The following is a 60,948-nucleotide window of genomic DNA, read 5'->3' on the forward strand; positions in this document are numbered from 1 at the left end:
CATATAGGGAAAACACTCATATACATACAATAAAATTGAAAATAAGACTACAGCAAGAGCTAGAGAAGAGTGAAATTTATGCCCCACCTGCCCAGGACTTTCTCCTTGAAAACAGTCAGGGGAGAAAAGAAAGAGAGGAAAACAGGTGTGGGAGTGATGGCCTGTAATCTCTTGCTAACAGGTAGATTGAGGCAGGGGGATTATGAATCTGAGGCTACCCTAAACTACATAAAGAACTGAAGACCGGCTTGTGGAACTTAGTCCAGACCATGTCTTTTTTTTTAAACTCACTATATAGGCCAAACTGGTTTCAAATTCACAGAGATCTGCTGCCTCTGTCTCCCGAAGGCTGGGATTAAAGGTGTGCACCACCAGGCCTGGCCAGAACGCGTATTACTCCCCATCCTACCCCACACCCCGTTTTATTTTAAAGGACTGGGGCTTACAGGATAGTGAGAGTACTTGTCAAGCAAAAGGTCCTGAATTCAAACCCCAGCACTGCAAGGGATAAAGCAAGAGATGAACGAATATCTTGCCTGTACTCTGACCTGGTGCTGGGTGGGTCATTCAGCATCCCGAGACGGATGCTGAGGCTCCCATAGTACTGCGAGTTCACCATGGAAAGATGGCCTCGGCTTCCCGGGACTCCCAGCTTCCATCCAGAATAGGCAGCACAAGTACCATTTCACACAGAGAATAGAAGAGTCTACCCAAAGGGAAATGGCTCAGTCAGTGCTTACTGTCCAAGCATGATGACTTGTGTGGAATCCCAGGACCTTTGTAAGAAAGGTCAAGCTGTGTGGTGACACAGGCATGTAATCCTGGTGCTGGGGAGGCAAAGACAGGCAGCTCCCTGGGGTTCAGTGACCAGCCGGACAGCTTATGGAGCTGAGGCACATGAGGCACATGAGGCATCCTGACCCAACAAACAAGGTGGGTAGTGTTCTTGAGGAAAGGTACCTGAGTTTGAAGTCAGGCCTATGCATGTGCTCGAACACATTTATACCCACACACATGAACACGCACACACACACACCACACCTAAGATAACACAGTTGCTCAGAATGTGAACTGGTGACCATGGAGACTGTTTCTTGGGGTTTTAACATAATCGAGAAGTATAGGGGTCCTTGACCATGTGACTCCCACACATGGGGCCTCCTACAAGGTCCTTACTCCCTCCCAACAGCCCAGCTCCACTCTTGGGCAAAGAGCAGGCTTGACCGAGCCACACCCAAGAGATGAAACCAGGAGCCTCCGGGAATCTCCAGCTCCCAGTCGCCCAGCACAGCTACAGGCCTGACGGATTCTTTTAAGTGAAGCTGGTGATGTGGTGGGCGGCCAGTGTCTTTGAGATCCCACTGAAATTCCTGCCCTTGGCCAGTTAAGATGAAGCCCCTTGTGTTTCCCAATCCCAGCTGACAGTGATAGAAGCCAGTCTCCCCAGGAAACTTTACATCAAAGGAGAAGGACCAGGAGGGGTGGAGAGGAAAGAGGTGGACACCCCTAGCCGCTTCTGTTTCCTTCCCCTAGGGATGCTGGTGAGGGGCCACTTCCTATTTCTGACGGGCCAGGAGAGCAGTCCTCAGGAAGGAGACTCAAGACAACAGCCCAGCCCTCCTCCAGCCCACAGCTCTCACAGCCAGCGCCCCAGGTCACCGCCTCGAGCATGTGTGAGCAGAACGGCAGGTCAGACAAGCTGTTTTGGGGGCAAGCACACCCATCAGCAGTGAAGAGAGGCGCCTTGTCCTCCTGGGATCACTGATACAGTGAGCACCTGAGCACCTGATGTAGGCCAGGCGTTGTGCTGGGTACTAGTGGTCCACAAGCCCAGTGAATGTTCTTTCAGAGACTACAGTCCAGTGCAAGACACAAGCCTTGATCTAAGGCCCCCCAGCTGCAGGGAGGACTCTAAGAAGGGTGGAAGAGAACAAGGGACTATGGTGCGGATAGTGAGAGAGGGAGGCCAGACTTGTGGCTAGTGACCCGGGTGAAAAGGGGGAGTGTTCCGGCCCTATGCAAGCATGGGAGGAAGCCAGAGAGAAGCACGGAGTTAGGTGAGACCGGCCGCGCTGGATCTCAAAGGGCAGTTCAGGGATCAGTCTCCATGGGAAAAGTAATAGACCACTAACCGAGGTGATCCATGGAGAAGAGGAAAAGACTGTTAGCATCTTGAAAACATCCTTACGGCTGCTAGTGGAGCACACATAGAGGGGCCTGCGTGTAACTGCAGAGGAAGTCAGGGAGTGAAGGCCAGCCTTAGCAAGAGAGGCACAGCAGGAAGACCAGCGTCCCTGACCTTGGAGGTCGGCTTCTGGAAGCCAGAGATTTAAAAAGAGGTCGGAAAAGCAATGACCTCAAGACTCCATTGCAAAGTTGACCCCCACCCCCACCCCAGAGAGCCCTGCTGTGTGCTTTTGCAAGTCTGACTTGCCCCTCTGGGCTTCCCCCTCCTTTAAGAGGTAGCTTTGTGATTGTCCCAGGGTCCCCAGAGGACACCAACACCCACTTCTCCCCCCCCCCCCCCCCCCGTGTGGTCTTTTTACGTTTGTAAACAACACTACAGTGAGTAATTGTGCGACTGCATATTTGCACCCACGCTTATAGACCTCATGTGCTCACGCACGTCCTGGGGGGATATGCCCAAAAGTGAAAGGCCTTTGTTCTTGATGCATTTTGCCAGACTGCCTTATTGTCATCTAAGAATCTAAGAGACCACTGGTGAAGGAAACCTTCCCAAGCCTCAGGTCAAAGCCCTTGTGCCTTTAATAGACATTCCTGAATTATAAAAAGCCCAAACATAAGTTCACCAAAGGCCACTGTGATGTCCCTGAGTCATTTAAATTTATGTGACTCCCTCTGCCCTGCCATTCCACACAAACCTTGGCCGATGGTTGGGCGGATGAAGGGACAAAGATGTTGTGAGCCTGATGACCACAGGGATTCGGGAGCACCCAGGGGTGCCTGCAAGGTCTGTCCCCACCAGTTAGCAGTTAGGTGGGGACTCAGAGGGCGGTGGTGCAGTGAGTATGTGAGATCCTGATGGGAGGACATGGTGGGACCTGGAGACAAATGAGAAGACGGTAGGGCGTGGGCCAGCCTTCTTTAGGGACAGTCTGTGGTCAGAAAGTGAGGAACTTCCTCTGGGACCCAGTCTGCCTGTCTCCCTGCCTCCCTCCCCTTCCCTCTTTCCCTCCCTCCCTCCCTCCCTCCCCTTCCCTCTCTCCCTCCCTCCTTCCCTCTCTGTCTGTTTTTCGAGACAGGGTTTCTCTGTGGCTTTGGAGGCTGTCTTGGAACTTGCTCTTGTAGACCAGGCTTGCCTCGAACTCACGGAGATCCGCCTGCCTCTGCCTCCCAAGTGCTGGGATTAAGGTGTGTGCCACCACCTCCCGGCACAGCACTGTCTCTTGACAACAAATGAGTCTATGTAACGTGTTGGACCCTATGTAAAATCAACTTATGAGACTACCCCATTACAAATCATTGATGATTCTGGGGTAGCAGGGACAGAGCATTAAGGGGGCCTCCAGAAGTGCAAGACAGTCCCTGCAAGGTTGTTGTATGCCTTCCTTGGAATGTGCCTTCTCTCCCAGTGGCCATGGGCTATTCAGTGAAGAACGAGTCAGGGTCCAGCCTGGCCTGCTGCTGCCAGGCTGTGGGTAAGGATGATGGTGGTGGTGGTGGGGAACAGTGGATGGAACCAGAGTGGGGCTAGAGCCTGGAAGACAAGGGTGTGCAGAACAAGGCTGGGAAGTACATTGTGTGTGTGTCTGAGAGAAAGGGAGGGAGGGAGGGAGGGAGGGAGGGGGGAAGGAAGGAGGGGGAAGGAGGGAGGGGGGAGGGAGAGAGGGGGGAGGGAAGGAGGGAGGGGAAAGAGAGAAAGACAGACAGACAGACAGTAGAGTCTTTCTGCAGAGCTAGCAGAAGGGTGCTGGGATCAACCCGAAGCTGCTTTGCACACTGTTGTTTACCAGGCTGAGTCCACTCCATCGCAGTGTTACCCATTGGGCCTATGAGAAAGAGGGGTTCCGAGAGGGGAAAGGGGCAGAAGTGGGTACTCTGCCTCCCACTCCCTCTCCTCCCTCACTCGAGGGTCCACCAGCCAGGGATGGCAGGGGGAGGGAGCGGGTGCCTGGAGTGGGTGTGGCCCTGGCCATCAATGTGGCCGGGAGGGCCCAGGGTCCCCAGTCAACCCATTCCAAGGCCCCTTTGCTCCTCCTGCTTTCACGAGGCCTGGCTAGGTCTGGGAGAGTGTGTGAGTGCAGTGGCCTGGCTCACAGGGACTTCCCACCTTCTTTGAGGGAGTCAGCCCCAGCCAGCTAGTGCCCAGAGCCAAGGCTGGCACCGTGGCCGTGGCCCCCAGCTGTGCATCCTTGGCGCCTTAGCCGCTGTTTCTGAATTATTGTGTGGCAGACTTTCCACTCTACCGGGGTGTGCTCGTCCATAAAAAAATTAATGGCCCCTGCAAATAAAGAGGTACAACAGCAGAGGAAGGCTTTTTAGACAATCAATTAAAAGCCTAGGAGAGAGATTATCTCATTGAAATATCAATTTTTAATAGCCCTGCATCTTTGAGTTTCCTCTAAAAAACTTGGCCCAGGCCATTAGGCTGCTTGCTTCTGACTTTGACTCCTGCTGCCTTGACAGAGTGGGCACTCTCCGTAGCCGGGCCTGAGCAGGATACAGTGCGGCTCCTCACTTGTTCAATAGCTCCCTTCCCCTCCCTCCCCCACCTCCACCCTGCGCCGTGAGTACAGCTGTGCCAGGGTAACCCAGTGAGCCAAGATGAGGAATCACAGGTGAGCAAGGGACCCGGGGGTCAGCATCAGCCGGGTGACCACGTGAGCAGTCACAGAAGGTAAAACCATCTGGAAAAATGAGCGTCGAGGAACAGAAGGGAGGAGCCACGAAAGAATGTCGGGCAGAGCCAGGGAAAGGCTTGTCACCTCCTTCTCCTCGGGAAGTGGCGTTCTGTTTTAAATGAGATCAGAAGCTTGTGAGGGAGGGAAGAAAGTCCCAGTTGGAAAGAAAAACGCGTCCGATGGCCCCAAGGGTGGACGGGGTCCTACAGGAGTGGAAAAGAGGCCCCAGCCTGGAACAAAGAACACGAGGTTGGGGGCGGGGTAGGAAATGGAAAGGGATACCACGAACATCGTGGCTCTGTCTCGGCAGTCCCAAGAAGGGGTGCGTGGTCCATTCAAATGTCCCGTGAGCCTCTGGGACAGCAGTGCGCACACATCTGCTCTGGAGAGCAGCCCGGGTTCAGGTTGTGGCTAAGACATTTAGGAGGCTGCTGAAGGCCTTGGCCTGAGTTCCTCACCCATAAGGTGGGAGAACTTTCCTGATTGTCCCCCGGGGCTGTCAGAGGTGTGGCAGCTGACCTAGGCAGACTGCCCCACCCTGCGCCTCCTCCTCTCTTCTGCCCATCTTCTCTTGGCAGCCTCTTCAGTTTACCCCCCCGGGGACTTTGGGATCAGATAAGCTCTGTCTGATGAAGGGTTCCCACCAGCGCAGTTCCCAAGCAGATAGCTACCCCCCCCAGCTTCAATGCCCCAGCTGGGCAAAGGGGGCCAGGAACAGTCAAGCTGCTTTCCCTCTCTCTGTGGTTATGAAACTAACCACCAGATACCCGAGTAACCATCAGGTTGGGAGTCTGAGATTGCGCTGTGTGGGAGAGAGCGGGAGGGCCTGGGTGGGGTGGTCTGTCTGCCCCTGGACAGGACTCCAACCCCAGTAAGGACACATCCAACCCCTTCTGGACAACTGGCTTCCCATCCACACAGGACAAAGGTGGGGAAATGATTCGCTGCTGGAGGCCTGACACCTGTCTCTTCTCATTTCCCATAGGCTATCCCCAAGGAGCACGTGTGGAAACTGAGGTTCAGAGAGTTGGTGCTCCCTGCTTAGCAGCGTAGGCAATCCTCGCTCGCCTGCTGGTCTCTTCCCAGTTACTTTAGTCCCTCCCTCTGCTTGTGTGTGCCTGCACACGTGTGTGTATATGCGTATTAGTATTTGTGTGCATGTATTTGTGTGTGTGTGGAGACCAAGGGTCAATAACATCAGGTATCATCCAATCACTCTCCATCTTAATTTTTGAGACAGTGTCTCTCACTGAATTAAGAGCTCACTTCGAGCAAGCCATGAGGAGCACCCTTTCGGGTTATTGCATCAGCTCCTGCCTCTGGGTTCCTGCCCTGCTTGAGTTCCTGTCCTGACTTCCTTTGGTTATGACCGGCAACATGGAAGTGTGAGCGGAATAAACCCTTGCCTCCCCAGTGGCTTTGGTCAGTGTTTCACCACAGCAGCAGCCCTAAGTTCCCTTCTTTGCGGTGCTGAGGGTGGAACCCAGGGCCCCTGCACAAGCCAAGCAAGTGTCTTACCATTGAGCCCCACCCTCTTGAGGTACTTGAATGTAGGACCAGGAACTACTGGAAGGATCTGTGATTCCCAGGATGGAACCGAAGGGTCAGGGATAACCTCCACAGACGAGCTTCTCGGTAATGAAGTTCCTAATGTACCTAAATGAGAGGAGGAGTGAGTCTTGGGGTGAGAAGGGTCTCTGCAGAGGACCCAAATCCCAGTGGTGGCTGTGGTGGCATCCTTGCCTCCCTCCACCAACAAGTTAACCAGCCACTACTCAGAATCAGGGTTCAGAATCACCAGCCAATCACTGGCTGGCCCCTCCCCTCCATGGTCCCAGTTTTCCTGTTTTACCCACTTCCCAGGCAGCTGAGAAGATTAACATTCAACAGCACAGATGGGAAGGAGGAACGTGACCCCAAAGCCTCCTGCTCCTCTGCTGGGGTGACCAGGACCCCCTTCCTCAGAGGTTGAAGTCCAGTCCAGCTAGAGACAGACAAGTAGCTCCCAAGCCTTTGTGGAACAGTCTGGCATCCAGTCTCCAGACTGACCTGGTCAAGGGTGCTCTGGCCCACAGGCAAGCTCAGAGATGGCGATTGGGAAGTCAGCAGGGGAGGGGTAAAGAGGGACCCACGGCAGGAGGCTCGTCTTGAGTGTGGCTGAGCACCAGGGTGCTCAAGACAAGAGCAGATCCTCGGGTGTGTGGGTGGGAGCTGGTGCAGTGGCGGTCAGCCATGGCTAGTTCTTGGATGGGGAGGGAAACCTCTATGTGGGAACCAGAGGCTTCGGTTTACAGTCGGTCCTCCAGGCCCCTCCACAGAAATTACCCAGTGCAGGGGAGGGGGCTGGAAGGCCTTTCCAGGGAGCCCCTGCTCCCCTGAGAGGCACCTGCCTGGGGCCAGGGAGGCAGCTGGCATCTCACAACCCTGCAATTAGCAGATAAAGTCAGCAGTCTTCTGCTGACAGTGGCAGTGGGGGCATCGGGCTGAGCTGCAGCTGGCTCCTGAGTGCTACCTCTGTCTCTAGTCCCCACCAGATGCCCCGGAAGGGTTGGCGGGAATGGCTGTCAGCCTCCTAGGTGGGCAAGGCAGTAGGGCTTTGGGTGGCTTTGCAGAGCACAGGAAGGCATAAAGAACATGGGTGGTGGTCTCATAGGAGGGCATGGCCAGTCTATGGTTGTGGTCCCCTTTGTACAGAGAAACTAAAGCTTAGCATGGGGCATGTATGCCTACAGGGCTCCAGTGAGAATGGCTGTCCTGGAGAGACGAGGCCTGATAAAGTCTCCTTGGGTTAGCGATCTTGACTAGAGAACATGGGCAGACTCCGGGGTCCCCAGCCCTCAGTTACAATGCAGAGGGAGGAGCCAGACCTGGGATGCAAGCCCAGCCTGTCTGGGAACTCCAAGGCCTGGAATGAGAGACACGGAGGGTCTGGGCCGCTGCTGTGCTGAATCTCTGGGCTGCCTGCTTTCTCCAGACTTGGATGCCCCCACATACAAGCAGCTGGGGTGGGCTGGGATTTGGCATCACCTGGCCCTCCGTTTTTCCTCCACTCCTCTATAATAGCCCCTCCACCCATGGAGTGCCCTTCAGGACAGGGTCTCACTATGTAGCTCTGGCTATCTTGGAACTCACTGTGTAGACCTTGAAGGCACAGAGATCCGCCTGCCTCTGCTTCCGAGTGCTGGGATTAAAGGTGAGCGCCACTACACCCCGTTTAGCCCAGCTTTCTCTATTCCTCAGTCATTCCTCTCCCATTATCCCAGGACACTGTGCTGCTGGCTGCTGGGGCAGGGCTAGCAGACAAACAGCCATTCACACTAAGGGAGAAGCGGGTAGGCTGAGGCTGTGGAGGGCTGTGGGGGGAGGATAGTTCTGGGTGGTGGCAAGGGTTCAGCCAGGCTTGGAAAGGCCAGATAGGCAAAGAAGTGGGTGAAACCATAAGCTCCTTGTCCTGGATGGGTAGCATGGGCAGGCTCAACATTCAGATTGCCTGGATTGGGCTAGGACTATGATCACTCAGCTGTGTGGTTGTGGGATAGTCACTTGCTCCCCCTGAGTCCCTGGATACCAGCACAGATGGGACGGTGATGGTGGTACCTGTCTCACTGGCTGGTGGGGAAGACTGGTGTCAGCACTCACACTCCAGTGGTCACCAAGGTCCAGGCCTGTAAGTGACATGTGTACTCGACAAGGCCGTACCTCACACTGGTTGCCCCCCCCATACTGTCCTTAACCTTAAAATGCCTCCCAAAGTAGGCACAAGAAAAGGCTGCAGGGGCTGGTGGGAACGGGGGTGCAGATTGCCTCTCACCTTCTGAGAGCAGCTGTGGCCACGTGGGAGCAGGGGCTGTGTGGTCAGAGGTACTGATGGCCAGGAGAGGGAAACCCACATTTGGACGGGCGAGCTTCCCACGGCTAATATTAGCAGTGCATTAAAGGCTTTCCTTAAGGCACCATGTGAGCCAAAGCCAATGCTTCTGTGGGCCCTGACCCCTAGGTGACTTTCCATGAACTAGCAGTGACCCACGGAAGGGCTGTGAGCAGGGCCCAGCCCCCATAGTCCACATCCCCCCCCCCAGATGCTTTAAGCCTTGTTCCTGGGGCTTCCCTTTCCCAGGCCTGATCCTCTGTCCACTCTTCAAGCAGTCTGGTGGGGAGATCGGCATGGGGAGGAGGCCCCTGCTCTATGCTATCTCTCTGGAGGTGCCAGGGAGTCTGGGGGAGCCAGGGCTCTGCTCTGTGTCTGGGAAGAGCAGCTGCCACTGAGGGCCTGGCTGCTAGCTCCTGGGGGTCAAAGGGCAGCACGCTCAGTCTTTCCTTGGGCCCATTTCCTGTTTGAGAGAGGAAGAAGAAAGATCCCCGGCAGGAGAGGGTCTTTTCCTGCTGGGTTGACTCCTGAGGATGGCTTTCCGGAGTGTTCGGGGTGGGTGGGGGTGGAGGGGTATAGGCGCCTCTTTCTCCCTGCTTCCTTCACCTGGGAGCCCAGGAGAGGACTGGGAGCCTCTGCCACCCCACCAGCACCATCAGTTAGGCCTGGTGAGGACAATGACTCCGAGCTCTGGCCCCCAGCTGGGGTCCCTCAGCAGCCTCACCTCTTCCTCGGTCTCCAGGGCTCCCAGCACTTCTGGATCCCAGCAGTATGGCCTCCAGGGACCTTCCTGACCAAATCACAAAGTGTTTACTGCAGCTCTCCACTCCCAACAGGGAGCCTTTTTATGAGCTCAATTTAACTTCTCTGTGTGCTAGCCTGAGCCCTAGCCGCTTGCCACCTGTGGGAGCCAGCCTCCCATCCACAGAGCCTGAGCCCATCAGGAGGGCAGGAGCCCTGGACTCCCTCTGCCTTTAGGAAACTTAAGTGTCTGCCACTGTGACTCCAATACCCATTTCCTTCAACTTCTATATAAATCTGCTAATGAAGTTTGGAAATTAGATATCAAAAATAAAAATACCATCTGGGTGTGGTGGTACTTGGAAACTGAGGATGTTCAAGGCAGTTTCATGCTCGCCAGATCCTACCTCAAATAAACAACCAAAAAATGAGGGCTTCCTATTTCCTGCGAGTAATTCTCCATCAGTCACCCAATCCTGCAGCAACCAGCTCTTCGCCCTGCTGGCAAATCCTCCTGCCCAAGGTAGACCTCCAAGAATTTTAACAGCTTTTAGTTACAAAATTTATTATTGCCATTATTATTAGTGTGTGTGCATCTGTAGCGATCAAAGGACTTTTTTTTTTCTTGCTTTTGGTTTTTGCCTGTCCTGGAATGAGCTCTGTAGACCAGGCTAGCCTCAAACTCAGAGGTCCACCTGTTTCTGCCGCCGGAGTGCACCAGCCCCACCTGAGGCCAGAGGCCTTTATGGACTTCATTCTCTCCTTCCATCTTTATGCGGGTTCTAGGAATGGAGCCCAGGCTGTCAGGCTTGCACGGCAACTGCTTTACCCAGTGAACCATGGGGCACTAATTTACAGTTGGAAACCTGAGGCACACAGGTGAGGAAAATCCCTGAGGTTGCAGTCAGTAAGGGAGAGCAGAGATTTGAGCCCATGAGGTTCTGGGACTGAGGCCTCTTCCTGTCCACATCAGACGGACACCATACTTCCTTCTTTCCCAACAGGCTGGGCACCAGATGCCTCAGCCACTCGGTGCTCATTCATTTACTCAACAACCCCCCTGGGCTCTAGTCCAACGTTAGGGGCAGGCGATGCTGACCCACCATGCCGCCTTCTCAAGTCTCCTGCAATTCCAAGACTCTGCCCTGAGAGCTTGAACTCCATTTATTACGAAAGTCTGAGTTCATGGTATCTTATTATGAACAGCCCCTGCCAGACCGCCAGGCCTCCCTCAACATGTTCCATCCCTGCATGAAGTCCTGTGCAGATGGGGCCTTAAGAACTGGGTCCTGTGTTTATAAAATCCAGTGGGTCCAAGCAACCCTGGGCACATACACAGACACACATCCAACAGGCTTCCCATCAGTGGGGTGTGAGTAGGTAAGAGCGCAGCCTTCCTGGGAGAGGAGGAAGTGGTGCTCAACCGTGGGACCCAAGGGAGCGCAGAGAGCACGGAGAGCGGCACAATTTGGTTTGAGTGGATGCTCAGCTGGGCATCCGTAGCTTCAGGCCAGTCCTCTTCTGCCCCAGACGTTCTAGGCCACCTGGATTTGCAGGTCCTCATCCTCATCTAGGTCGCTGGCTCCATCTCCGGCTTCCTCGGTGCCAAATCGAGTACTACGGATCTTCCCAAAAAGGGGGGCATTTTGCTGTTGCCTGCGGAGCCTGAGGGGTGGGGGTGACAGGTCAGAGCAGGAACCATAGTGCATCTGTGCTGGTAGCTACACCAGCAGCAACGCACCGAGACAATGTGCTCATACGGGGGGGGGGGGGGGGATGCTATTGCCACTCCAACTTATACAAGGGAACTGAAAGTCACTGGGACAGGACACAGTGGGGTTTCACTCTGAGCTTCAGTGCCAGCTCTGGTGGGGATGGCAGACTTGAGAGGTGACTGAGATGAGGTTGGTTCCTCACAGGGACGCAAGAGACCAAGGAATAGGGTGTGGAGCACACTACGCTCCTAGTGTCTGCTGGGTCCTCGTTCCTCACATTACAATTTCCAAAGGCAAAAATGCGCAGGACAGACTTCGCCCATGCGACTAGGAGGAGGTGGTGGTGGAAACGCACTGCCCCCAACAAGGCAGTTGCTCCACGCATCTTACTGGAAGGCATGAATTATTAACGAGGCGGGGAGGGGAGAGTGCGGCTTCCATTACTGCAGTGATTTAGTGCTCTGTCCCGGACATTAAAGCAAGAAAAGTTACAAACTAGAATGAGGCAGCAATCCTGGGTGGCCCTGCCCGCCCCGACAGAGGTGCTGGGGAGGCTGCACAGAGCCAGCCTGCCCATTTTGGGAGTTTATGGCTCCCCAGGAATGTGGCTGAGACTTCTGGAAAGCCCCAGGCTGAGCAAGTGGTCTGTTGAGGGGGGCAGTGTACAGGGCACGCAGCAAGCCTTACTCAGATCAGTGCCTGGGCCCTGTATAAATTTCGGGTGTCACTCCAGGCTACAGGGAAACTGAGACTCTGTTGATTATGCCACATAATCGTGAGGCCTGGCTTCAAAGCCTCTCCCAACCACAAGCTCTCAGCACACGGTAGCATGGAGAAGATGATCAACAGCCCAGGAGATCCCACCAGGCCAGCCACTACTGGGCAGGGTTTTCCTCTGCCTTCCAGCTCTGAGGGGAGAGCTTGTCCCTTCTTTGCCTCACAGCAGGCTCTGGACATAGTATCTATCTAGCTCACGCCTCGGTCCCCTTCCAGGAGAGACAATGAGAGTGGCCAATCAGTGAAATCGTGACTCAGCATCTCCCACAATTCCCAGGTGGCCCAGGCTAGTCTCCAATTCACTATGTAGCTGAGGATGACCTTGAACTTCTGATTTGCCTCTACCTCCTGAGTGCCAGCATCACACCCATGTAACCCCATGTTCCAGTTTATGTGGTGCTGGGAATCAAATGTAGGTGTAGAATATTTGCAGCAAGCTACGGAGCTACATCTCCAGTCAGGTGCGAATGACGTCACAGCATCTGTTGGTTCGGGTCCTTTTTGAGATTCAAAAAGCTCTCTTCACTGTCGCAGCGACAGATGTCCATTTACAGAGGGGAGAGCTGACCCGCCAAGGTTCAGTGTCCTCAGGTTACCTGGTCCTGCCCCTACCCAACTATGCTGGCTGCAGGCCCGGGTCCCTCCACCCACAGGTGGGGAGGACGGTATGGGCGTGGCCACAATGGCCACACACTCTTGTGGTTTCCCAGCTATGACTCTGGAGTGCTCTGTCTGAAGCACTTTGACACGTCTAGGTGGTCTCAGAAGTGGGAAATGTATGGAGGAGGCAGGATTTAGAGTTGGCACAGTGGGGTGGGGACAGGAGAGGTGGCGGTGTGCCAGGCGGGTGGATCTAAGTACCTGTCCGCTCCCTCCGGGGTCTGAGGGTTCCTGCTATAGCCGAGGGACTGACCTGTCACTCTCTGCCATTCCCTGCTCTTCAACATTTCATATTCCTACTGACCCTGGGGTCACCCATCCCCAAGGCCCCAGGGGATGGTGCTGCTTCTTGCTAAGGACTCCCAGCATCCCTGGGCCGGCCCAGAGCCCGGCCTCCTTGGCAGCCCTCCACATACTCACACCACCAGCCAGCCCACCCGAAGGAGACAATTCCAGACAGCTGGGCTGTCTTCCTGCAGCCGCTCCCCACCAGCTTCCTGGCCCTGGCCCTTCCTGTTCGGAGGAGACAGGATTCGGGCCCCAGGAGCTCTTCCTTCTTGGTCTTCCCTCTGGCTCTCTTGAGAGTTCTTGCCCTCGCTCTGTGTACTTAGGGTCCTCCCCGAGCAGGGCACCCTGCCCACCTGGACTGCAGGTGCTCCAGCTGCACCTGGAGGTTCTCGCTCTGCTCTGTCTGCTCGTCCAGTGACCGCTGCAGCTTCCGCGCCTGGTTGTGGGCCTCATCCAGCTGGGATGAGCAGGGCAGAGAACAGGAGGGTCAGCTTGGGCAGAGGCTGCCTGGCTCAGCCACGTCCCCTGCTCTGCTCTGGAAGTGTGCCCAGTCTCCCGCTCCTGTCCCTGAGGCTCCTGGGGGCCACCACTTCCATTCCATTCTCCAGCCCTGTAGGCCACCCCCACTCCCCCGCCTCCAAATCGACCCCACATGCATCCATCTATCTACCCAGCACCTGCCCAACTGCCCGGTCCCATTTCCTCTCCTCCATGCTCGCCTGCTTCTCATCCAATGCCCTTCCTTCCCTGTCCCCTCACCTGCCCGGTCACCAATCTGTTTGCACACCCATCACCTACCAGCCCCTGCTGCTCCAGCTCATTCAGCCACTTTGCTCTCCGTCCTCTGTGCACGTGGAATCCTCCGCCTTCTATCTCGCCATCTCGCTAGCTCGTTTACCTCAGCCCCTCTCCTTCCCCTCCATCTGTTGTCACCTGCTCACTGCCTCGGGTGCCATGCCCCGGCAGCACAGGCGGGCTTATGGCCCGCTCCTCTCGGGCCTGTTGGTACTTGCCTCATCCTCGGCCTGGGCCAGCTCTTTCTTGAGCTCCTCCACCCGCAGCCGTAGCTTCTTGACCTCCGTCTCGTGCTGTTCCACACGCCGATTGGCGTGTGCCAGCTCCGCCACCTTCTCCTGAAACTGCTTCTTGAGCTTGCCATGCAAGTGCTTTAGGTCTGCCAGCTCCTGCAGGGGCGGGAAGGCGTGGGTCACAGGCTCGCTCAGGGAGGCCCCCCCGCACAGTCAGCTAGGAGACCCTGGCGAGTCCTCTCCAGGGATGTCAGCCTTGCTGTTGAAGGTTCAAGCGTAGTAGTGATCAGCGGGGGGGGACCTGGCAGGGCCACCTTTGAGGTGAGAAGACGGGGCGTGTGGCTCCACGTGGCCGTATAATTGTCCTGGGCCAGGAAGGCGTCCAGTGGGCTGTGGATCCGAGGGAGCAATGAGGTCTACAGTCTTTGGCGACAAGCACGCGGTATGAAACTTCTAAGTCTGGGGATGAGTTAGTCGGTGGGTTGAGTGTGTGGTGCAGGAAGAGAGCCGATATCAAAGTGGGACAGCCAGGAAAAGAGATGGCCACCCTGCTCATTTCCCATCGACAGAGGGGGCAGCCCTGGCTTTACTTTTTCCGCCAGCAGTTAGTTCCAGCAGGGTCTGGCTGTCTGTCATCCCTTGCAGCCATGGGAACCGCAGTGGCTCCCCACCTTCCGTTCGGCAGCTGCCCACCCTACCTCTACTTACTGCTCTCAACACAGCCCACGGTTCCTGCTGCTTCTACCTGGGCCCCCTGTCACACCCATCCAGAGTCCTCATTTTGTCTATGACTCCCCAGTTCTCACCCTACCCTCTGGAAAGGGTAAACTTTCCTGGAGACTCAGCCCAAAGCCACTGCCCCCAGGAAGCCTTTTCAGGACTAGGCCTAACCGTATGCGATGGAGAGGGCAATCCGTCCCTCCAAGTCATCAGATTCATGGACTAGGGAGACAGACCTGTCTGCTCATTGCTGTCACTATCACACAGTAGGTGCTCAGAGCATGCAGCTACTATCATTACCAACTGCTTCATCTTATAGTAATTGCTTAATAAATGCAATTAGAGGTTGAGTATCTTTTACTTGAAAGTGCCTAGGCTCAAAAGTGGTTTGGTTTTCTTTTTTTTTTTTTTTAAATGGAGTCTCATGTAGTCCAGGCTGGCACTGAATTTGCCTTGTGGGCAAGGATGACTTTGAACTTCTGATCCTCCTGCCTCTATCTCCTGGGTGCTGGGACTATAGATGTGTGACATCACGCCGTGTCACATGGTGCTGGGGAAGGGAACCAGGGCTCTGTGCATACTTGGCAAGAACTCTACCAAATTTTGTCTTCAGCCTAGATTCCAGAAGCTTTGGGCTTTCGAGGTACTCACATATATATCATGAGATCTCTTGGGGACAGGACCTGGGTCTAAACATAGAATCCATTAGTTTCACGTATGTCATTAGGGTCTGACTGCAATTTCCTTTAACTTTTTATTTGCCCTCGCATTTTGACTGGGACTTACCACACCTAAGTGTGGTATTTCTCTGCTCTTTTAAGGCATCATGTTGATGCTCAAAGCTGGGGAATCGGTAGCCTTTTGGATGTCTGATTTGGGGATCAAGGAGGCTCAGCCTATACTGCCGTTACCCACATGCAGGATACACAACAGCGTGTTGGTTAGCTGGATGGGGACCGTGGGGATGACTCCCTGTCCCACCTTGTTCTTCTCGAAGAGAGCGGCCTGGCTGGCCCTCAGGTCACAGTCCAGGGCACTGGCATTCTGCCGCCGCCTGCGAGCCAGGGCCTCCTCCAGGTCTCCAACCTGAGCACGCAGCTTCTTGTTCTCCCTCTCCAGACCCAACTTCTCCGTCTCCAGCCTCTCTCTGCGGCCCCACTCAGCTGCATTCTCTGCCTGAAGCCTTTCCATCTGCAACAGTGAGGGATGCAGTCAGACTCCTGGGGGACAGGGGTGGAGAGACGAGCTACACGTACCCCCGCCCCATCCTGAAGCCAAAAATGGCACCAGGAAGCAGATCCAGCTGCAGCGGCTATAATTATGCTGTTTTTTTAAAATGGTGTTCAGGATGTGGGGGTGCTTCTGGGTTTTGTGTGGGAAAGGGGGTGCCTCCTGTAGGCTAAGTCCCTGGAGTGGGGCTGCCCCCCCCAGCACAGCCCAGGCTTCTGTTTTTTTCCCACTGGCTGCTCAATGGATCCCCCGAATCCCTGAGCCCCCGGCATGGCCCCTCTCTCCTTCCAGACACTCACCTCACCCCTCAGCTCAGCCATCTTGCGATCCATGCTGGAGCGTGCACCCAGCTCATCCTCCAGGTCTTCAGACATGCGGCCCAATTCATCCTGGTGTGTTTCCTTTAGGATGCTGAGCTGCAGAGACATCACCCAGCCTGGTCACCAGGGCCACCAGGATACACCCCAGAGGCAGTGCTCGAGGTGAGCACCGGCCAGGGTAAAGGGGCCCCAGGGACCCAGAGTAGGCTGAGTCTGGCCACTCTGGGCTTCACACATCTGTCACCTCCTACCTCACCACAATCTGGCCACACATGAGGGTCGGCTCGCTGTCCACCATGGGAATCAAGAGTGAACTTTAACAAAGTCAGTTTGCCCTCCCACCCCCACACTAAAGCCCTTGGAGGGTTTCTTGGTGTCTTTAGACAGAACCCAACGCTTGCATTCCTCAAAGTCCTGCAACATCCTGCTCCAGAGTGCTCCTCCCATCCACCTGGCCTCATCTCACTGCCCACAAGACGGCAAGCCTAGAGGGCAGAGCGTGCCTGCCTTCCCCATGGCTCTCAACACACACCGGAGGCCCTAAACACCAGTGTGTATGTGCAGACATAAGAACTGCTGTGGGCGGTGCTTCTCCAAGCTGCTGCTCCACACAGGCACACAGTGAGCCTCTAAGACAATGCCGCGGAAGGAAGCCAGGCAGAAGAGGATTTTCTGCTCAACTGTACATGGGTGCTCCTTTAGTGTCCCTCCAGCAAACTATACTTGGGAGTCTGAACAGTGTGGGTCCAGGTTCCTGAACCCCAAGAGAAGGGGACTCAAGCAGGCAGGGAGGGGTCTAGGGCTCTTTTGGGAGCTTGAAGAGATAGATTCCCAGGGAAGATGGGGTCTGGGCAATTTTCCTATGCACGTCTCTAGTCTTTGACCTCTGTGATCCCAGAGGATCTGGCGAGGCATTCCCAAGACGGCTGCGCCCCCTGGTGGCCATGCCCAATCTGTACAAGCGGCAGATGTGGCAGCCGACCCCTCAACCTTCATGGCCTCACACTAAGATCTAATTTGAGGACGCAGATCCTTTAACGGCATGAGGTTTCAGTTTCCCTTGACTTACGTTAGATAGATGTCGCATATGACACCTGAAATGTGTCCCACCTCTGACAGGATTCTCCAGTCACACTAGCCATCTCTGTGTCCAGCAGACATCAGGTGTCTGCCTATTCCAGGACTGCTGCTGAGCAACCCTATCGTCTCAAGATGATTTCATCTGGCCCCTTAGGACTCACTTTAAACAGCATCTTGAAGGGAGTGGAGCAGAGATGTGGAGACAGGGCCATCCTCCTGTCTCAGTGCTGGGATTACAGGTGTGACCTGCCCCATCCGGCATGGATGTCATCTTATAGAGACCCTTTTCAGCCTATCACCTCACCTCCTTCATGCTGTTCCTCCCCCCCTTTTCCCGAGACAGGGTTTCTCTGTGTAGCTGTGGCTGCCTTGGAACGCGCTCTGTAGACCAGGCTGGCATCCCTCTGCCTCCACCTCCCGGGTGCTGGGACTAAAGGCGTGCACCACCACCAAGCTCCTCGGGCTGTTCTGATGCCTTCTCAACACACAGACCTTCCCTGCTAGGCTACCATCGTCTCCCCGCCTGCCCTGCTCCTCAGAACCACGGCTGAGTAAGGGATTCCACCCCAACGGGGCTCCTAGGTTGGAACTCCCCAGCGCGCAGCTGCCACCGGCGGGAGGGCCCCAGCCCAGCCTCACCTGCTTGAGCATCTCCTGCTTGGTCTTGCTCAGCTCCTCGTACTTGATCTTCCACTGGCTAAGCTCCCCCTCCAGCTTCTCGATGCTCCTGCTCAGAGCCAGTTTATCCCTGGGGAGGGGACAGGCAAGCACACACACTCCATCAGACTCCTTTTGTCTTGACCCCATGTTTCAGGGGGTACAACAGCTTGATCTTGTTGTTTGAACAGCAGACTGTATTCTCCCACATTCTGTGTCTAGAAATCTAAGAGGTATGTGGGCGGGGAGGCGGTCAGAAGGAACTCATTTCATCCGTCCCCAGCTTCTGTCAGCTACTGACCCTTTTGGCTTTCCTTAGCCAAAGGTGCAATGACACCCATAGAAGTATCGCCCCAACTCACCCCAGGGCGTGCCTTCTTCCTCCCTCCCCTCCCCTACCCAGCCCACTGAACCCCAGGCTTTAATACATGCCAGGTAAGCGCTCTACCACTAAGCCAAGGCACTCTTCTCAAGCTCTTACACTGATTTTTTTAAAAAGTAAAATCGTATGTGTGAACCAAGTACGTAATCTATATGCTTATTCCCTGGTTACCAGAGCTGCAGAATACTCATGAACATCAGGTCATACCCTCTCAATGCCATCATCCAAGTCACCGATGACCTCCATGTTCTAAACCCATTGGTCAGCTAAGTGCTCAGCCCAGCCACCCATCCTCCTGTTAACAGTCTCTCTTGTTTCCTTCTCCCCGAAAATGGTTCCCCTCCCTTTCCCTACTCCTTCCTCTCGTCAGACTCTGAACCTGACAGAGCCAGGGCTCCTGCCATTACCTCCTCCTCCACCATCCACGACCCATTCTCAGATTCCGGGATTCCAAGGCCACCTGTTCATTGATGACCCCTGCCTTTTCTCCTCTAGCCCAGACTTGTCTGAGTCTCCAGACCCATCCACTCACCAACTGTTACCTTCCTGCGCCAAACACAACTCCTCTAAAACAGAACTCTCCAACTTCCTTTCCCATCCCTGCTTTCCCTGAGCCTGCTTCCCTCTTTGCCATCAGAAGTAAGCGTGAGGCCACCATAGGCTACACAGGGAGCTCACGGTCAGCCTGGGTTCACATACTAAAGGTCCGCTTTGTTTTAAAAACAAAGGATGAGGGATGCAGAGATAAAAGTATTTGCTGCTTGCCGGATGGTGGTGGCGCACGCCTTTAATCCCAGCACTCGGGAGGCAGAGGCAGGTGGATCTCTGTGCGTTCGCGGCCAGGCTGGACCGATAGCCCCCGAAACAATACAGAAAAACCCTGTCTCGTAAAAACCAAAAAAAAAAAAAAAAAAAAAAAGTATTTGCTGCTCTTATGGAGGACCCAGGCTTGGTTCCCAGAATCCACAATGGCAGTTTACAAACATCTATAACCCAGTTCCAGGGGACCCAATCCTCTCTCTGGCCCTCATGGGCACCAGACATTCACATGGTACACATACATACATACATACATACATACATACATACATACATACATACCACTCACACACATAATTTGATTTTTGAGACAAAGTTTCTCTATGTAGCCCTGGCTGTCCTGGAACTCACTCTGTGGACCAGACTGGTCTCAAACTCACAGAGATCCGCCTGCCTCTGCCTCCTTGGTATTGGGATTAAAAGTGTGTGCTGCTGCCATCGCCAAAACTACCCAGCCAAGCAGGCACACATAAAAATAAAATAAAAAAATTAAAAATCTTTATAAAAACAAAAAAGACACTGTAGTGGGTTCACTGCTCTAAAATCTTTTTTTTTTTTTTTGGTTTTTCGAGACAGGGTTTCTCTGTGGCTTTGGAGGCTGTCCTGGAACTCACTTTGTAGACCAGGCTGGCCTCGAACTCACAGAGATCCGCCTGCCTCTGCCTCCCGAGTGCTGGGATTAAAGGTGTGCGCCACCAATGCCTGGCGCTGCTCTAAAATCTTAGATTGTGTGTTTGGGGTTTTAGCTCAAAAGACAAAACCAAACCAAAACAAAAACCCAACCCCTCCAAAACCAAACCGCAATCCACTGAAAGTCAAAGTAAAATATGAACTTGTGCCCCGGCTCACCTGGGATTCTGGGGCGCCCAGCCCCCGGCCCCACTTCTCCCCAGGACTCACTCTCGTTCCTTGAGCAGCACCTTCTGGGACTCATCCAGCCGAAGTCGCAGGGCAGTCAGCTTGGAGGCATCTTCCTCTGTGCTGGCTGGGTCTTCCCAGGGCAGGGGGCGGCGATCCTGGCGGCCTGAACTGGCTCGAGAGCCCCCCGCTGCCACGCTGCAGGCATCCCAGCAGCCCTCAGGCTCCTCTGGTCTGCTCTTCAGCAGGCTCTCAACCAGGTCCAGCTCCTGTGGGAACCAAGGTAGGGATTGCACCTTGGCCTTGCCCTCACCGCCATCCTCATGGCCATCTCAGGCCCTGCTCTGGAATGAGCCTGCTAAGTGACCTGGGTCAGGTGACACAGTGCCTCTTGGCCCTGGTTTCTTTTGCTGCTGATTACTTCACTCTCCTCCTCAGACCTCTCCCTTCACATCCTGGAAGTACACTGCCAGCCACCAGGGTCTCCTATATCCCGGGAGGGCTCCCAGTCACCCCACGTGTGCAAACATTGGGTGAACTAGTTGGAACAGATGCCAAAGCAGGCATTCCTCCTACGGCTTAGGATTCCAATTCAGGGGCAAACACTGGGAAACTTGTGGCTCAGAGGATGTGTGGAGGACTGACCGCTTACCCTCCTGACCTCAGGTGGTCCTGACAGGACACTCTGGTTGCCACCTGGGACAGATGGAAACACCAGAAAGGACGATCACAGAATATGGAGTCTGGGCTGGTATGCAAACTCAGACTGCGGACCTGGGACTCCCTAAATAAACTGTTGCTGGAGACTCCGGGGCTGTGACAACAACCAAACAAGAAGACACGAGGCCCTGGAACCTAAATTACAGATGTCTTCAAATACCAGGCCACAGGGAGAGGGCTAGGCCAGATAGGAGGTGTCAGCTGAGAGTCTAATCGCTAGCATCTGGTCTCCTGGGCCCCAAAGCCCAGAGCTTGCCTGTGTGGCCTGCCCCACACCACCATCCTGCCCCAGCCACACTAAATGTTACCACTCACCACCCATGCAAACCCAGCAGCTGGAGAAGCAACGCAGACCTTGATTCTGAACCTCCCTGTCTCAGGGCTGCTGCAGGGACTAAGTAGACAATGTTTCTAAAGACTGGGAGTGGTGGGTACAGCTACCACGGCTCCCCAGGCTCGGCAGGCCTCCAGCTGAACCAGCTTTTGCAACGACTGTGGATCGAGGCACTTGCCACAGCTGATTTGTATGCCTCCTCTCAGTCTCAGCTTAACTAACTTCCTCAGGGAAAGCCTTTCTGACGCCCCTCCCAAAGGCCTGGCTAGGGGACCATAGAGCCAGTTCCCTAAGCTAAGTCCACGGATCTCTCCTGTGCTTGGTGTGGAAGATTCTTTGTCTCTGATGACTTCTAAGGTGGGAGGTGGACAGACCACCAGAACTTGGATATCTCCAATGCAAGGTGATCTTTACCTGCCCTCTCCACCACCTCACTAGAGACCAGATCCTTACTAGCTTTTTTTTTTTTTTTTTCACTGCTCCCTCCCATCTGTGTCTCTGTGCAAGCCTGGCCCGAATGCCAAGCTGTGTAGCTGGGCGCACCTGGCTGCCAGGCGGCCTCTCCGCCCCGATGTCGCGCACAGGCTCATGCTCTCGCTCTGGCTCCGGGCCGTCGTGTGTCTTGTCCACCGCTCCGCGCGCTCCCCGCAGCCGGGCCAGCTCGCGTCCGCGCGCCTCGCACTCGCCCTGAGCCTCCTGGCGCTCGCGGCGCGCGCCCGCCAACTCCTTGGTGAGTGTCTCCAGGCGCTGGCGCAGCTGGCGCACCTCCTCGCGCGCACGGTTGCGTTCGGCGCGCACCTTGCTCCACTTCTCGCGCCAGTTCGCCGTGCAGTCGGACCACCAGCGCATTGTTTTTTCCATTTGCGCGGCTCGCGCGCGCGCTTCCTCCAGCTCCCGCAATCGCAACTCCTCGCGGCTTTCCCAGTCGCCGTCGGCCAGCAGAGCGGGCGCGGGCAGGGGTAGCGCGGGGGGGCGGCCCCGGTGACGGCGTGCCGCTGGGCGGCGTGGGTGGCAGCGAGTCGGCAGGGCCCATGCGATCGGGGGATGGGCTGCCCAGGATGGTAAGGAGGCTGCTCTTGGACAGCTGCGGGGATTCGGCCAGCCGCGGGCTCGGGCCGTGGCTCATAGTGAGGCTGGGCAGGCCCTGGGTGCGAACTCGCCTAGGCTCAAGGACGACGCCAGGGACGAGAGACCTACATGATACCACTGTGTGTGATGGACTCCGGGACCCACTTATCCCTCGGATACCTGTCTGGGACGGCTCTTCAGACCTGTGGGAGAAGACAACTATTATTGGGCTGTGACCACCACTGACAGTCACCCCAGCCAGCCAGCCCCTACGCATGTTCAGGGGACTAATGGGACAGTACTGGCAGAAGCAGGAAGGGGGAGGTGTGTCCCAGGGTGGCCCCAAGGAGGCCAGCAGGGGCCTTCAGCTACTTTCTCCCTGGCTCCAACTCCCCTCTTCCCTTCAAGGCGGCTGATCCGAACACTTGGTTTTTTGTGTCTGTGCTTCATGGAAGCAGCAGGCCCTTTCCGGGCTTCTTCTTCTTTTTTTTTTTTTTTGGTTTTTCGAGACAGGGTTTCTCTGTGGCTTTGGAGGCTGTCCTGGAACTAGCTCTTGTAGACCAGGCTGGCCTCGAACTCACAGAGATCCGCCTGCCTCTGCCTCCCAAGTGCTGGGATTAAAGGCACGCTCCACCAACGCCCGGCTGGCCTTTCCGGGCTTCTGCTCCTCCGCCTGTACTATGGAAGCGGGATGCAGAGTAAGGAAGTCCAGGATACCTTCATCGGGGCGTGCTTCAGGTTCACCTGGAGCCTTGCTTAATAAACAATCTGCAGTCCCACGGCCCGGGGTGTTTGGCAGGTATACAGCAGAGGCTACATTTCAGAAGTCCACGTGTGGGGCATGTGAGTATTCAAGTAGCCTCTGAGCAGGCTCAAGACTCCGAGTCTCCCCAGCTTCTCCATGGAAGGCCATTAACAAGCGCCCTACTACTGAGCCCGTGTCACCCTTGTTGCTTACAGTTCCATACATATCTCAACCCCAAAGACACTGTGTGGACAGTCACCAGACAGCCACAAGGCCCAGGATCTAGTTCCTGATAGGCAGTGCGCCCTTTCTGACTCAGTGTCTCGGCCTGCGTGATGAGTTGCTAGCCTTGGCGCCCACAAGCATCTCGACATTTCTGCATACGCAGACACATCTGGGAACATGCGAGCAATCCCACCCACACAAAACGGGTAAACGACACATACAGTCAGAGATGGACCTAGGGGCACACAGCCAGACAAACAGATACAGATACACTTGTATACAGGCACCAGCACACTAACGGGCCCCCAAACATACACTCCTAAGAGAATTCTGAGCACACACACTCCTCCCCCTTCCCCAATTTCCTGGCCCAGTTCCATCAGAACAGCCCTAAAAGAAACAATACGAGCATCTGCAGGGGAGAGGAGAGAAGGGGGATTGGCAGGAAGCCCAAGCACCAGTCCTACGGTACAAGTGTGGCAGTGGCTGCCGCCGGCCGCCACACCCACTGCCTCGGAGCTGCCAGGCCTGGCATAGGGCTCTGCTTGGCTTTGAGAGGGCTCCAACTGGCTCCTTGCAGAAATTCTGAGCCCATGGCCCAGGAACAGGGCAGACATCATGTAGGCCCCTAATGGCTTCCAGGCCGGGGCCTCCAAAGTCAGCTCTGGCCCCTCTGGCATGTAGGGGTGGGGGGAAGGGAGGAACAGTGGGGCAGGGAGGCTCTGAACACCTTCTGCCTTTCTCCTCAGGCCCAGAACAGGTATGCACATGCATGGGGGAAGAGGAGGGACATGTCCACCCCACCCCCACAAGCACACCTGTGCAGACCCCCGTGCAGCTGGCCTCTGCCTAGCAACGCAGCCCACCCTACTCACATAACAGCCTTGCAAAGACTCAAGTATCTGTGGTAACCCAGGTGCACACAGGCCCTGCTCATGCCTGGGACTCCCATAGCCCGCCTTCCACTCTGTAGAGGAACCCTGTGCTGCTTCAGCTTGTAAGGCCGGCCCTGCACACAGCACTTGCCTAAGAGTTGGAGGACGCAGAGTTGCATCTGAGCCGAGCAGCAGAGCTGAGCAGGTCTCAGAGCTCCTGGACCCCTGCCTGGTCCAGGAAACAAGGACACTTTGACTGGACACCCATTACAGGCTACAGATTCAGCACTGCCCGTAGAAAGTGACCAGGGTCTTCTTTTGTTCACAGACTCACTGGGAACGCCTCTCCCTCTTCCTGTCTACAGTTGTAAACTCCTACATCTCCTTCGAGACCTGCCCGCACCAGCTCCTCGCCTGAGAAGACCTTTCTAACCTCATGCCAGTTTTTCTAAACACCAGCCCCTCCTGTTTTGGGGGAATGAACCTACTGTGAAGCTCCCAAAGGCTTCTTGGTCTTGTTGGCTATCTGAACAGGGCCGAGCCAGCGCGGATGCTGTGTGAATGTTTACCAAGACCATGGAACATGGGCAAAGCTCCTACTAGGGGTCTCCCTGTGGTCAGACCGTTTGGGAGAGTTGTGTCATCCTAAAAGTCAGAAGCCGGGTTTCAGCCTGGAGCTGATACAGGTGGGTATCTAAGTGGTCAGACATCTGAGCTCTTGCCTGAGGCGGTCTCTCAGACTGGGGGTTGATAGTCAGCTTTGTATTCTGTCCTCAGTGTTTGATTGGTCCCTCAGCATCCGTGGAGAGGAATGAGCAACTCTAAGACCTGGATGGGGGCCAGCTGTGGGGAGGGGTAACCCGGGATCTCTACAACTCAGATTCCTCCTATGTCCTCTTAGAATCATTCAGGTGGACTCTGGGCTAAGCCCAGGGCCACAGGCCTGGCTGTGGGTAGGGATTAGAGCCCAGTAGGAAACCACAGGGGGACTGCCTTATTGGATAAGTGCAGGGCCCAAGGCTGGTCAGCCCGCAGACTATGGGCATCGGTTCCTCTGACCACGGATACTTCGAGAGCCCAGCATACAGCTGCTGGACCTCCAGGAGAGAAACGCAGGAGTGTGCCTGAGGGAGGAAAGCTAGGTCTCCATGCTGGAACAGAACCCAGGTATCCCTATATTGAACTAAGGAGTCACAAAAATACCCTAGTCACAGATTCCAACTCTTTCCCTTACAGCTGGGTCAACTGGGGCCTAGATGGACAGCCACTTGCCTGCCATGGCACAGCATGCTGGCAGTAAACAGGGCTAAAGAGTGGAATTGGATGCCTCTGAGGCTGGGTCATGACTACCTGAAGAGCACCGTGCTCCTGGGAGGCCTATTGGGGGTATCGTCAGACATTAGGTCCACCAAACAAATGCGGCTTGGATAAAGGAAAGTGGACGCCTTCCTGGGCACCGACTCCGGCGCCAGGACTCTTGGGATCGCACATTCGCATAGAACAGACGTTAATCCTAGCTTTCCTATTGCCATGCTGACTGCTATGCCCTGTGGTATGTGCAAGTCCCTGGTCTCTGGGCCTGTTTCCCTATGTATAGAATCGAGAGGCACCAACAAGATTCTTAATACCTCCAGCAGGTAAGCAGACTCTGTGCCAATAACAACCAATCCAAGTCCCACGAAAGCTCAGGGCACCGGCCGAATAAGGGACATATCTCACTTACACAGACTGAAGCTCCGGGATGGGGAAGAGGCTTGCAGACTTCACCCCAGCACTACCAGGGAGGCGGGCTGCTGAGAGCTCTCTCTTAGCACCCAGCTCCACCTGTCCCCATTACTTCCCGAAGTTAGTTTTCTGTTTTCCAGGGCCCAGTGCACCCTCAGTCCTTACTTGGTGGCCCCTTCGTGGGCCACCAGCCCCGCTCCCCCTAGTGGCTGGCGGAGTGCGGGGGTCGGGTCCTGCAGCGCGGTCCCGCCCACCCCACCGCTTGGCTTCCATTGGCAGCGCCGAGGGTCTGGGCGTGAAGCCGTGCTCTGATTGGCCAGTGACACCCGTCCGTCCGGCACTCGCCATGGTGACCACGTTGGGTCCCCCGGGAAGAGTTCCACATTCCGCCCCCGCCCGCCGCCCAGTCGGCATTCCACGGGCGCCCCCTCCCCCACTGTCCCGCCGCGGGACCCGGTCTCTGCCGGGGAGGGGAAGGGTCTGGAGACCCCAAGCGGGGACTAGAAAGTTGGGCTCAGAGTTTGGGGTTCGTCGGCCCCGCCCCGGCTCCTGTCCCCGCTGCAGAGTTCTTCCCGCGCGTGAGAGGCTCCGGGCCGCAGCAAATCCCCGGCCGCGGTGACCTCCCGCCTCGCGATCCCCGCTCACCTCGGGCCGGGGCCGGGATTCCGGACGTCCGAGATGCCGTGCAGGGTGGAGAGGGCGCGGGGCTGGCTGCTGCGGCCGTCCGGAGGCCGGGGGAGGGCCGCCGAGTCTCCTCCTCCCGCCGGGGGAGGGGAAGGGGAGCGGGCGGGGGCCCCGCGTGGGGCGCGGCCTGCGGCGGGCTGGGGCCAGGCCGCGAGACCCCCGCCGGTTCGCCTAACGTGGGGTCTCCCTCGCGGGTGGCGCGACCTCGGTTTTCCCGCCAACCACGGACTGGAGTGGGTACCACGGGCCCACGTGGAGCGTCACCACGTCCTCCGGTTAGCTGCACTCTTCCCAGTGCCAGCCTTGTCACCGACTGGACCTGGGCCAAGGAGTCCATGTCCTCAACGGGGCCTCAATTTCCCTTATTTGTACAACCAAAGCGTTCTCAGGCCTATAACGGAGCGTGATGGGGACCTACCCACACTGGAGTTTTTTCCCCCTCTGGTGTGTGATGGTGCTTGGCAGACCTACTCCCTTGTGCACAGTCCTTTTGGGGCTACCTTTCTCCTGGGGGTAGGGTGTCTGTCGTCTTGTCAAGGGAAGAGGAAGATCGGAATGGTGTCTCCACACCACATCCTACTGCGAGGTCGGTCAGCTAGGCTGCACTGACTGTTCTCGAGAAAAGATAAAGATTATGAAGACAAGTTATATCTTTTGATTAGGAATGTTTCAATTCTAATTATGGTCATGTGCTTAGTAGTTTGTGAAGAATGAATCAAGTACCGAGAGGTGAAAACTTTTTTTTCATACGAAGTTGAGCAGTAGCATCCTTCCTACCTGATTTACTGTAAGATTTTTTTTTTTTTTTTACAAAAAACATCAGGGCTAGCCAGGCCCATGGTGGATACCTTTAATCCCAACACTTGGGATCTATAATCCCAGCATTTGGGAGGCAGAGGCAGGCAGGTCTCTTGAGTTCGATGCCAGCCTGTACTACTTACAGAATGAGTTACAATGGGCTGGAGAGATGGCGCAGCCGTTAAAGGCTAGGCTCACAACCAGAATGAGTTACAATACAGCAAGCAAGGGCTACTGTAGAGAAACCGGGTCTTACAAGACAAAAAGAAAAAAGAAAAACGAACAAACAAGGGCTCCCTTGGAAACGGGTCACTTTGAATCTTTCCCCCCTCTAAGAGCACCATGTGTGTATGTGTGTGTGTGTGTGTGTGTGTGTGTGTGAGACAGACAGAGAGAGAGAGAGAGAGAGAGAGAGAGAGAGAGAGAGAGAGAGAGAGAGAGAGAGAGAGAGAGAGAGAGAGAGAGAGAAGAGGGTTCAGAGCCCCTGAAACTGGAGTTACGGATAGTTGTGATCTACCACGTGAATGCTGGGAAGGAAACTGGGGCCCTCTGAGTTAGCACCAAGTGCTCTGAACTCCACGCTGTCTCTTCAGGCCCCCACTCGGAGTCTCCTGAGAGCTCGGCACTTCTCTTTGAAGTCAGCCACTTCCCCCCTCTGTGGTCTTCTGCTCCCTTTTCTGCCTGGCCTCCACCAATTTCGTGAAATCCCACAGATTTTGCAAGTTCTATAGTTTCGCTTTTCGTTTGCTGCGTGGGTAGTGGATGGTGGATGGTGGATGCTGACAGCTGCTCTGATCTGTGCGAGAGTGTTTGGGTGGGCATGCTCGAGTTTTGTTAGCATTTGCAGATGACCAGCTTGCAGGCGCTCCAGTGGCTGCTTCCTGTTCAGGGGCAACTTGCAGGATTCACACATTGAGAACTCAGGACAAAGATGTCTTCCTTTTAGAGCTGGGGAAATGAAAGTTCAGATTGGCTTTTGGCTCAGATGGGATCTCACAGCAGTGAGCTGTTCCAGTAAGACAGGATGTCCCAGCGGTGACAGCCCCGAGATCTTTCCCTAGTGTTTGGAGTTGGTAAAGGGTAGGAAGTCAGGCTGATGGTGTACTTAGCCTCTGGCTGTACACCTCCCAGGTGTGTATGTACATACGTACGTACGTACGTACGCACATACGTGTGTGTGTGTGTGTGTGTGTGTGTGTTGTATACGTATTTTTGCATAGGGTGTGTGAAGGGAACCACTCACTCAGAAACCTAGTACTTGCTAGCCGTAGGCTAGACAGCTTCCATCAGTTACCTAGCTGCACAGCTATCCTGTGTACTGGGTATCATTACCAACATGTCATGGTGAAACCAGTTAATATTGGAAAACCACTGGTTGGCTTAAATTCACTCTGGGAAGTCTCAGAGCCCATATCTCTCAGTCTGATCACTGTCACTTCTCCAGGCCCCCCTGGTGAAATGCTAATCTGGTTTTAGCTTCCCTCACCGGTAGACAGGGCATGGGGTTCTGTCTTCAGACTCAAGATACTGGAGGGTGATTGTGGCCTATACTAGTATGTACCTTCTATACCCCTGCTGTTATCTTTGCTGTCAACATATTGAAGTTTTTGAGTCACATTACTTTTTAGAATGTATATATCTACACACACACACACACACACACACACACACACACACACACACACACACACACACACACACACACGGTGTTTCAAGACAGGGTTTCTATGTAACATTACTGGCTGTCCTGAAACTCGCTCTGTAGACCAGGCTGGCCTTGAACTCAGAGATCCACCTGTCTCTGCCCCCCAAATGCTGGGATTAAAGGTGTGCATCACCACTGCCTGGCCGTGGCTGAATCTTGATGGTGTGCATTGTGGAATTAACCTGTTGGAGAAGGACACACACTGTGTGACCCTGGCTATGAGATCCTTACAGCTGCTGCACTAATAGACGCACATTAGAAGAGTACTTGCCAGGCCTTTGGGTCTGAATGGGGTGTTACATTTGAGAAAATCAAAAAAGTTTGGTCATAGACAGTGGTGATGGCTGTACAACAGTGTGTGTGTATACTTCATGTTGCAGAACTCAATACCTATAAATGAATAAAATAACAAATTTTGTGATATATTCATATGTTGCCACAGTTAAAATTTTAAGATTTTTTTTTTGAGACAAGCACTCATGTGTCTGGGGCTGGCCTTGAACTGAATGGCCTCCTGTGGAGCCCTCCTGAATGCGGGGGTTACAGGACTGTGCCCACCACCAGGCTCAGCTCAGGTATCTTGCTTTTTGTGTGTAATGAAAGAATGAAGAGTGGGGAGTGGGGGCATATGTTTGGGTTAGAAAGCCTAAGCCCAGCCGGGCGGTGGTGGCGCATGCCTTTAATCCTAGCACTCGGGAGGTAGAGGCAGGCGGATCTCTGTGAGTTCGAGGCTGGGATGGACCGAGAGCCTCCAAAACAATACAGAGAAACCCTGTCTCGTAAAACCATAAAAGAAAAAAACAGAAAGCCTAAGCCCTGCCAGGCACAGAGGCAGCCTCAGCCACTCCAGAGGGATGACCAGAGCCCAGAATTCCTAGACTGTATTCTGCTATGCTGGTTTGATGTCCCCACCAAGTGCTGCATCAATATGGCTACATCAGAAAGAGGCTAAAGACATTTTGTCTCTAATTGGAGGTTTCTGGTTGCCATCAAGAATGGGGAAGACAGGGTGTAAATGACTCATGGCGTTACCCACATGCTCTCAGTCCTCACAGAGCCCCTGTGGGGAGACCCTTGTCAAGGGATGGCGATGATCTCATTCCCACCTGAAGAAGGCACTGATTTGTCTCTTCATGCTGTTGACTCCATAATGTCTTTTGGGGAGCAGGAGTGAAGTTGGGGGACTATGCTAAGTCCATGTGTGTCACAGCTGGTGCAGAGCAGACATGGGCACTAATGTGGCTGGCAGGTAGAGCCAGGTAGGAATTGGCTGGAGGGTAGATCATGAAGGCACTAGGAAGCCATTTCTGGCATCTGAACATGAGAGTGTCTGAAGGTGAGTTCTAAGGTGTTGTACGCAGGGGTTACTGGCATCCCAAGCTGAGGCAAGAACAGTGAGGTAGGAAACAGAGGGAACTGGGGGCCTGGGGATCAGAGCTCTACCTAGGCCTTCCGTGCAGCTGCTCACTGGGGGGCAGGAAGGAGCTGGCAGTTCCTTTCAGGCCTAGAGGAGCAAGGAGACCACTGATGTGAAAGGCCAGGAGGTGAATGTCTGGTTATAATGGTCAAAGGAAAACAAAAGCATGGGGGTAAGGGAGCTAGGGGTGTGGTTCAGGGTGGAGATACTTGCCATGGGTACACAATGCCCTGGAGTTGAGGCCAAGCGTCACAAAAGACAATAACAAGGAAAAAAACCCAACATCCCAAAAGGGCAAGTGCTTATCTAAGTCACCCAGTGGGAGTGTGGCCAAGGAGTTGAGACACAGTTGTACCAGGTTCCTGCAAAATCTCCCGTGGCATCTAGCGTGGCACCCCCTTTCCCTCTGAGCCCCTTGCAACCGATGTGAGCTTTCCTGAGCCAACACTGGAAGGAGCTGGTCTGAGTGGCAGAGGGGAGGGACACTGTGCTGGGACCTCCCTGCTTTGCCCCAACTCCCAGGAGTAGAAGGGCATGTTGTTGGGTTTGCCCCGGGAATTTGGACAGGCTGGGCAAGGGATGGCATCTGTGCTTTCCATCCGAGAATCACTTCCTCATGCTCTTTAGCGCTCTGTAGAGAGCGAGGCTGGTGTTACAGGGTGGGCTTGTGGGAGTTCTGGCTAAAGGGGAGGCTGGACAGCTTTGCCTCCCTTGCTGCTCTGGCCATACTTTCTGAGCTGGGTCCTTATCCTCTCTGGAGTGTCACCTGACTATCTGTGACACTTGCTGGTCTTACTGTGGACACATCCCCACCCAAAGATGCTCCTACTAGCATCTCCATCTAACAGAGGGGACACTGAAGCTCAGTCGGTTTAAAGACATCACCCCATTTCTCTTAACCCATGGAGATGGGGGACGGCTTGGAACTTGAACCTAGGCAGCATTTCCCAGCCCTTGCCTCGGGTCTCTGGATCAATCCTGTGGATGGTCAAGTCAGTCAGAGGCCATTTCCCCTACCTACAAATGGGGAAACTGAGACTCGAGGAGCTGTAGTTTGCCCAAGGGTGCAGAGCTACCAGCATCTTGAACCCTGCACGGTACCATGCTGCCGTTCCTGACACTCTTTGGGGGTGTGTGCCCCGCCCCCTGGAAGTGAAGGAGGGGCCCCAGAGTGAGATCAAGGAGACCTTGGTCTGGCCGGCAGCTCAGAGGAAGCAGAGGCCAACAACACGAAAGAAGAAGTGAGGCAGGGGCACAGGGTGAAGTGAGACCAGAGAGGCCAGGAGACAAGGGTGCTGAGGGGGACAGAAGCCACAGCTCTCAGCTCCTCCCAGCTTCCTTTTCTCCCTGCAGACGCTGGAGGACCGCATTGAGGCAGCATCGAGGACGGGCTGCAGCAGCTTCACAGGTTAGTCCCTTAGGACCCCTCCGCCTCCCTCCCTGTGGTCCCCACACACAGACCCCACAGTCCCCTTCCCAGGCGTTACAGGCCTCATGGAATCCTAGGAGCATTGAGCTAGAGACCCACTTCCTTCCAGTTCCAAAGTCACCGTTGATTTCAGTGGCTGCTGAAGTCAAGGCATGGTTATGTTTTGGGGCCTAGCTTTCCTGGACCCCAGTTTGTCATACACAGAATGGGGTGAGTCCTGTCACCGAGTCTTGAGTGGTAGAGTGTGGGCTGTTAGAGGCTCTGCACGCACAGAGCCTGTGCCCAGCAAATGGGAACTGGTGAGTTGCTGAGCAGCCTGGATGCAGTGTCTCGGAGGCAGTGCCTGCAGACAAGCTGGGTCCTGTGGCGGCAGTGCCTGCAGACAAGCTGGGTCCTGTGGCTGTCCTTGCTCACTTGTGACACAGGCCCGTAGTGGCGTCTCTCTGGGCTGTGATTTGCTGACCCCACTGGTCCATTCCTTCCCAGAAGCAGCTAGAAGAAGCCAGGGGCAGGGTCCCCACCTGTGGTTGGCAGCGGTAGCCATTCGAGGGATCATGTGTGCACAGGAGCATTGTACTAGGCATGTCCTGCTGCTGCTGGGGTACGTGATCTGTTCTGGGGAGAAAACAGGGACTCCCCAGCCTCATGCGTAGATGCATGCAAGCTTACGCCCTTTGGTTAGAGGACTAGACCTATGTTAAGGCAGGGTCTGATTCCCACAAGTAAGGATTCCAGAAGGGGATGTTTGAGGTCTTCCTGGGAAATTGGCCTCTTTGGCCCCATTTTACATGAGAAAACTGGAAGGTCAGTGAGGCCAAGTTCTTAACCCAGTGTCACACAGCCTGGGCACTGGACAGTGGAACTATGTATTAAATCCAGTTTTCTAAGCTCTTTCCTTTGTTCATATATATCTTACTCTCCCCGTTGACCTAAAATAGTGTTCTTGTCTACTGCCATTCGGCTCTCCAGCCACCTTTGGGAAGCTACTGCTGGTGCTGGCTTATAATTTGGAGCTCAGGTTTGGTTTCCTAGCTTGGTGACAGGGCTGCTGTTAAACCCCAGCAAACCTGCTTTTGTGGTGTTATGTTGTCTTGCAGTCTCCTGGGACCATCTGGGAAGTCAGGAAAGGGATTCCTGTTTCCCCCCGGGGGGGGGGTCAAGTGATGAGCTGCAGGGTGGAAACCTGCTGGCTGAGGGGACAGGGTGGTCCTGCTAAGCTGGGACAGGAAGGGTACCTGGAGATTGCAGGCAGAAGTAAAGGTAGTGGTTTGCTCCTGGGAGTGAGGTAGAAACTGCAGATTCTGTCTGTTTGGGGGTGGGAGGGACTTCTTCGGCCTTGATTTTTATAGTTAGATGTGGAGCAAGGCTGCTCCTCTCTCTGCTTGGGAACGGCATGGCAAAGGCCTGGGAATCAAGTCTTAGGGCCCAGACCCTTGAGGTCAAATTGTCTGCCTACTGGGTTTCAGTTTCTCCACGGATAGTTCCATCAGCTGAGCTCTTCTGCACTACCAGGTCCTGGCCACCTCACTGGAAACAGTTCATGTTATCCCTTCCAAAGCCTCCTCCGTCTTCCTAACGCTTGCCCCACATCCCTTCTCTGAGATCTCAAGGAGGTAAGTGAATCATGCAACCAACAGCCCAGCTCCATTCCTCTCTTAAACCAGCTTATATATTAACATTGTATTAGGAAAAGCTGTAGCCTAGAGAAGTAGCTCCGTTTCTGGGGTGCTTTGCTGAGCATGCGCAGAGGCCTGGGTTTGATTCCCAGCTCCACAGAAGACCAGGTGTAGTGGTGCATGCCCGTGATCTCAGAACTTGGGAAGTGGAGGCAGGAGATTACTAAGACTGAGACCAGCCTGTTACATAGTGAATTTGAGGCTAGCCCAGGTTACGCAGTGTGACCCTGCCTCAAAACCCAAACCAAAACAAATCAAAAGATTAAAAATGATGCGTCTGCATCACAAAATAAAGGATCATGTGATGTTAAAAAATGTCAAAGTAGGAACTATTTGTGTTCATGGAATAGACAAGGGCTGATTTTCCTACCATGTACAAATGGTGAACCTGCACACGTTGGAAGTGATGCACACAGTGACAACTGTTTTTTGTTTCTTGCAGCACTGGGGATGGGACCCAGGGCCTGGTCATGCTCAGCAAGCACTCTGCCAACGGGCAACACTACAGCCTGGCTGCTTGTTTGTAAGCGCAAAAGACTAGAACTGGCCAGAGGGCTTAGAATCCCTGCCCATTAAATGCTATTAACAGAGGACTGTGAGAGAAATCCTGACTCATCCCTAAGATAACATTAGCACAAGCAGTTGAAGAGGTGGCATCCCTGGATACAGCTGTAGCAGACTCTCCCAGATGTGTTTTCAAGAGAAAAAGTCTAAGGCAGAACAGTACGGCCCAGGCTCCACTCTGTGTATTAAACGGGAGAAGTCTCATTTGTCTATATTTACATAAAGAAACATTAGAAACTGGCTTGAGCCAAGAAAGGGGGTATCCTGCAGGCCACTGACCCGGGACTGAGCAGCTGGGCTTGCAGACTGGAGGACTGCTTTGTATTTTATAGCTTTTTGTATTTATCTCTTTACTTACTGTTTATATTTGAAAGATGTAAATATCTAAGCTGTCCAAAACGTAAACAGAAATGGAGACATGCAAGTGTAGCATATGGGCAAGCCTTAGGAACATACATGAGGACAACAGAGAAGTGATGCTGTTCCCTCTCAGAGTCACGCTCTTACACGTGTAAGAAATGAGACTTGTTTTTGCGAGGATTGGATTACATTGTTTTACAGCCTTAGACTATTTTATTTTATGTGTATGGACGTTTGCCTGCGTTTATGTCTATGCACCACTTGTGAGCCTGGTGTCGGGGGAGGTCAGAAGAGGGTGCTGGATCCCTTGGGACCAGAGTTCCAGGTGGCTGTGGGCTGCCATGTGCCCTCTGGAACATCAGTCAGCGCTCCTATCGGCTTGACTGCTTGTCTCTTCAGGCTCCAGTTTTTACACCCTTACAACCATTCTTTTCTCTTCTAGTGTGGAGATCACAGGGCTTTGCATGTACTAGGAAAGTGCTCTGTCACGGAGCCTCATCTCGGTCCCTGTGTGTGTGTGTGTGTGTGTGTGTGTGTGTGTGTGTGTGTGTGTGACTTTCAGAGTCTCAAAATGCTATGTTGTGTTCACTTTTAACTTCAGAAAGTAAAATGTTAATTCACTGTACTCTCTTAATACTGGTAATCAAGCCTCAGCTCTGTGCTTGATAAGCAATTGCCACTGAGCTATGTCCCTGGTTTTCTTTTTTTAACTGTTCATTTTGGAAAAAAAGTTTCAAATTCACAGGTGCTTGTCAAAAACAAACAAAAACGTACAGGAAATTCTGTGTGCCCTTCACCCAGTGTACTATGGTGATACCTTACACACCTATAGTGTAATCTGCAGCCCAAGAAATTCACTTTGGTGTGATTCACAGAGATCACCAGCTCGATACGTGTTTGTTTACACACCAGGACAGTGTGGGTGAGGATCGAGGTCTGTGAGCTTTATCAAATGTAAACCCCTGGAAGAACCAACCCAGTCACGGCACAAATAGCTCCGTCACCACATGGGTCCTCATGTTCCCCCTTCCTAGACTCACAGGAGCCCTCCCTTGCCTGTGGCAACCGCTGATCTCATCAGTGTCTCTGTAATTATCATTTCAAGCATGTTCTGCTAGTCACATCACACTGTCTTAACATTTTGAGATTTTTTTTTTGGTTTACTCAGTAGAATTCCTTTGAGATCCACCTAAGTATATAGTTTTTGTTTGTTGTTTTGGCTTTTATTGAGACAGGTCTGACTAGGCAGACCAGGCTGGCCCAGAACTCACAGAGAACCTCCTACTTCTGTCTCCCAAGTGCTGGGATTATAGCGTGTGCCACCATACCTGGCAAGTATATAGATTTTTGTTTTGTCTTTTGGTTTTTCGAGACAGGATTTCTCTGTATTGTTTTGAAGGCTGTCCTGGAACTCACTCTGTAGACCAGGCTGGCCTCGAACTCACAGAGATCCGCCTGCCTCTGCCTCCCGAGTGCTGGGATTAAAGGCGTGTGCCACCAACGCCTGGCTAAGTATATAGATTTTTAAAAGAAATATATTTGTTTGCATTTCTGAGTTGCATCTCATGGCATGGCTGTGTTACATACAGTCGCACGAATGTGTATGACTGGGATGCGCATGGTAGTTGAAATAATGTTGATGTCAAAGGACAACTTAATAGATTTGGTTCTCTCCAGCCTTTATGTGGGTTGCAAGCACTGAACTCAGGTCACCAGGTTTTTGTGGCAAGTGCCCTTACCCACTGAAACCGTCTTGCCAGCTCCCCAATTTTGGGATATTATTAATAAAGCTAATGTGAATGTTTGTATACAGTTTTTTTTTGTGAACACAGGTTTTTATTTCTCAGACGAACACTCAAGAGCTACTGCAAGCTCACATGGTGGATGTGTGTTTGGTTTTAGTTTCAGTTTGTGTTTGGTTTGTGGTGCTGCCATGGAACCCAGCTTGCATGGATGAGGCAAGCACTCTGCACTGATGATCACCCCAGCCCTGGCTGGTGCACACTCTCCTTCCTCTTTCTCTTCCTCCCTCCCTCTCTTTCTCCCCCCACCCCCATGTACACATACACACATACATATAAAACTGCCAAGCTGTTCTCCAGGAGTCATTGAACCCTATCTTATTCAGCTATTCCTCTATTAATAGATACTTTAAAGTTCCCCCTTTAAAAAATTTATTTGTAATTTTTATTTTATGTGTGTGAGTGTTTTGCCTCCAGGTATATATGTATCCCATAGTGTGCTCATTGCCTACAGAGTCTGGAAGAAGAGAGAGCATCAGATCCCCTGGAACTAGAGTGACAGATGGTTGTGACCTGTCAGTGCTGGGAACCAAACCCAAGTCCTTTGACAAGTACTTTTAACTGCTGACCCATCTCTCCAGACCTTCAACTTTCCTTCTATAAAAATTATTATTATTTAAAAAAAGAGACAGGGTCTCACTATGTAGCACTGGATGGCTTGGAACTCCCTAGGTAGACCAGGCTGGCCTAGAACTCACAGGGATCTGCTTGTCTCTGCCTCCACAGTGCTGAGATTAAATGGGAGTAGTGTTGTGCTAGGCTCTAAACCTTTAAACTACATTTATTTACTGTGTAGATATGTGCAGCTCATAGCACATGTGTGGAGGTCAGAGGACAACTTTTTTTTTAAGTGAGAAGCTTTATTAGAAAGGGAAGGGAACGGGAAGAAAAGAGACACAGAGAGGACAGAAGAGAAGAGACAGGAAAAGTCCTGTCTGCCCCAGGGGAACAGCAGGAAAGGGAATGAGAGAGGAACGGGAAAGAGAAGAGAGCATAAAGAGACAGAGGACAACTTGTGAGCGGTAGTTCTCTCCTTCCACCATTTGGGTCCCGAGTATTTAACCCAGGTTGTCAGGAATGGTGGCAAGTGCCTTTACCCACTGAACTAGCTTGCTGGAAATTTTTTTTTGTCTTGTTTTACGAGACAGGGTTTCTCTGTATTGTTTGGAGGTCCAGCCCGGCCTCGAACTCACAGTGATCCGCCTGCCTCTGCCTCCTGAGTGCTGGGATTAAAGGCGTGTGCCACCACAGCCTGGCGGAAATTTTTTTTTAAATAAAAGGTTTTCATTTGTCTCTGTGTGTGAAAGTTTGCACATGCATGCACATAGAGTCCAGACTCTATGTAGGTGTGGGACATCCTACATCCTCTATAACTGTCCCTTGTAGGCGAGGTCTCTTGAACCTGGCTTTATGCCTTGGTTGGGCTGGAACCAGCAAGCTCCAGAAATCTCCCTGTCTCCATCCACTTGGCACTGTGATATAGGTGCTTGTGGGGAACATTGGCTTGTTACATGGGAGCTAGGATCTGGATTCCAGTCCTCATTATTTCAGGGCAAGCATTCTTAACTCGGATCTGGATTCCAGTCCTCATTATTTCAGGGCAAGCATTCTTAACTGTGCAGCCATCTCTCATCTCCAGCCAGCTTCTCTCTCTCTCTCTCTCTCTCTCTCTCTCTCTCTCTCTCTCTCTCTCTCTCTCTCTCTCTCTCTCTCTCTCTCTCTCTCTCTCCCTCTCTCCCTCCCTCCCCTCCCTCCCTCCCCTTCCTTCCTTCCTTCCTTCTTTCTTTCCCTTTCTCTGTTTATCTTTTTGTGGTACCAAGGCTTGAACCCAAGGCCTCACATATACTAGGCAAACACTCTACTATTGAGCTATATTCCCCAGCTCTTTTTATTTTTGTAATCTTTAGAATTTATTTTATTTATTGTCCCCAGGTTTCTATTGCTGTGATAAAACGTCATGACCAAAACCCTTGAGGAGGAAGGGTTTATTTCAGCTCACAGCTTAGACTGTCCTGAAGGGAAGTCAGGGCAGGGGCTCAAGGCTGGAACCAGGAAGCAGGAACTGAAGCAGAGACCATGGAGGAGTGTTTCTTAATGGCTTGTTCTTCATGACACATTCAACCTGATCTCTTTCTTTCTTTCTAAACTGAAAATTTATGTGTATTGATATTTTTCTTGCATGAATGTTTATTCTCCTTGTATATGCCTGATGCCCAGGAAGGCCAGAAGAGGGTCAGATTCCCCGAAACTGGAATTACAGATGGTTGTTAGTCACCATATGGGTTCCGGGAATTGAACCCAGATCCTCTGGAAGAATGCTCAGTACTCTTAACTGCTGAGCCATATCTCCAGCCCTTAGCCTGCTTTCTTATAGCACCTAGGACCACCAACCCTAGGTGGGCACCTCCCACAGTGAGCTGGACACTCCCGTATCAATCGGCAAAGAGAATGTCACACAGGTCAATCTGGTAGGGCGGTTTTCTCAGTTGAGGTTTCCTTCTTCCCAAATGACTCTAGCTTGTATCAAATTGACATAAAACTAGCCAGCCCATTAATTAATTACCATGTTGCACGTGATTGTGCACTCACATGTATGAGTGTGGACGCGTGTGCAACTTTATTTTTTTTTAGCATTTATTTATTTAGTGTGTATGTGTGTGTCTGTGTGTGTGGGGGGGTCATGCTCCTGCACAGCATGTATGTGGAAGTCAAGGTCAACCTTTGGGAGTGGGTTCTCTCCTTCCACCATGCATTCTGCAGAAGGAATTCAGGTAGTCAGGCCTGTGCAGAATGCTGCATAGTTGTGTTTTGTTTTGTTGTCAACTTGACATGAGCTAGAGTCATTTTAGGAAGAGGAAAAATCCGCTGAGGAATTGTCTTCCTCAGATTGCCCCATGGGGGATTGTCCTGATTAATGAAGAGGTGGGAGGGCCCAGCCCACAGTGGGTGGTGCCATTAATGGACAGGTGGTCCTGGGCTCTGTTAAGAGAGCAGGCTGAGCAAGTCACAGGGGACAAGTCAGTAAGCGTGCTCCTCCATGGCCTCGCTCCAGTCCCTGCCCTGACTCCCTTCATGGCGGAATGTGAGCTGTAAGCTGAAATGCACCCAACCAGATGCTTTTGGTCACGATGTTTATCACGCAGCAAGCACCCTTACCATCTGAGCCGTCTCACTTGCCCTATTTTTAAAAATTCTTCCCTTAATAGCTTTAATTAATTCCTGAAGTAATTTAATGAAAAGTAAGCCCCACTAACCAGGTTAGGCACATTCTAAACAGACGATTACAGAAACAGACTGGGTACGCCGCATGCAGCCAACACATGAAGGGTTGTTTTGCTTATTTTTGCTAAACCATTTTCATCCTTTGGGGCTCATGGTTGCATTCTACGGAATGAAGTCACAACACAGACACACAGCTTGGGAAACATCTGATGCTGTGATATGTCAAAGCAGAAACAGCACATGTGGCCAACAGTCATGGGTGTTTCCATCCCACTTGCTTGGCAAAAGGACCAAGAAAAATTCTTCAGGTTCATTCAGACACAACGTACATGGATTTTTTGCCATATTATTTTATTCTTCTATCAAGGTTTTTATATCAAATAGATTCTTAGCCTAAATGAATAATGTTGCTATTATCACTAAAAAATGTTGTAAAACCAGGCATGGTAACCATGCCTTTAATCCCAGCATTCCTGAGGTGGAGGCAGGGGGCTCTCCGTGAGTTTGAGGCCAGCCTGATCTACATCATGAGTTCCAGGACAGCCAGGGCTACATAGTGAGACCCTGTCTCAAAAAACAAAAACAAAACCAAAAAAACCCCAAATTTATGTTTACATCTATCTATCTATCTATCTATCTATCTATCTATCTATCTATCTATCTATCATCTATCCTCCCTCCCATCCTTATTCAATGAGGCAACGGTTCTCAATTAAACCCAGAGCTAACCAGTATGGTTAATCTAGCCAGCTTGCTCTGGGGATCCCTGTCTGCCTTCTGAGGCTGGAATAACAGATGGTCACTTTGCTCACCTAGCATTTACATAGGTTCTAGGGATCCAAACTCAGGTCCTCTTGTTTATGTGGTTAGGACTTACCTATTGGGCAATTTTCCTGGCTAAATCCTTGTGTTTAGCCTCGTCTTCCATCCCTCTATTCAGAGGCCCCAATGCCTCCCATTCTCAAGTGCTTCCAAGGCCATGAGACTTGAACTAGCTGGTGTCTCCTTGTTCCCCAAATCTCTCTCTTCTTTCCCTCCTTCCCGCATTGCAATAACAAATAAAGCTGATAAATTTATTTTCCAGGCAGCCACTTGCTTGGTCTCACTAGAAAATTCTCAGCTGTCATCCTCCTCCCCATTTTTCTGTCGTGTGGCTTTGTGCTTATCTTTGTTTGTTTGTTTGTTTTTCCAGACAAGGGTTTCTCTGTGTAGGTCTGGCTGTCTTGGATCTCTCTATTAACTAGGCTGGCCTCAGATTCAGAGATCCGCCTGCCTCTGCCTCTGAGTGCTGGGATTAAAGGCATGCGTCACCTATGCCTTTTGCTTTGTGCTTATCTTACCTGTCCAGTCTCCTTTTGGAAGGGTTTTGAGGGTAGACATAATCTTACTGTATTTAAGTAGAAGTTCATTCATTCATCTATTCCTCTCTTTTCCTGAGGTACTGGGGATTGAACCAGGGCCTTGGACTTTCTCGGCAAGGCTTGACAACACGGAGAGAAACTTGGGAAAGAGTGTGGGAAGATCCTTATTTGTAGCTAGTGACAGGATGGGTCAGGATTATGCCTTGTTGCTCTTAGTAGTACCCACACCCCCACAACCCAGTGGGGCTGGAGAACCTCAGGGAGACTCTCAGGCTGAGTAACTAATGGCAGCTATACTCGGTGGTCAATTTTCTGGGGTCAGGGACACTTGACTTCAGCCGTCTTCAAGCAAAGACAGACTCTTTGACCTCACCCGGAGTTTCCTTATCTGAAATACGGGAGTTGGAGAAGCTGTTGGAGAAGCAGGGATGTAGTTGGGTTGGTAGTGCTTGCCTAGCATTCATGGGGCCCTGGGTTTGATCCTCAGTACTGTTGGGTGCTGTGAGAACCATGCAATCTCTGCACTTGGTGGGGAAGGAGTAGGGGGACCAGAAGTTCAAGGTCTCTCTCAGCTACATAGCAAGTTTGAGGTCAGCCTGGACTACAGAAGATGCTATCCCAACAACAACAATGAAGAATAAGAGAAGAGGAAGAAAGCTGGGGGTTACAGAAGTATCTAGAAGACAGAGGTACTGACCGTGGTATCCCCTCTCCAAGGCCAAGAGGACACCAGCTGAGGACATGGATACACAAAGGTCCCTTTTCTTCTGTCTGTGCCTTCTGGTTGCTCAGAGTGTCTCAGCAGGTAGGTGATGACTCCACGGGGGAGGAGTGCTGAGAGGTCGGCTCAAGGTCTGAGTCCCACTGTCCACAGAAACACCGACAACGCTACTGAACTTGATGAAGCGCCTTGAGAAGCCCGTGGGCCGGGCCTTGTCTTCCAGAGGGAGGTGAGTCAGCTGTACCCTCGGCCACACACACACTTAGCTTGTGGTGACTGGGTACGCATTGTGTGAGTACCCACTGTGTGCCTGGTCCCAGGGTCTGGAGCTTCAGGGGAGGCTTGCCACAGCCCTCCCAGAGTTTATTGTCTATCGAGGACCCTCAATGAAGCCTTACGAGCCAAAAGGGGTCCATGCATTTCCTAAGACTTGGGATGAGGACACGGGTTACACAGGGTGGGTTAGGGCTTGGTGAGTAGAGCTGTAATAATGGAGGTTTGGGTGGGGGTGGGAGGCCCCACCCCTAGGCTGTCTCCAGCTCCTCCCCTTCTGCTGCCCAGTCACAGGAATATCCATCATCTGGAGCAGATGCTGCTCAACGCTAGCTTCTGTGGGCACAATTTGACGCTGCAGACAAACTCCATCCAGTCTCTGGTCTTCAAGCTGGACTGTGACTTCTCCGGCCTCTCTCTGTCTAGTACCACCCTAGCAAATGTCTCCCAGGTCAGAGGCAGCCAGGGAAGTCCTGCAGGGGCTTATGGTCAAGATCTTCCTCCACTGCCTGGTACCCCAGTCCCCTGTCCATACTCTACCTGGTCAGCGGGGAGTCACCTCTTTTGCTTTACCGTGTGGAGAGCAGAGAGAGGAAGCACCCCATGACTCCTTGTGGTCAGGGTCTTCATCCTGATTTTGCTTGGAAGCAGGTGGAGGGCAGGTCCCTAGGGTTGGTGGCAGCCAGGGCTACCTGTGTCCTTTTAGGATTCTGGTGTTAATAGGGCAGGATGCTTGGTTAGTGCAAGGTGTGTGCTGGGGTGGTTCTGTTCTCAGGGAATGAAGATGGATGGGGGCGTCGGGGAGGAGGTGTCAGAGAGAGGAGGCTCAGGCGAGGCCTGGTCATGTCTAATGGGGAGGGAGCCCAAAGGTGTTGGCACTGGATGTGTGGTCTCTGCTCATGAGGCATCAGCTCATCTGCTGCTGCCGTCCACAGGCCCGGGCCCCACATGCCATGCAGTTTCCTGCTGAGCTGACCAAGGATGCCTGTGTGACCTCCAGGCCTGCTGAGCTTCGACTCATCTGCATCTACTTCTTCACCGCACAGCAATTCCAGGTCAGCAGAGGGTGGCCAAGGACGATTCTGTATCCCAGGTTGGCCTGTGAATGGGGACCAGCTCACTGTGCAACTGTAGCTGGCCACTGCCACTCTGGGGCCCGCTTTCCCTATCTGCTTTAGGGAGAGACCAAATAACTTAAGGAAGGAAGAATTTGTTTTGGCCCGTAGTTTGAGGGTGTAGTCCATCATGGTGGGTACAGGCCTATCCGAGCCTAACCTAATCTAGATAACCCCTCACTGGCCTGCCCAGAGGCTTGACTCAAGGTGACTTGAGATATTGCCAAATTGATAATATATATTAGCCCTCACAAGGAGGTAGGGTCGCAGTCTGCAAATGAGACCCGGGACCTTAGTGCCTCAATGTCTGTTCCAAGATGGGAGACAGACAGAAGGCAACAGGGAGGAGGGGTTGGGATGAGAATTCTGATCTCACGCAGGATGTCTCTGGCTCCCCTTTCTACTGCCCTCCCAGGATGACAGTAACTCATCCCTGCTCAATAACTATGTCCTGGGGGCCCAGCTGGATCACAGGCCGGTGAACAACCTTCAGAAGCCCATCAACATCAGCTTCTGGCACAATCAAAGTCTGGTACTGTTGGGCCCACCTCCACCCCAGCCGGTGAAGCTTTCCCGTCAACCCTGGTTTGGCCAAACTGAAATTCGTGGCACCATCTGGGAAACAACTTTAAATTTGTTCTTTGAAAATTTCTGTAAAGCAACAAGGAAGAACTTTGTCATGATTTTTTTTTCAGTTGCTAGCACTAGAGAACCAGCTTAAGCTCTAACGGGGAGTTATGCATTCCTATCAATGGGATGTTCAGGGGAGTAACACCTTCAGGTGTGGCTGGATCCAGGCAAGGACATATAATACTGTTAGAGTTCAGTCTTCTCCAGTCTCAGCAACGCTTTCCCACTTTGGCTTTCATTCCTACGTAAGATGGACGCTGAGGTCGCCGGGTTTGCTTCTCTTCTTCTCGGAAGTTTCCTCCCCACCAGTGCAAACCAGGGCTCCAAGAGGTCCGACTGATGCGTGTGTCTATGGCTGAACCAGGAGGGTGGGGTGGGGTGCTGATGCTGGAGCAGGAAAGAGCTGGAAGGCACAGGTCCTGACGCTGCTGCTGCTGGGTCCCCAGTCTGCCTGCCTCCCCTTGAAGCCCAGGTGCTCTCTTCTGGCTCCCCCTGCCCCCCCTCCTCTGTTGCTTTCCATAGTGTCTGTGTCGCACCCCTTCTCCCCATCGTAGGACTTGGCTGCCAGTGAGTCTCCCGGGATGGATCTGTGTCTGGGAGGAGGTATCAAACGGTGGTTTATAGAAGGTCTGTCACACACAGAGCCAACACTGCCACCCCACCCCCTCCAAGTGCTGAACGGCCTTTTGTGCTTCTGCTAACCCCGTGACTTGGATATGTGTGGTCCATTTTGCAGATGAATAAACTGAGACTCAGAGAAGCTTTCCCACCTGCCCAGGACACTGAGAACTTGTGGCGAAGGTGGGGCTGGCATCTGGGATTGTCCAAAGCCCAGCCAGCCAGCACCCACAAAATGTCGACAGTGGTACAGTTGAATATCTTGGGCCCCAGGCCCCCAGCCCCTGACATGGGGTTTCGTCCTGCACCCCTGGACTGATGGACCCCCACATCTCATTTCAGGAAGGGCACACGGTGACCTGTGTTTTCTGGAAGGAGGGAGCCAGCGAGCACGGCTGGGGGTCCTGGAGCCCCGAGGGCTGTTACACAGAGCTGCCCTCACCGTCCCTCGTGCTCTGCCGCTGCAACCACCTCACCTACTTTGCTGTGCTCATGGTATGTGGGTGCTCACCCGGAGGGAGGGGCTGGCAGCTGCCGGAGCCCCAGACGGGTGGTACAGGAGCAAAGCTGAAGAGAGCGTGAAGTCACACAAGTCCACTTAGGGGCCTGCTTCCTTTAGAAGGCTTCAGGCATGGCTTGACCCAGGGGCTAACGCACACTAAGGCAGGATTCCATCTCTGTCCTTCAACTCTGCCTGCTCCATGGAGACTTGGCCCTCAGCTAGGATGCCCTAGGGGATGGTAACACAGCTGCCTGCATCTTCAGGCTCACGCCTTGCTGGCTTTCTGACTAATGGAATTCAAGAACCTCCCTTACCCAGTCTCAAGTTCAGGCTTGGTGTGTCTATCTGTACAATGGGAGGAGGGTGCCCCGCCTGTGTGCATGGAGTGGGGTGAGTGTGCTTTCAGGGGGTGGTAGGTGACAAAAGCCACCACAGTGCAGTCTGTGACTTCATTCAAGGCAGGACTGGGCTGGGCTGTGGGGAAGGGACTTGGAACTGAGGTCTGGAAGAGTCTTCGGGTAGAGCCCAGAGAGAGCTGGGCATTTCTAGGCTTCAGGCCCCTAGCCTCTTTTGCCCTGTAGCAGCTGTCTGGAGACCCAGTGCCGGCCGGGCTACAGATGCCTCTTGAGTACATCTCCCTGGTGGGTTGCAGCGTCTCCATCGTGGCGTCACTGCTCACCATGCTGCTGTATGCCCACTCCAGGTAACCCCTGCCTTGCCCAGCCTGCCTGCCCTACTGCTGCGTCCTGTCTTCCTTCTTGCTGCAGCTTCCCGAGGCAGGTGGGAAGGCAGAGCAGAAGCCATCCTAACAGTGTGGCAGCCATTTGGGTCTGTCCCCACTAGCTTTAGTTTCCCCATCGTTGTGCGTCTGTGAGCCAGGCCACGGCACAATCTGGGTGATGTCCCACCCGCAGGAAGCAAAGTGACTCGGTCACACGTATCCACGTGAACCTGCATGGCTCCGTTCTGCTCCTGAATGTCACCTTCCTTCTGAGCTCCCAGATGGCCCTGCCCACAGTGCCCAAGGCAGTCTGCACGGCGCTGGCTGCCGCCCTGCACTATGCGCTGCTCAGCTGCCTTACCTGGATGGCCATCGAAGGCTGCAACCTCTACCTTCTCCTGGGGCGTGTCTACAATGTCTACATCCACCGATACTTGCTCAAGCTCTGCGTGCTGGGCTGGGGTAAGGGACGTCTGTCTCCCTTGCCACTGGAACTTCCAGTGTACAGGGTGCTAACCCCACGCCGTCCTGCCCGGCACAGTGACCATTGCATAAGCATCCATGTTGACACTTACCGCCATTTTCAGTATCACTAAGTCCTCTCTGCCATCTCTAACTCCATCAACGGCGTCACCTCCAGTGCCACCATTGCTCCTGCTTACCAGCACCTCCGCAGATCGTCTTTGGCTTTCAACACTATCATCACTGCTATTGCGACCTTCGCATGCCCACTCTCAGCTCTGCCATCGCCCCAGCCCCCGTCCCCACTGTCACCACTACCGTGTCCCAGCCGCCGCTGCCGCAGTCCACACCAGCCTTTACTCTAATTTCCACCACCCCATCTCCATCCTCATCACCTTCCTCACCCCCTGCACCCCACCGCCATCCCCTTAGTAGTCCTCACCACAGCACTACCTCCGCGGTCACCCCCAGCACCTCAGCCCATCTTGTTATTGTCTCCACGTCCTCTCAAGTTCCCCAGCCACGCCCCCTCCTGTTAGCTCCCTGCCACCTTCCAGGTGACCGCCACCGCTGCTGCCCCTCAGCCCTGGCATCTTGGAGGTGAGCCAAGACCGCTAAGCTGGTCCTAAAGCCGGATCTTGAGTGGGCCTGCGGTTCAGCACGGTGTGTGTGCCCTCCTCTGCCAGCGGCCCAAGGGCCAGAGCCGGCTCATCTTGGGGCCTCCTGTCTTTGTCACCCTTCAGGGTTTCCAGCCCTCTTGGTGCTTCTTCTTCTGGCGATCAAGAGCTCAGTGTACGGGCCCTGCGTGATCTCTTTCTCCAACAGCCAGGACAACGGCACAGGCTTCCAGAATGTGTCCATGTGAGTGCCTGGTGGGCCTGGGCTATCTAAGGTGAAGTGATGGCTGAGGGGCTAAGAGGGAGCCATGGTTGGGGGGTGGACTTCCAGTGGGTTCTGCCCACCCTTTCCATGTCCCTGAGGTCTCTGCAGGGATGGATGCCGGCTCTGTGCTGATTGACTAGGAAGCTATAGAGTTGACACCAATACATGCTGAGTCTCCAGGACCAGCAACAGTGGTCCTCAACCTTCCTAATGCTGTGACTCTTTAATACAGTTCCTCATGTTTTGGTGACCCCCAACCATAAAATGATTTTTGTTACTGCTTCATAACTGTAATTTTGCTACTGTTATGAATTGTAATGTAGATATCTGATATGTCATCCCTGTGGGATTCCGACCCACAGATTGAGAGCCACTGAGTTAGGAGGCCCTGGAAACACTTGGCTATATATCACGTGGCCACGTGGTTGGCCCTGTGGTTTGACCCAGTGCAGGCCCCAGAGCTTCCCAGCTCAGCTGGGACCTGACTGCTGCGCCTTCAGGCCACCTTGCTTAGTTGGCAGGCTCAGCTTAGCTCTTCCTTCCTGGTACAGAGCACAGGACATTGCCAGAGCTCCAGCTCCCTCCCATGCCACTGGTGTGGGACCTGGGGGAGGGGAGAGGCAGCAGAGGTGAAGACAAAACTCTACTGTGGACATCAAGCTTATTATTGCATGACTCTTCCAACAGCTGGGTTCAGCATAGCAGTGTAGGAGACCCCTGTGGGCAGCTGGGTTCAGCATAGCAGTGTAGGAGACCCCCTATGGGCAGCTGGGTACAGCGTAGCAGTGTAGGAGACCCCTGTGGGCAGCTGGGTTCAGCATAGCAGTGTAGGAGACCCCTATTGGGGTGGGTGAGACAGCTCGTGGGTCGAGGCACAAACTTACAACCTTAGTTCTATCCCCAGAATCTATGGTGGAAGGAGAAAACTAGCAGACCAAAGCTGTCCCTTGACCCTCACATCTGCGTGTGCAATGGCATACATGCCTACACTCACACACGCCGTGCAATAAAACAATAATAAATAAAATAATGAATTAGACCGAGGCCGTCTGGAGAGTTGGTAGTCCAGCTGCCACGACTCTCCCTGGCAGCTCAGGATGGCTGAGGGCTTGTGTGGCAGGAATGGTAGATGAGTATGTTCATTGCTCACAGTGTCTGTCCTATGTCACAATAGTGCAACTGAGGCAAGACAGCTCAAGAACTCATCCTTGAGATCCCAGGCTATCAACTAAAAGCTGGGACTTAGCCTACCAGCGGCTCCAGACAGTGCCCAACTCCAACTCCTGGCTGTCATCGGGAGTTTGGGGAAGAGTGGGAAGTGACATGGGTTCTGCTGGGGGGTGAGCCCTTTAGAAATGTATGTCATTATCTCATGTGCAGTGTGAGCACAAGACCTTAACTGGCAGGTCCCCAGGCAGGAACACAGCAGTGTACAAATGGGAACCTTCCAACTATGAACCAGTGTCCCTGTATTTCTCTTACCCTCTTCTGTCCTTCAGGAGATTGTTATCCCACATTGGTGACATTTACCTTCCATTTAAAAACTCATAAGACTCTATCATATATCAATCTGTCTATGTGTCATTTATCTATCCATTTATCTATCATCTACTTATCCATCTATCCATGTATCTATCTATGTATCTATGTATCTATCTATGCATCCATCCATCCGTCTTTTGATCTACCATTTGCCTTAGATACCTTTCTGTTGCTGTGATCAAATATTCTGACAAAGCAGCTTAGCAGAGAAGGTTTTATTTTGACTGCCTGTTTCAGGGTACAGTCCATATCATGGTGGCGAAGTGGAGGTGGCGGGAGCTGAAGCAGTTGGTCACGTGTCTGTGTGACATCGGAAGAGGTGATGAATGTGTGCTTCTGCGTAGCTGCCTTTCTTCAGATCTCTTGACTCGGGATCCCAGTCAAGGAGGGGCACCATTCACACCCTTCACAGAGGGAGGTCTTCCCACCTCAATTAGCATGAGATAATGCCCAGATCTACATGCTGTTGATTATTAATACTAATCCACAGGGTCTATCATCTATCTCATCTGTCTGTCTGTCTGTCTATCTGTCTGTCTGTCTATCTATCTATCTATCTATCTATCTATCTATCTATCATCTACCCACCTTTCATCTATCTGCATCCCTAAACTGAAATGACATTTTAGACTCTTCAAATGCAGTGTGGCCATGTAGCATGGGTGCTGGTGCACCAAGCAGTGGTATAACCCTCATGCTAGAGTACTCTGTAGCAGCAAAGCAAAGGACCTACCATGCTGGTTACCAATGTGCATGGCTCCTGCGAATGGTGTTCAAGGACATTGTGACTCCAGTGTCAGGGCCCCTGGAGCAGGTACCTAGATACTTGATTGTGTCAGGAACCCAGACTCGGGCCCAGACCAAGGGACTTCAGGTTCCACCCGTGCCCCAGCCAGCGTGTGCTCCTGAGCAGACGCCTCAGTTTCCTTAACCGTGGGATGGGGCATGCTCTGACCCAAGGAAAGGTTAGCACCTATCTTGCAGGTGTCCTGGATGGGAAAAGCCCAAGGTCTCTTGGAAGGCCTAGGTCAGGGCTCAGCAGGCACCCCAGGTTCAGTGTCCTCTGTGGGATTTCCCTACGGCTCATCAGCTCCCCGGCTTTCATTCTAGAGCAACGACCCACCAATCCGTGGGTGGTGCTTCACGTACTGCTCAGCCCTAGGTGGGAAATTTCTAGGGAGTTGTGTCCCACTGCACAAGATGGTGGCAATGGTGGGCAGAATGGAAGAGGAAGCCTCCAGAGTGAGAGCCCAGGCCAGTGATCTACTAGGACGTTGGTCAGGTTGGCACGGAGGAGGTGAGGCTGCAGGATGAGGGGAGGAGGCTTGAGGCACCAAGGCTGAAAGGAGGCACTTCAGGAAGTGGATGGAGGTGCTGATGACCTTGCTGTGGTGACTGGGTGAGGGGCTTAGGCCCATGAACTATCAGGCAAGTTATAACCACTGGGACAGCAAGACCGGGCGGGGTAAGAGTCGGTCCCAAGGCTCAGGTGCACCCGGCCTCCTGCAGGTCTCGGGGCCACGCTAACCCTGGCCTCCTCCCCTCTCGTGCAGGTGCTGGGTGAGCAGTCCCATTGTACACAGCGTCCTGGTCATGGGCTATGGTGGCCTCACATCTCTGTTCAACCTGGTGGTGCTGGCCTGGGCTCTGTGGATCCTGTGCAGGCTGCGGATGCGGGAGAAGGCGCTGAGCCCCTGGGCCTACCGGGACACCGCCATGGTGCTGGGTCTCACTGTGCTGCTGGGCACCACCTGGGCCCTCGCCTTCTTCTCCTTCAGTGTCTTCCTGCTACCTCAGCTCTTCCTCTTCACCGTCTTCAACTCGCTCTATGGTATGTATGGCTGCAGGAGCTCGCAGGGCGGCAGGCGCTGGGAGGCGGGCTAGTCACGGGGAGGGGGGTCCTCTAGGTCAAGGGGTGGATGGTGGCTGAAGCTACAGCTCTATTTAAGCTCATCTGGGCACACATCTGCCCAGAGGAGAGGCTCGCCTCTGCACTGCATGAAAGTGTCCTCTGTGTCTGTCCCTCTATCCCCCAATGACAGGAGGTTGCTGGGTTCTGGCGACATTCCCACTGACCAGCCTGTCTTGCAGGTTTCTTCCTCTTCCTGTGGTTCTGCTCGCACAGGTGTTACTCAGACGCCGAAGCCAAGGCAGAGATGGAGGCAGTCAGCTCTTCCCAGATGACACACTAACCCACTCCCCAGCCTTCAGCCTCAGCCTCTCCTACTGTTGGCAACCCACAGTGTTGGCCCATCCAGGGAAGGTGGTGGGCTGGTTGCAGAAACCCTCCAGGGAGTCCTGTCACCTCTCAGAATTACCTAGGGCAGAGGGCAGCGTGTGGCTCCTCCTCCTGGTCCTTCATGCCTGGGTGCAACCCCATTGGCCAGGCTATGGACAGACCACTGGCCTGCGAGCCAGGAGGCTATGACTGCTCAGCACACAGTGCTCACAGCGTTGTGCCCTTTTCCTTTTGCCAGTCCCACTGATGTTGACTTCAACCTTCTATCCTTCCAAAGGTTAAGAAATCCAACCCTTCCCTTTAGCCTCCTTAGCAGGTAGTATAGACCAGCAGCTAAGGCCAGGCCTCTGTCTTTTCCCCTGAAGTAGGCCAGAGCCAGCTGGCCTTGAGGGATCTAGACCATTGTGTAGCAATGGATTTCCCTGGTGGACATGAGGGAGTGTGTTCAGAATCTACTGACTCTGTCCACAATGGGAGAGAATCTGCACTGCCTTCCAGATCAGGTGGGAGACATCAGTGCTTTCCCCAGGATGGACAGTAGGGGGTGCTGTTGGCCTGTGTGCCAAGGTACTGGCTCCAAAATTGCCCCTGGAAATGCAGCTGTTACCTGAGGACTTATCAACCAGCAGGAGAGTCTGGGAACTCCAATACTTTTGGCTTTCACACATCCGTGTCTCTCTGTACAGCTGAACAAGGCCGCGTTGGGGCTTGTGCTTAGGCACTCCTGGCACCAGAGCAGCTGGTTGGGGTAGACTCTCAAGGTCATGGCAGCCACCAGACACATCATGCATTTGAGTCACAATAAGGGAATCAGAGCTGGCTGCCATCCTCCCAGGGGGTCCTCTGCCTTTCTGGGTGTTTCTGGGTAGTCATGTACTTAGCTCCTCAATGGCTGGTGAGTGTGAAGGTTGCCTGGGCTCAGATGCCAGGTCTGTCTGTGGCTGTGGAGACACATGGTCCAACCTCCTAGTGCCTTAGTTTCCCCATCTACAGCAGGACAACAGTAGTAACTCTTTGCAAGATTCAGTTAAAAAAATCCACTTAATTCTTACTACACGAGGCCTCAATAAATGGCTACTACTATTATTAGATGTCTGTTATCATCTTTATTCTCACTATTTGTGTGTTGTTTGTGGTGTATGCGTGCACATGTGTGCAGGTGCAGCGTCCTTGCACAGGCTAGAGAAGGATGCCGGATGTTGTGCTGGAAGACTCTTCGTCTTATTTCCTTGAGACAGCGTTTCTCACTCAACATGGAGCCAGGCTGCTGAGGGCCAGCAATCCTCTACTCTCTCTCTCTCTCTCTCTCTCTCTCTCTCTCTCTCTCTCTCTCTCTCTCTCTCTCTCTCTCTCTCTCTCTCTGTCTCTCTGTCTCTCTGTCTCTCTCTCACACACACACACTGTCTCTCTCTTTCTCTCTCTCTCTCTCACACACACAGCGTTACTGCTGAGGTTACAGGCTTGTGTGACATACTTGGCTTTTCACATAGGTGCTGGGATCTGAACTCATGTCCTCGTGCTTGTACACAAATGCTCTTAGGTATTAAACCATCTCTTAGGTATTAAACCATCTCTTCAAACCCCCGTTATTGTTGTTGGCAGCTTCAACTGAGGCAAGCTGTTCAGGTCCCACGTCTGGTGCTGTCTGACCCCACAGCGGGACCGGGCGGGACGGAATATTGCGTTTGCTTAGGCATATCCTTCCGTTCCTATTTTGTGGTCTCCTCTCCCACTTTTTTTGGAGAAGGACCTGGCTCAGCCTTTCTGGCCCCTACTATGTCAGTGATGTCCCCTACACCACACAACTCCAGGCTGGCCATGTCTCCACCCCCAGTTTCTGAGTCCTCCATTGGTCCAATTACCACATCTTCCATGAAACCTCCCCAGCTGCATCCCAAGGAAGGTCTCGTTCCCACCCTGGCTCCAGGCAGGATCCTCCATCAGATCCCCATGGTTAGTCCAGCATGGAGATCCATGGGTTGGGTCTCCATGCTAATGAGGGTGCTGAGGGATCTTTGGACAACTGGGTGGTCCGGTAGGTGACCCAGGTGAAGCAGGACCTTGCTTGAGCCCAGGACCTGGCCTCTCAGAACCAGTAAACCCAGAGCCACCCAAAGGAGGATGCGGCCACAATGACAGCCCTGAACCTGTGCTCTGAGCCCCACTGGGGTCCAGGCTCTGGGGCAGCACTTCTTGTAAATTCTGCAGTGAGGGTTGGGAGCTGGGTCGGGCTACCAGGTCAGCTCTAGCTGTCCTCAGGGTTCCCAATAGATAGACTCAGGCTAGGTGGTGGACCAGCTTCTGGGCTTCCAGACTGGCAGGAAGGCAGGAGGGATAGTTTGGGGATGCCGCTCAGAGAAGGGGTCTGAGGAGGCACTCGGTGAAGGGCTGGCGTCGGGTGTGGGGTCAGGAAGGCCCCGGGCTGTTGGGCACTGTTATTTCATCAGGCGGGTGCCAGGGTGGGTGAGTGGCGGCTGTTGAAAAGAGAATTCCAGATAATGCGAAAGAATTTCACTTTTGAAGACATGTTTACACTAAAAAGTTAACTCATTTATCTGAAATTCAAATTCAGCCTCATGTCCCATATATCTATTTTTATTTTTGCTAAATCCAGCCCTAATTAAAAAGCATTGGCTCAGAAGTCTAGGGGCTCTTCATCTTTCAGAGCATCCCAACCAATGCCAGCTGAGCAGCCCCTCTGCCATCGAATGAGCCCACTCAGTGGGTTCTCCCACCAGCAGAGATCCCAAGGGCTCCACTGTGTCCCCAGTCCTGGCCCAGAGCCAGCGCTCCTCCGTGCAGGCCTCCGTAAGGCCTCCGTGCAGGCCTCCGTGCAGGCCTCCGTGCAGGCCTCCGTGCAGGCCTCTATGTGTCCCCAGAAGCCAGAGGGAACCTCTTGCCCTGCAACCTCGGCATGTTCTCTCCACAGCTGAAACCACCCCACACTCCCCTCCTCACTGCCAAACTACCAGTGGACCTTGGAAGTGTAGGGGGTCTGACCTGTGGCCTCTCTCCAGCCCAGTTTCCCTTCTGCAATCTTGCCGCACCAAACAGCTTTCATTTCCCCAGATAGCATCCTTCTTGTCTTTGGTCAGGTCTTTTTCTGAAACATTCTCCCCGAAGGCTTTTGTTTGTGGAATGATGGCTACGCATCCTTAGCATCTCAGCTTGGTCCATCCCTAGCCCCCTCCAGCCCCAGCAGAGAAGGCCCTGTCCTCCAGGCTGGAAGGAGCTTTTCTCTCTTCCACACTCCTTTCCCCCCACAGCAGAAGTTATTTCTCCGTCTTGTAATTAACTGTCCCTGTCTGGCTCAGCTGCCAGACGGAGAGTGTTGGGAGACAGGTGCTGCGTCTCATTTGCTCATTCATCCATCATATAATGGGTTAGCACTTATATTTTGGGCATTGCACTAGTTGCTAAGGATATATAAATGAACAAGTCATCACATTCTAGTGCGGGGGTAGCCCGCAAGTAGCAGTTTAGCAAATGGATATAAAATATGACAGCTGGTAGCACGCACTGTGAAGAAACATAAGGGAGAGTGAGAAGTGGGGGCTGAAACCCTGGTTTCATCAGATGGGTGCTGGGTGCTGGGCGTGGGGGTTCAGGAGAGGGCCAGTGAGTTGACCCGAACTGGTCATTTCTGTGCAGGGTTTCTTTCTTTCTTTTAATAATCTATTTTTTTTGTATTTTATGTACATTGGTGTTTTGTCTGCATGTATGTCTGTGTGAGGATGTTGGATCCCCTGGAACTGGAGTTACAGACAGTTGTGAGCTGCCATGTGGGTGCTGGGAATTGAACCAGGGTCTCCTAAAGAGCGGCCAGTGTTCTTAACTGCTGAACCATCTCTCCAGCCCCAAGGGGCGGGGTTTCTTAAAGCAATTCCATGTGGTAGTAGTGAGCTCTGGGGAACCTAGTGGTATGGAGGATGGGAAGTCACCTTTGAGATTAAGCTCCCAGGGAGCTGGGATGGTCCTGGGTTGGGAAACCCTCTGGAAGAGAGCAGTGGTCTCAACCTGGAGGAACAAGTCCCTAGGTTGGGTCAGGAGGAGTTGCAATGTACGATCAAGCAAAAAGGCTCCAAGTGCGTCTTCCTAAATCACAGGTGTGTGAGCCACGGTGAGGGGCAGGCCACAGAAAGGGAAGGAAGGGCACCAAGAGGCCACAGGGGATACTGACAGAAATACCAGCTGCCATGACAGGGTGTGCGCATCCGTGAGACAAATGATGGCGAGGGGAGAGGGAGAAGGGTGGGAGGAGACAGAGGAGGGGAAGTACCAACAGCAGCAATGCGAAACTTCTAGAAATGAAAATTCTAAAATCCAAAATTCAACAAACAACCCATGGAGAATGGAGGAGTGAGCTGGGAGATGTTTTTACGGCAACAGGGGCATGACACGAAATACGGGAAGAATGACAGAGGCACAGAGAGCAGAATCAGAAAATCTCACAAGGAACGAAGGGAACGGGACAGACACAGCAATTCCAGGTGTTCGGGAACAAGGCAAAGCAGACCCACGGGGAGCACGGCGCATCTCAAGCAGGACACGCGACAATGAAGCTGAGCTTTGCGCATCTGAAGAGGCTGAGGTGGAGTAAGGGAAGACAGCCACCGCAGCCGGGAGACTGCAAAGCCATCCCCGAGGGAGGGGAACAAGGAAAGTTTAGCTAGAATTGCCGGCTGCAAACAGCCCTTCCGTGAACTAAGACACAAAGGAAAATATGTTCTGTGTAACATTTAAACGTAAACAAAGGCTGAGGGCAATCTAAAGGGATTTCAGCAACAGTGTATCTCACAAGGAAAGTGACTCTAGAAGAGCACCCTGGGACACAATGGTGAGCATGGGAAACTGGGTGTAACAAGGCCAGTCGCAGTCACGTGCGTGAAATAGTGTCTTCATTTGTGATGCTGAAGACAGACAGACCTGAAATACCAGAGGACAGAACGGAAGTCAGGAGAGGGGAGAGTGCCGCAGTGGTCAGAGGCGCTTGTTAGGTTGTCAAGACATCGATGTTAGTGGTTTGTGTAGGATTTTAGTGTGTTCTCCCGGAGATCACATGACAGAAGCCTGGTCCCCAGTGTGGCAGATTCTGGCCGAAAGGGCTAGTGGAAGGAAATGTGGAGACCTGGCCTGACAGGGATTCATACAGTGTCTGTGGAGCCCTAATTGATTCCCAAGAGAGTGGATTATTTTGTCATTGTCATTGTCTCACCTAGCTCCTGCTGCACTCAAACTCACTAGGCTGGCTTCCTTCCTTCCTTCCTCCTTCCTCCCTCCCTTCCTTCCTTCCTCCTTCCTTCCTTCCTTCCTTCCTTCCTTCCTTCCTTCCTTCCTTCCTCCCCTCCTCCCTCCCTCCCTCTCTCCCTCTCTCCCTCCTTCCACCCTCTCTTTGAGACAGGGTTTCTCTGTGTAGCCCTGGCTATCCTGGAGCTCCATCTGTAGACCAGGCTGGCCTTGAACTCAGAGATCTGCCCACCTCTGCCTCTGTCGGTTGTGATTACAGACATAGACTACCCTGCCTGGCCTGGCCTTGAATTTCTGGTCCACATGCTACCGCCTCCAGTGCTAGGATCACAGGTAGCCAGGCATCAGCAAGTCCAAACAGGTTATTGTTCTCCAGCGAGTAAACTCTGATTCTCATCCTTTCCCGTCTTATCATGTGATCTCTTACAAGCACCTTCCTGTCACTGCCTCTCATCAGAGGCTAGATCAGCCCCCAAACTATGAGCTAAATCAATTGCTTTGTGCAAAACACCCAGACTTGTGTGTGTATTTTGTTATGACCATGTATAGTGAGCTAATACAACTACATGTTGTTGTTTAAATGTACGTGGCAAGACTTCAATTAAAATAAAACTGAAGGATATGCATTTCATTCTGGGGGAAGGAAAAAGTAGTATAGGAATATAAAATAAGTAATACTTAGTTGTTTTTTTTTAACTTCTTATTTCCTGTGTATGGGTATTTTGCCTGCATGTATGTCTGTGTACATCAGTGCTTAGTGCTCATAGAGGCCAGAAGAAGGCATCAGATTCCTCCTGGAACTGGAGTTACAGGTGGTTGTGAGCCACCATGTGGGTGCTGGAAATTGAACCCTGATCCTTTGCAGAGCAGCAAATGCTCTAAACCACTGAGCCATCTCTCCAGACAAAAGCTCAGTTTATTATTTATTTATTTATTATATGTAAAGTGTTCTGCCTGCATTGCAGAAGAGGGCACCAGCTCTCCTTACAGACAGTTGTGAGCCACCATGTAAGTGTTGGGAATTGAACTCAGGACCTCTGGAAGAGCAGCCAGTGCTCTTAACTTCTAAGCCATCTCTCCAGTCCCTCAGTTTATTTTTTTAAGGGAAGAAATAAAAAGAAAAAGTGTGACCAATAGAAAATATAGCAGTATAGTAAATACTCATTCAAATGTATCAATAATTATATTAAATATAAATGGGCTAAACTTAACTGTTAGAAGGTAAGTGATACTAAGATCAAATTCAGAAAGAAGACACATGGATACAGTGCTCCCAAGAAGCAAAAGGAAGTCAAGGCCACCAGAAGACACCATCCTACACAAACTGACAAAATCTGATACTATTAAATGTTGGCAAGGGTGTGGTAAGAGTAAGAGGGTAAGGGGCTCAGGCACTTTGTATGGACAGACATGTGACCATTCAAGGTCCCAGGCACTTTGTATAGACAGACATGTGACCATTCAAGGTCCAGGCCATCCACTGCTGCCCAGGAATGATGATGATGACAGTAGTTTATGAAACAGAGTGATGGGTGAGAAAGGGTCTTGTGGATGGAAGACAAGGGCTGTCCCCCAGATTCCATCTTGCCAGGACTGATGGGTGCAATTTGCATGGGTCTTTGGAGAGACTGTTCTTAGCCACCAAAAAGGAGCAGGGCTAATCATTCTTGCAGTCCATTGTGGACCACACTACCGGCTGTTCAGGTATAACATCCAAGAAAGATCCCTGATCAGGAGGTCACGCGACCAGCGGTGTTTGATATTTTCCTTTATCCTTTCCAGGCCAGACTGCTTTTATTGTTGAGACAAAGCAGAAACAACAAAGCAGGCTCAGCTTGGCACAGTGGTGGAGGCTGTAATCCCGGCGCTTAGGAGGCCGAGGCAGGAAGATCATAAATCCCAAGCTAGTCTGAGATACATAGTGAGACTAGGCCTCAAAACCCAACAAAACACAAGAGGGCAAAAACAAAGAAGAAAAACTAAAAAACCAAAAAAACAAAAACCACCAAAAATCCCTAAAATACCTCTGAAAAATTAAAAGCAGGTCTACATGGTGAGTTTCAGGACAGCCAGGGCTGCGTAGTAAGACCCTGTGTCAAAACAATCCTCACACAAAACTCCTCAGACAAACAATCAATGACCAAATGAAACCCAGACAGCCTTGCAGGTAGTAGAAGCAAATCGGCCCACTCATCGGCTCTACACCCTGGCACAAGCTCATGCTGGCTACTCTACTCCTGGGATCCCAGCAGGACGGACGCTCACGGTTCCGAGAAAGGTCCTAGCAGCATTGTCTGTGATTGCAGAATTGTGGGACACAGCCCACCTGCCTAGGAACGTCAAGCTGTGCCCGCCACACCGCGAAATGTCACGCACACGTGAAGGCTGGTCAGCACAGCTCCACGCACTGCAGGAACGGAGTCAACGCGCCAACAGTCCTGGAGAACACAGCCCAGTGCCCCTTAAGCCAGGACACCAGATTCACAGAAGCACACACAGCGTGCTAAGTGAGTTATATAAGCAAGACAGCAGTGGCCCAGCATTCTGGGAGACAGGGGAGACCCAGGAATTTACGGTCTATTTGAGGGTGGACACGGAGGCTGCCATTTTTCCTTTCCTTCTTCCTTTGTTTCCATGGTGCTTGGGATCCGAAGTGCAAGTACTAGATTCCCCAGCCCTTCACAGAGTTTTTGAGAGGTGGTGAGAGACAGCATGGAGTAGGAAATTGTTTTTTCTTTTAAAGGATTGTTATTAAATTTTTAACTTATGTAACTATTATGTGTTGGCCTGTGCATGTGAGTGCAGTTGCCTGTGGAGGCCAGAAGAGGGCATCACATCCTCCGGGTGTGGCGTTCCAGTGGTTATGAGCTGTCTGACATGTATGCTGGGAATGAAATTTAAGTCCCTTGAAAGAGCAACAGTCACTCTTAACTGCTGCCCTAGACATCTCTGCTTTTGAGAATCCAAGCTTTTCTTCCTCTGGGCTCTATTTTCTTCTTCCAAAGAAAGACTTTCTATTCATCAGATTGTCTATAAATATTTCATCAGCTCATTTGCTTTTCACAACAGACTTGTGAAATAAATCTGTATCAGCTAGCTCACCGGAGGAAACCAAAGCACACAGAGAGGCTTACCCCAGGCCACACCGTTTCTTACACTGATGTTGACTCTGCTTCCTTATTGGAATGGGGAGGGTGGGCGTTAGCCCCCAGGCAGCCCTCTCCATGGAGGTTGGTTACACCAGGATAACCAGAAGGTTCTTCTCAGTAATACTGCAGGACTCAGAAAGTGCAGGCATGGATCCCAGGCAGCCTGGGCTCAAATCTAGGCTGTCACCTGCCTGCCTTGGCACGCCTCTGAGCCTCTTGAGGACTCTCATATCTGCATCATTGAGGTTGTCCTGGTGATGCTTCGGGATGGTGTGAAAGACCAGAGAGAGAAAGGTGTGAGGCACCTATCCCACCTTGGGTTTGCTGTCTCGATTGCTGGGTACCTGTCTCTGACATCCCTGGCTCTCCTCAGGCACCTCCAAACCTTTTAGGCAAGAGCGGGTCTTTTGGGTTGTGATGGAGCAATGGGCCAGTGCCTCGTTTTCTGCAGCCGCAGTGCACTGCCTCAGAGCCTTTGGTGGCTCCTCCTCTTGGCACAGCATCAGTCTGCTCTGTAGCTCCATTACCAGCATCCCCCTGGCTGAGACTCCAGAAGCCAGGCTCTGGAGTGGCCATTCCCACAGTGACCACCAGGGGCCAGTGTTGGACATTTCTTCCTTTCTTGGTGTCCCCGCAGCTGAGGGACTGCAGCTTAGGGCAAATGAGAGGCACAACATTGCCATCTGCTGGCTGGGGGAGTCTCCAGCTAGAGTGCACTTATCTGGTTTGATCTAAGGAGGAAAAGTGGAGGGTGCATTTGTTCCCACACTTGCCCAGTGCTTTGTCTTCTCATGCATCCATGTGTCCATCCATCACTCCGCTATCCTCCATTCGCTCCACTGCCCACGCGTTTACCTATCCGCTCATTGTCTTCCCCTTGTTATCCAGCTACCCCCTCTCTCTCCTCCACCCGTCTGTCTGCCCTGACGACCGTCATCCTCCTGCCCACCGTGTGGCTTCATGCACACATCCGCCGACCCGTCACACACCTGTCCAGCTGCGGTCTCCGTCTCTCATAGAGACAGAGCCCTTGCTGAGCCAGGCCCTGTTCCGCCATGGAGTACCCATGAGGGGAGGAGTCTCGGAAGCCAGAGTGATAAGAGGGGTCAGATGGGTAGAGCTTGGGGGGGTGGGAGGAACTGAAGACCTCTGCCTAGGGTTACTCTGTGCCAAGGAGCACGTCCCAGGAGAGGAGGCAGTAGACCGGCTGCAGGGAGGGGTAACTGTCCTCGGTTGACCCTGAGCAGACAGGAGATGCTAGCGCTGCCCGGCCCCCAGCGTGCTGAGCTTGAGAGCAGCCGGCAGGCAGGGGTGGGGTCAAGGGATGTGTGGGGTGGCCCCCAACACTGACGGGGGCTCAGGGGGCGAGGCGAGCAGGTGGTGTGGGGGGTTCTTTTTCTTCCCGGTAAATAGCAACCTTACTCTAAGGTGTATATATTCTTCTCTCTATCTCTATCTCTGTCTGTCTGTCTGTCTGTCTGTCTGTCTGTCTATCTATCTATCCATCCATCTTCATTTGCTCCCTTCAGACCACCCTCTTCACTTGAGACCCTTTCTTCCCAACCAGAGAACTTCAGGAGCCCCCTGGCCAGCCAGAACAGTCCCCACCAAGGGCGTAGCCCATGCCTCTTGCTCTAGAGGGGTTTCCCCTTAGAGAACTTCATGACAATTATGCCCAGGGGCGGTGATGTAACAGGCACAGGGTTGGCCCCTGCTGGAAGCTCCGTTTTCACCCAGCCCCCGATGAGGCCTCCAGCGAGGTGGTTGACTGCTGACTTTATGTCTGTCCCCGAAAGAGCTGGGCCTGACTTAGCCCAGAGTTCCTGTGCCCTCAACCCTCTTGGTTACCACACAACTCAAGTGAGATCTCCATGGCTGGATGCTGGGTCACACTCCTGAAAGAGGCCAGGGAGAGGGTGTGGGGTGATTTGGACAAACAGGTTAGTTAGGCACACAGAAATGCCACCATTCCGGGTGCTTGCTCTCTGGGCTGACTCCAGGCAGACACAGGACAGGAGATGAATGTGAGCGCGGACGTGTCTCCTGCGAGGCTGTGCTGCTGGCTGAGACAGATATAAGGGCCGGGGTCGCTGAGATAAGCGATGGGGTGTGTGGAAACAATGACTACGCCA

The 60,948-nt window shown here is 52.9% G+C and overlaps 2 protein-coding genes and 1 long non-coding RNA gene across 6 annotated transcripts; 1 reads left to right on the forward strand and 2 right to left on the reverse strand.

Moving 5' to 3' along the window:
• Positions 1 to 4,536: 4,536 nt before the first annotated feature.
• Positions 4,537 to 9,559, reverse strand: LOC110342539. Its single transcript, XR_002384635.1, has 3 exons — positions 9,455 to 9,559; positions 6,381 to 6,518; positions 4,537 to 5,092 (listed from the first exon to the last, which is right to left on the reverse strand). It is a non-coding gene; the product is annotated as an uncharacterized LOC110342539 (long non-coding RNA).
• A 1,058-nt stretch (positions 9,560 to 10,617) lies between these two features.
• Ccdc102a (coiled-coil domain containing 102A) lies at positions 10,618 to 26,490 on the reverse strand. Its single transcript, XM_005078622.4, is given in 10 exon segments — positions 10,618 to 11,136; positions 13,265 to 13,368; positions 13,925 to 14,095; positions 15,641 to 15,850; positions 16,189 to 16,305; positions 17,929 to 18,037; positions 20,048 to 20,274; positions 21,603 to 22,031; positions 22,033 to 22,330; positions 26,343 to 26,490. Coding segments are annotated over 9 exon segments (1,650 nt in total). The 5' UTR covers positions 22,186 to 22,330; positions 26,343 to 26,490; the 3' UTR covers positions 10,618 to 11,006.
• Positions 24,293 to 51,506, forward strand: Adgrg5 (adhesion G protein-coupled receptor G5). 4 transcript variants are annotated; one of them, XM_040740775.1, is made up of 15 exons: positions 24,293 to 24,658; positions 31,655 to 31,709; positions 33,243 to 33,343; positions 41,433 to 41,520; positions 41,590 to 41,665; positions 41,998 to 42,160; positions 42,645 to 42,764; positions 43,240 to 43,356; positions 44,191 to 44,319; positions 44,415 to 44,567; positions 45,156 to 45,277; positions 45,489 to 45,757; positions 46,501 to 46,618; positions 49,735 to 50,012; positions 50,273 to 51,506. In XM_040740775.1, the coding sequence occupies exons 4-15, from the start codon at positions 41,457 to 41,459 to the stop codon at positions 50,371 to 50,373; spliced, it is 1,710 nt and encodes a 569-aa protein (XP_040596709.1). In that variant the 5' UTR covers positions 24,293 to 24,658; positions 31,655 to 31,709; positions 33,243 to 33,343; positions 41,433 to 41,456; the 3' UTR covers positions 50,374 to 51,506. The 4 variants fall into 4 exon arrangements, with proteins under 4 accessions (XP_040596709.1, XP_040596710.1, XP_021087808.1 ...); XM_040740776.1 differs by lacking the exon at positions 24,293 to 24,658 and having other exon boundaries at positions 31,521 to 31,709; positions 45,159 to 45,277; XM_021232149.2 differs by lacking the exons at positions 24,293 to 24,658; positions 44,191 to 44,319 and having other exon boundaries at positions 31,522 to 31,709; positions 45,159 to 45,277.
• Positions 51,507 to 60,948: the final 9,442 nt, after the last annotated feature.

Source organism: Mesocricetus auratus, unplaced genomic scaffold, assembly GCF_017639785.1.
Source record: "Mesocricetus auratus isolate SY011 unplaced genomic scaffold, BCM_Maur_2.0 Super-Scaffold_100714, whole genome shotgun sequence".
Taxonomy (NCBI): Eukaryota; Metazoa; Chordata; class Mammalia; order Rodentia; family Cricetidae; genus Mesocricetus; species Mesocricetus auratus.

Bases quoted from the DNA above. Each gene is read 5' to 3' on its own strand.
- Adgrg5 (XM_040740775.1), top strand. From the start codon at position 41,457: ATGGATACACAAAGGTCCCTTTTCTTCTGTCTGTGCCTTCTGGTTGCT. The intron at 42,161-42,644 runs GTCAGAGGCAGC...TGCCGTCCACAG, and splicing joins CCCTAGCAAATGTCTCCCAG to GCCCGGGCCCCACATGCCAT. The intron at 50,013-50,272 runs GTATGTATGGCT...CCTGTCTTGCAG, and splicing joins CGTCTTCAACTCGCTCTATG to GTTTCTTCCTCTTCCTGTGG.